Source organism: Phacochoerus africanus, chromosome X (genome assembly GCF_016906955.1).
Source record: "Phacochoerus africanus isolate WHEZ1 chromosome X, ROS_Pafr_v1, whole genome shotgun sequence".
Taxonomy (NCBI): domain Eukaryota; kingdom Metazoa; phylum Chordata; class Mammalia; order Artiodactyla; family Suidae; genus Phacochoerus; species Phacochoerus africanus.
In genome coordinates this window covers 67052377-67124465 of record NC_062560.1, presented here as the reverse complement: position 1 = coordinate 67124465, position 72089 = coordinate 67052377, and the positions used below count along the sequence as shown (strand labels likewise).

General features: G+C 35.3%; 1 protein-coding gene across 3 annotated transcripts; it reads right to left on the bottom strand.

The window, feature by feature from the left end:
* Positions 1-34796: 34796 nt before the first annotated feature.
* On the bottom strand, positions 34797-50729 carry LOC125118691 (putative P2Y purinoceptor 10). Of its 3 annotated transcripts, XM_047765449.1 has the most exons (4): positions 50642-50729; positions 50454-50507; positions 37874-38021; positions 34797-36375 (listed from the first exon to the last, which is right to left on the bottom strand). In XM_047765449.1, the coding sequence occupies exon 4, from the start codon at positions 36337-36339 to the stop codon at positions 35353-35355; it is 987 nt and encodes a 328-aa protein (XP_047621405.1). In that variant the 5' UTR covers positions 36340-36375; positions 37874-38021; positions 50454-50507; positions 50642-50729; the 3' UTR covers positions 34797-35352. The 3 variants fall into 3 exon arrangements, with proteins under 3 accessions (XP_047621405.1, XP_047621404.1, XP_047621403.1); XM_047765448.1 differs by lacking the exon at positions 37874-38021; XM_047765447.1 differs by lacking the exons at positions 37874-38021; positions 50454-50507.
* Positions 50730-72089: the final 21360 nt, after the last annotated feature.

The window sequence follows — 72089 nt, the reverse complement described above, 5'->3', positions numbered from 1 at the left end:
TAGCGCCATATATTAGATTCCCCATATAAGTGATATCATATGCTGTTTATCTTTCTCTACTTCATTTAGAATGATAATCTCTAGTTATATCCATGTTCCTGCAAATGGCTTAACTTCATTATTTTTATGTCTGAGTAGTATTCCATTATATATATTTACCACTTCTTAATCCACTTATCTGTTGATGGACATTTAGGTTGTTTCCATGTCTTGGCTATTGTGAATAGTGCCACTATGAACAAAAAGGTACATGTATATTTTTGAATTATAATTTTGCCTGGACATATACCCAGGAGTGGGACTGCTGGATCATATGGTACTTCTCTATTTAGTTTACTGAGGAAACTCCATCCTGTTTTCCATTGTGGTTTTACCAATTTACATTCCCAACAGTGTAGGAGTGTCCCCTTTTCTCCACACCATCTCTAGCATTTGATATCTGTAGACAAATGATAGCTATTGTGACCAGCGTGAGGTGGTACCTCATTGTAGTTTTGATTTGCATTTCTGTAATAATTAGCAATGTTGAGAATATTTTCATGTGACTACTGGCCATCTGCATATCTTCTTTGGAGAAATGTCTAGTTGGGTCTTCTTTCCAGTTTACAATTGTGTTGTTTCATTTTTGTTATTGTTGTTGAGTTTTATGAGTTTGCATATTTTGGAGATTAAGCTCTTGCCAGTTGCATCATTGGCAACTGTTTTTGCCCATTCCACAGATTGTCTATTCATTTTTTCAATGGTTTCCTTCCCTGAGCAAAAGCTTGTACATTTGATTAGGTCCCATTTGTTTATTTTTGTTTTTATTGCTGCTGCCTTGGGAGACTCACCTAAGAAAATATTTGTATAGTTATGTCAGAAAGTGTTTAGCCTATGTACTCTTCTAGGAGTTTTATGGTATCATGTCTTAGGTTTAAGTTTTTAAGCCATTTTGAGTTTATTTTTATGCATGGTGTGAATGTGTGTTCTAGTATTATTGATTTACATGCAACTGTCCAGTTTCCCTAGCAACACTTGCTGAAGAGACTTTTTCCCATTTTATATGCTTGCCTCCTCTGTCAAAGATTAATTTGCTGCAGGTGTATGGGTTTATTTCTGGGCTCTCTTTTCAGTTCCATTGATTCATATGCCTGTTTTTGTACCAATATCACACTGTTTTGATTACTTTATCTTTGTAATATTATCTGGAGTCTGGGAGAGTTGTGCCTCCTCCTTTGTTTTTCTTTCCTCTGGATTGCTTTAATAATTCTTGGTCTTTCATTACATATACATTTTTGGATTATTTGTTTAGTTCTGTAGAAAATGTCATAGGTAATTTGGTAGGAATTACATTAAATCTGGAGATTGCTTGGGGTAGTATGACCATTTTAATGGTATTAATTCTTTGAATCCAGAAGGATGGGATGTCTTTCCATTTCTTTGAATCCTCTTTAATATCCTTGATTAATGTTTTATAGCTCTGAGCATATAAGTCTTTCACCTCCTTGGTCAGGTGTATTCCTAGGTATTTTATGTTTGGGGGGCAATTTTAAAAGGTATTTTTATATTCGTTTTCAAATATTTCACTGTCAGGATACATAAATGCAACTGATTTCTGAATATTAATCTTGTGTCATTCTATTTGCTGAATTTTTTTATCAGATCAAGTCATTTTTGTGTGAAGTCCTCATGGTTTTCTTTATATAGTATCACATTATCTACATATAGTGACAATTTTACCTCTTCTCTTCCAAATCAGATAACTTCAATTTCTTTCTCTTACCTGATTTCTGTGGCCAGGACTTCCAATACTATGTTCAATAAAAGTAGTGAAAGTGGGCATCCTTGCTTTGTTCCATATTTTAGCAGAAAATATTTCATCTTTCCTCTGTTGAGTATTATATTGTCTATGGGTTTGTCATAAATGGCTTTTATTACGTTGAGATATGTTCCATCTATGCCCACTTTGGTAAATTTTTCTAATATGGATGGATGCTGAATTTTGTCAAATGTTTTTTCTGTATCTATTGAAGTGATCATGTGTATTTTTTTTATTTTTGTTAATGTGGCATTTTACAGAGACTGATTTCCTTCTATTGAACCATCCTTGTGAACTTGGGATGAATCACACTTGGTCATGCTGTAGGATTTTTTATGTGTTGTTTGATTCGGTTTGTTAAAATTTTGTTAAGAATTTTTGCATCTATACTCATCAAAGATATTAGCCTATAATTTTCTTTTTTGGTAGTATCTTTGTCTTTGATATTAGGGTGATTGTGGCTTCATAGAATGTCTTCAGGGGTGTTCTTTCTTCAATCTTTTGGAAGATTTTACAAAAATCAGTATAATTCATGATTTTTTCTATCTGCTGATTTTAAGTTTTGTTTATTCTTTTTTCATAATCCTTTTAGGTGGTAGATTAGTTGTTGATTTGAAATTTTTCTTGTTTTTTAAGGATGGCCTCTATCACTATGAACTTCCTATTAAAAACCGTTTTTGCAGCATCCTGTAGATTTTGTATGGTTGTTGTTTGTCTAAAGGTATTTTTAATTTCCTTTTTGATTTCCTATTGACACATTGGTATTTTAGAAGCATGTTTTCAGTCTCTATGTATCTGTGTTTTTGTTTTGTTTTTCTTTGCTTTCTCATTTTTTGTCCTGTGGTTGATTTCCAGTTTCATGCCACTGTGTTCAGAGAAGATGCTTGAAAAAATTTCTATAGTCTTAAATTTGTTGAGCTTAGTTTTGTGCCTTGATATTTGGTCAGTCCTAGAGAATGTTTTCTATGTACTTGAAAAAAAATGTACAATCATTTTTGGGTGGATATAATGTTCTGAAAATAGCAATTAAGTCTAACTATTCTATTATGTCATTTAGGGTCTCTGTTGCTTATTGATTTTCTGTCTAGGAGATCTCTCCATTGAGGTGAGTGCAGTGTTAAAGTTTACTACTATTAATGTATTCCCATCAATTTTCCCTTTATTTCTGGTAGTATTTTTTGATATATCTGGCTGGTCCTGTATTATGTGCATCTATGTTGACAAGTGCAATATCCTCTTCTATTATTATTATTAAATAATGTCCTTCTTTATCTTTCTTCATGCCCTTGGTTTTAAAGTCTACTTTGTCTGATCTGAGTATTGCAATTCCCACTTTCTAGCCATTCCAATTAGCAGGAAATATCTTTTTCCATTCCCTCACTTTCAGTCTATACATGTGGTTTGGCCTACAATGGGTCTCTTGTAGGCAGAATATTGTAGGCTCCTGTTTTTTTATCCAGTTTGCCACTTTATGTGTTTCGATTGGAGGTTTCAGTCCATTGACATTTAAGGTAATCATTGATACCAATGTATTTGTTTTGACTTTTAAAACTTTGTTTTCAGAGATGTTAGCTTTCTCCTTTTTGGCTTTCTTGTTCTTTATTTTGTTAGCTGATTTCCTTTTATTTTATGCCTATGTCCTCTTTGTTTGTTTTTGATTTGCAGTTGCCCAGTTTTTCAAGTATGTTAACCTCTTCCTATATATTCTTTTTTTCTTTTATGATTTTTATTTCTTCCATTATAGCTGATTTAGAGTGTGCTATCAAATTTCTACTGTACAGCAAGGTGACCCAGTCACACATACATATATGCATTCTTTTTTCTCAAGTAAGCATGCTCCATCATAAGTGAATAGATATAGCCCCCAGTGCTATACAGCAAGATCTCACTGCTTATCCATTCCAAAGACAAGAGTTTGCATCTATTAACCCCAAATTCCCAGTCCATCTCACTCTCTCCCTCTCCCCCTTGGCAACCACCAGTCTGTTCTCCAAGTCCATAAGTTTCTTTTGTGTGGAATGACTCATTTGTGCCATATATTATATTTCCGATATAACTGATATTATATGGTATTTTTCGTTCTCATTCTGACTTACTTTACTCAGTTTGAGAGTCTCTAGTTACATACATGTTTCTGAAAATGGTATTATTTTGTTCTTTTTTAATGGCTGAGTAGTATTCCATTGTGTACATATACCATACCTTCTTAGCCCATTCATCTTTCAATGGACATTTAGGTTGTTTCCATGTCTTGGCTATTGTGAATAGTGCTGCAATGATCATGAGGGTGTGTGTGTCTTTTTCAAGGAAAGTTTTGTCTGGATATATGCCCAAGAGTGGGATTGCTGGGTCATATGGTAGTTCTATATATAGTTTTCTAAGGTACCTCCAAACTGTTCTCCATAGTGTTTGTACCAGTTTACATTCCCACCAACAGTGCAAGAGAGTTCCCTTTTCCCCATACTCTGTCCAGTATTTGTTATTTGTGGACTTATTAATGATGACCGTTCTGACTGATGTGAAGTGGTATCTCATGGTAGTTTTGATTTGCATTTTTCTAATAATCAGGGATGTTGAGCATTTTTTCATGTGCCTGCTGGCCACCTGTATATCTTCTTTGGAGAAATGCCTATTCAGGTATTTTGCCCATTTTCAGTTGGGTCGTTGTTGTTGTTGTTGTTGTTGTAGTTGTTGTCATTTCTGTTGAGTTGTATAAGTTGTTTGTATATTTTACCGATTAAACCCTTGTCAGTTGCATCATTTAAAACTATTTTCTCCCATTCTGTAAGTAGTCTTTATTTTTTTTATTGTTTCCTCTGCTGTGCAGAAGCTTGTCAGTTTGATTTGTTACCATGGGTTTGTTTTTGCTTTTATTTCTGTTGCCTTGGGAGACTGACCTGAGAAAACATTCATAATGTCAGGATAGGGTGCACTGGGCAGTGGAACAGACCATCTGTGCAGCTCTCTCTGCTTTACCATGCTCAGACTGGCTTCTGAGATTTACTCCAAGGCTCCTCCTCTATCCTGGCTGATTGCCCTACCAGTCAGGGGGCCACTTAGTGTGAGGAGTCCTTTCCTCTTTCAGGGGGTTTAATTGAGTCCTTTGTCCATTTTTAATGAGGCTGTTTGTTTTGGGGGTATTAATATTTATAAATTTGAGACATTAACCCTGTATCAGACATATCATTTGCAAGTATCATCTCCCATTCAATGGGTTGTGTTTTTGTTTTATTAATGGTTTCCTTCACTATGAAAAAGCTTTTACATTTCATTATATCCTATTTGTTTTTTGCTTTTGTTTCACTTGCTCGAGATGACCAATCCAAAAATATTGCTAAGATTCTTGTCCAAGACTGTACTCCCTATGTTTTCTTCTAGGAGTTTTATAACTTCTAGTCTTACACATAGGTCTTTAATTCGTTTTGAATTTTTTTTTAATGTAGTGTGAGAAAATGTTCTATGGCTTCAGATTTCTACTCATTTCTTTTGGGTGATACTTTTAAAGGAAAACTATCCATTTAAATGATTTTTAGGTTGGAGCATGATAATGCAAGAAAAAAGAATGTATATATGTATGTGTAACTGGGTCACCATTCTGTACAGTAGAAAAAAATAATGTATTGGGTAAATAAAAACAAAATAAAATAAATAAAAAAAAATAAATTGAAATAAAATAAAATAAAATTGATTTGCATTAGATTTATCATAGAATCGACTTATATTGGTTATTCTGTGTACTTTTTATTTTCTACTATTGACTTCCTTGGTAATTCTAAGTATGATCATATAAGGTCACATGCATAATTACTGCTTTTTGTATCTCACATTTTCTTTAAAACCTAGTATATAAACTTTCATAAATATTGCATGGATGTTTCATAATCTTCACTCCCCTTTTATGTGATTTAGCATCTACAAACTATTATGCCTTATTTTAAAAATCCGTCTCAAAATGTTATTTTTCTGAAGCAATCATATTTTTCTTCATTTACCTTAATTGGCACTCATGTTTTATGATACTGTTTTTTTTTTTTGAGTAAAACTAATACATTTACCAAAGGAAATTCTGGAAAATTAGAAAAAAATAATATAGAAAATTGTAATTATTCATAAGAAAATCTACCAAAGATAAACAACTTTAACATTTCATTGATGTTTTTCAAGTTTTTATTTTATGCATTTGTATGCATTTATGTCTGAGGTCATCCATACTATCATGTATTTATTTACAATCATCTCCAGGGTTTTCTGCCACATAAGAGGTTGGAATAAGCATTGAGAAATAAGGGAGAGGCAAAAATGAGATTTTAAGATGTAGGAAAATGTGAACAAAGTCCAAATGCAAGTATTACAACATTCTAAGTGTATGATATATATTTTTAATAAAAGGGAAAATACCTTAAAATGCATACATTCCCATGAAATTCATTCTGCTGAAGTAAGATATAGGTTGATACTATAGTGATTAAATACATTATCTCTGGGCTTAGCCATCTGGAATTTTTAAAAATTCCAGCCCTATCGCTAATTATTAGCTGTATATATTTGAGTAAATTACATAAGATTTTTTAATATGACAAATGATAATAATTACCATAATATTATGGAGTTGTGAAAATTGTGACAAAGTCCCCCATTTACTCTCAATAGATGATCACTATCTCTAATGTTTATTTATGAATATTCAAGTGTGTGTTTGTGGAATTATCTCTATAATCCCAAAATCATAATGAATGCAAAAGCAGTGACATATACTTTTACCACCAGTCTTTTGCCTGTATTCTTATATTAAAACATTGTTCCTCAAGACCAGTTAGATATAAGGTATTATATTTTCACAATTTTTTGATCCACTTTGCTTATGCATCACCAAAAAATGCACTCAATATCCTCCTTATTATAGGCCTCCATTTTTAATTGACATAGAACTGATAAATAGCATTATTAGTTTCAGATGTACATTATAATTGAATATTAGTATATATCAAAAAATATTCACCACAATAAATCCAGTTAGCATCCATCACCATGCATAATTACAGAATTTTGTTCTTGTGATGAGAACTTTTAATGTATAATTTCTTAACAACTTTCCAATATGAAATAAAATATTACTAACTATAGTCACTACACTGTACATTATATCCCTGAGACTTACTTATTTTATAACTGGAATTTTGCACCTTTTGACTTCTTTCACACATTTCACTAATTCCTACCCTTTTCTCACACACGTCTGGCAAACACAAATTTGGTCCTCTGTACTTATAAGCTTGTTCATTTTTGTTGTTGCTCCAAATATAAGTGAGATCATAAACTATGTCTTTCTTTTTCTCACTGAGCATAGTTCCCTCATGTTTCATCCATGTTGGTGCAAATGACAACATTTCATTATTTGTATGGCAGATTTATATATATATATATATATCACATTTTATTTATTTATAAATATCTCAATGTATATTTAGATTGTTTCCATACCTTCATTACTGTAAAAAACACTACAGTGAACATGAGAGTGCATATATACTTTCCAGTTAGTGCTTTTATGTTCTTCAGATAAGAACAAAGGATTAAAATTGTAGAGTTTATGGTCATTTTTAATTTTTTGAGGATCATCCATACTGTTTTGTGTAGTAAATGAATCAATTTAAATTCCCACCAGCACTATACTATAATTCCCTTTTCTACAGTCCTTGTCAACACTTGTTATTTCTTGTCTTGTCTTTTTGATAATAATCATTGTAATAGGACTGAGATGATATTGCAGTTTTGATTTGCATTTCATTGAAGATGAATGATGTTGAGCCTCTGTTCTTGTAAATGTGTTCCTTTTGTATGTTTTCTTTGAAAGAAAATCTATACAGATCTGCTCATTTTTATAACTTATTTTATAACTGGAATTTTGCACCTTTAATTGGATTGTTCCTTTTTTTTTTGCTATTGAGTTATAGGTGTTTTAAAATATATTTTGGATATTAAGCCCTTAGCAAATACATAATTTTCAAATATTTTTCCAATTCTGTTTGCTTTCTTTTCATTTTGTTGCTGGTTTCCTTTGCTGTGCAAAAGATTTTAAGTTCTATTAGGTCTCATTAGTTTCTTTATGATTTTATTTCTTTTGCCTTGGGAGATTGATCTAAGAAAATACTGCTACAATTTATATCAAAGTGTGTTCTTCCAATGTTATCTTCCAGTGTTCTGGTGTAATGTTTTATGTTTAGGTCTTTAAGACATTCAATTTATTTTTGTATATGATGTGAATTAATGTTCTAATTTAATTGTTTTACTTGTGTCTATACAGCTTTACCAGAACTACTTGTTGAAGGATCTATGATTTCTCTATTGTATATTCTTGTTCCTTTGTGGTAGATTAATTGACCATGGGTGAATAATTATTTCTGGGCTCTCTATTCTGTTCTACTGATGTATGTGTTTATTTTTGTGCCAGTACAATTCTGTTTTGATTATTGTAGCTTTGTAGTAAACCTGAAGTCTTGAAGGGTTATACCTCCAGGTTTGTTCATTTCTCTCAGAATTGATTTGGCAAATATGGGTCTTTTGTGATACTACATTAATTTTAGGATTGTTCTGTTTCTGTGAAAAATGTTATGGGTGTTTGGTAGGGATTGCAGTAAACACATTGATTGCTTTGGGTAGCATGGTCATTTAAACAATACTAATTCTTCCAATTCAAGAAAATGGGATAGCTCCCATTTCTTTGAATCAACTTTCATTTTTTTCCCAGTATAGGTCTTTCATCTCCTTAGTTTGATGTCTGCTTATATAAATTTGCCCATTTCTTCTAAGTTGTCCAATTTGGGGCATAAAATTTTCCACAGCAATCTCTTAGGATTTTTTGTATTATTGTGGTACAAGTTATTATTTCTCTTCTTTCATTTCTTGTTCATTTTGGTTCTCCTCTTTTCTTCTTACTAAGCCTAAAGATTTGCCAAATTTGTTTATCTATTCAAAAGATCAGCACTTAGGTTTACTGATTTTTTTCCATTATGTTTATTTCTAACATTTACTTCTGCCCTGATATCTATTATTTCCATCATTCTGCTGATACTAGGCTTTGTTTTTTTCTTCTTTTCCTGATTATTTTAGGTAGTAGGTAGAATGTTTATTTGATATTTTTCTTCTTTCTTGAGGAAGGATGATAATGCTATGATAATTCCCTTTTATAAGTACTTATGTTGTATCCCACAAATTTTGTAAAGTTGTGTTTTCGTTTTCATTTGTCTTAAGGTACTTTCTTCTTTGATTTCACTATTGACATATAGGATTTGTAGTAGCATTTTGTTTAATCTCCACATCTTTGTTCTTTTCTTGTTCTTTTTTTCCTGTAGTTGATTTCTAGTTTCATACAATTGTGGTAAGAAAAGATGCTTAATATAATTACTATACTCAAATTTGTTGAGGTTTGTCTTGTGATCTAGCCATGTAATCTTAGAGAACATTTCTTGCAGAGTTGAAAAAAATTGTATTCTGCTTTTTGTTTGTTTGTTTGTTTGCCTTTTCTAGGGATGCTCCCACGGCATATGGAGGGTCCCAGGCTAGGGGTCTAATCAGAGCTGTAGCTGCCTGCCTACACCAGAGCCACAGCAATGCAGGATCTGAGCCGCATCTGCAACCTACACCACAGCTCATGGCAATACCAGATCCTTAACCCACTTAGCAAGTCCAGGGATCAAACCTGGAATGTCATGGTTCCTAGATGGATTTGTTAACCACTGACCCACAATGGGAACTCCGTATTCTGCTTTTTATGGATGTATTGTTCTATAGATATCAATTAAATCCAATTGGTCTATTGTGTTATTTAGGACCTTTGTTGCCAATTGATATTTTTTTGTATGACTTGTCTATTAATATCAGTGGAGTATTAAATTGTCCTACTATTATTTATTCCTATAAATTTCTCCCTTTATTTCTGTTAGTTTTTGCTCTCTATATTTAGGTTCTTCTATATTGGGTGTGTATATGGTAATGAGTATGGTACTATTCTCTTCTTGTATCCATGCTTTTATCATTATATAATACACTTATTTGTCTTTATTTATGGTTTTTGTTTTAAAGCCTATTTTATCTGATATGACTATTGCTACTCCCACCTACTTATTATTTCCATTTGCATGAAGTATCTTTTTCCATCCCTTCACTTTCAGTCTGTATATGTTTTTCTCCCTAAGTGAATCTTCTATAGACAATAATTATTTTCTTTTTTTAAATCCAATGCTTGGTCTTTTGATTGGCAATTTTAAGTAATTATTTAGTGGAACATACTAATTACTGTTTTAATCCTTGTTTTCCTGTTGTTTTTGTAGTTCTTTGTCCATTTATTCTTTTTTTATAGTTTGATGATTTTCTTTTGTATTATGCTTGAGTTTCTTCCTTCTTTATTTTGGTGTTTCTGGGTTTTTTGTTTGTTTTTCGATTAGTGGTTACCATGGAGTTGAAGTATGTTGAACAATAACTATATCTACTTGTTTTAACTAATAGTCATTCAAGTTCAAATACATTCTAAAAGGTCTATGTTTTATACCCCCTTCCCTACATATTACTTTCTGATGTTCTGTCTTACATCTTAATGCTTATCCTTTTTTCTGTTTATTGTGAATATAATTGCTTTTAGAAGTTTCTGATGTTTTTTAAATCTATATAATAGCTTTGTTAAGTGACCGATTCTTACTATATATTTGCTTTTCCTAATTGAGTTTTTTCCTTTCCTACAGAGTCTTTATTTTATATTTATATAAGAAATTTCCACATTTATTTTAGTGTAGGCTGAGTATTACTGAATTTTTGCTTGTCTTAGAAATTCTTTATCTCTCCTATTCAAAAAGATAATATTGCTGGGTATATTATCATAGATTGCAGGGTTTTTTTTTTTCCTTTCAACACTTTGTGTATATCATGCCATTCCCTTCTGGCCTTCAAAATTTCTTCAAAGAAATCAATTGATAACCTTATGGAGGTCCCCTTGTAACTGACTCTTACCCTAGCTGCCCTTAGGATCCTCTCTTTATTTTCAATTTTACCATTTTAATTATGATACATCTTGGTGTGGACCTGTTTGAGTTCATCTTGCTTCCTGTATCTGTATATGCATTTCCTTCTTTAGATTTGGGAAGTTTTTATCCGTATTTTATTTAAATATGTTTTTGATCCCCTTCTCTCTTTCTCTACACCTTCTGGAACACCTATTAAGTGTAGGTTAATACATTTTATATCATTCCATAAATGTCATATGTTGCTTTTAATTTCCTTTCATTTGTCTTTCTGTCTGCTGTTCCGACTGTGTGAATTTCATTATTCTAACTTCTATATCACTTATTTATTCTGCTGTGTCATTCAGCCTGCTATTCATTGCTTCTAGATTGGTTTGTATCTAGGCGATTAAATTGTCTATTTTTGATTGATTCATCTTTATATAGTTACATTTACAGAACTTTCTTAATTCAGTTAAAACTTTAATACCACCCCTTTTGAACTCAGTATCTGGTAGATGGGTTGTATGTTTCATTATTTATTCTTTCAGGATATTTTTCTTACCCTGTTAATTGGGAGTATTTCCTCTACCTTTTCATTTTACTTAAATTTCTATGCCTTCATGAATTTAGGAGAAACAGCAATTTTGGTCTTGAAGGTGTGTTTTTATGTGTAAGTTTTACCGTGTAGACTGTATGTTTCCAATATCTTACATATGAAAGCTGATTTTGATATGGATGCCAGCCACATCTTTCCTCAGGGTGTGTTAGCCACTATCATCTTGATAGGGTCTGTGGTTGGTGTAGGAATATTTAAAGCCTACACAGTCCGTAAGGCACGACTTGCCCTCTGCTCTATGGCTATTGCTGCCCTTTCAGGGGTGGGTTCTGCTACTCTTTCCTTGGAATAGAAGCCCTGAGCTTCTGGTTTGATCAAGCTTTGTTCACCTTTATTGAGTGCCCTGCCCCAAAGGAGGGGAGTTCTGAAGCAAGTGAGGCCCATGAACTCAACTTCATAGGTATTTGTGATTCTTCTCAGATACAGGCCATGGTTGTGTACCTTCTCTTATTGCGGTCATTCCAGACCTAGTGCAAGGATGTGGTGTGGAGTGGGTAAAGCTGAGGCATTTTCTAGGTGAAGGATGGGTGTTGGTGCATTGTGGCTGCAGGAATGGAAGTGACCTCATAGATCTGGGCTGCCTCTGTGGTAGTCTTCTAGAAATTGTTTGTGCCAGATCTAGTTCTAAGGTGTAGCATGGAGTGGACAAAGCCAGAATGCTTGCTCAGCTAGGAAAAAACTGCAGCCTGCTAGTTTCAGTGTCTCCCAAAGTGCCACCCAAGTAACTGCAAACAATGGCCATTGCTCCTCCACCCAGAGCACATCCAGGTCCCCCAAGGCCTTCTCTGTGTTCCTAGATTGATTAGATCTTTTCTCAAGACCTGTCTGCTTCAGATCCAGTGCCAAGAAACAACATGCAGTAGGAAAGGCCAGAATGCTAAGTTGGGAGATGGACCACAACATGCCAGTCACAATGATTCTAGAGATTCCACCAAGTAAGTACCTACCTGGACTATACTGCAGACCCCTAGGTCATCTCTGTATTGCTAGTCTTTTCCCAGGGTCCAGCTGGTCTAGATATAACACAAATTTGTGGTGTGGAAGGAGCAGGGCCAGGGTTTTACCTGCCTTGGATTGGGAGCATGGAAAATTGGCATCTGCCAATGCAGATCTCTCTCCACCTATTTTGCTGGAAAGTCAGCACCAGTACACTCTTCATGACTAAAATATAGGCTTCTTCATCCTTTATATCTGTCACAGCAGTTCTCCAAGCATCCGAGAGGATTGCCTTCTCTCTGTAGGACTTCAGAACTGAGACACCCAGTGTGTGGCTTACCTGCTCACTTCTCAGGGTGAGTGTCTCCCTGTGCAGACTTTCTCTTCCTTTCAGAGCCCTTCCAGGGGCAGAGGTACCAACTTTAGGTCTTTTTTCTTTCCTGCCTGGTTATGTGGAAATCTTTCCTGAAGCTTTTTTTCTGTAGTTTCCAGTTAGTTTTCCTTGAGAATTATCCCACATATCAATGTGTTTTTGATGCCTTTGTGAAGAGAGATGAGCTCCATGTCCTCCTACTCTGCTATCCAATTGGAATCTCATATTCAAGTCTTTTAATAATTCATTTTGAGTTAGATTTTACACATGCTGTTGTAATGTTGATAGAAATTGTACTGAATCTATATATTGCTTTGGATAGGATGGAAAAATCTTAACATTGATTATTCTAATCCATGAGCATGGAATCACTTTCCAATTATATGTATCTTCTTCAAGTTTTTTTAAATTGTTTTTTCATTAATGTATTACACTTCTTGGAATACAGTTCTTTCACCTCATTGGTTAAATTTATTACTGGAATCATATTCTTCTAGATATAATTTTAAATGTGATTTTTTTTGGCTTAAACAAAAATTTATTTTTTCACAATTCTGGCGTCTAGAAGTCCAAGATCAAAGTGTGACATGTTTCTTCTGAAGTCACTCTCATTGGCTTTCAGACGGCTGCCTTCTTCCTGTGCATTCACATGATCTTCCCTCTGTATGTGTGTCCTAGACACTTTGCTATTAATAAATTATAGTTGGTATAAAATGTTGTGCCAATTCCTGCTGTACCAAAATGTGACTGATACATATATATATATATATATACATATATATATATATACACACACATATTATATATATATGTATGTTTACATATATATGTTTATATATAGAGAGAGTTACATCCAATCGTGTGTGTGTGTGTATATATATATATATATATATATATAGTGTTACATTCAATCATATATATATACATATATAGAGAATGAGTGAGTTAGATCCCATCTCATGTGATAGACCATGATGGAAAATGGTGCTATAGAGTAGGACATTATTGTTCATAAATTCTAAATATAAGAGTTTGCATCTATAAACCTCAAACTCTCAGTACATACCTCTCCCTCCCCCTCCCCTTGGCAATCACAAGTCTGTTCTCCATGTCTATGAGTAGGTATAAGTTTTGTAGATAGGTTCATTTGTGTTATATCTTAGATTATACATGTAATTGATATCATGTGGTATTTGTACTTTTTCTGACTTGGTGTGAGAATATCTAGTTGCATTCATGTTGCTGCAAATAGCTTTATTTTGTATTTTTTATGGCTGAATAGTATTCCATTGTATATGTGTACCACATATTCTTTATCCATTTATCTGTAATGGACATTTAGGTTGTTTCCATGTCTTGGCTATTGTGAGTAGTGCTGCAATGAATATAGGGGGCATGTGTCTTTTTAAATTAGCTTTGGCTGAATATTTACCCACGAGTGGGATTGCTGGATCACATGATAGTTTTATATTTAGTTTTCTGAGGAACCTCCATGCTATTTTCCATAGTGGTTGTACTAATTTACATTCCCATCAATAGTTCAGGAGTGTTCTGTTTTCTCCACAACCTCTCTAGAATTTATTTGTAGACTTACTACTGATTACCATTCTGACCAGTGTGAGGTAGTACCTCATGGCAAATTTGATTTGCATTTCTCTAAAAATAAGTGATTTTGAACATCTTGTCATGAGCCTACTGGCTATCTATCTACATGTCTCTTTGGAGAAATGTATATTAATTGGGTTTTGTTTTTGTAGTTGTTGAGTTTTATGAATTATTTGTATACTTTGGAGTTTAAGCCCTTGTTGGTTACATTGTTTACATTTTTTCCATTATGTAGTTTGTCTATTCAGTAATTTATTTATTTTTTTTGGTACAGTTTTCTTTGCTGAGAAAAACCTTGTAAGTTTGATTAGTTCCCATTTGTTTATTTTTGTTTCTATTGCAATTACCTTGGGAGACTGAACAAAGGTAACATTTGCATGGCTAATATCAGAGAATGTTTTGCCTATGTTCTCTTTGCTTAGGAGTTTTATGGTGTTATATATTAGGTTTAATTCTCTAAGCCATTTTGAGTTTATTTTTGAGCATTCAGTGAGGGTATGTTCTAGTTTCATTGATTTACATGCAGCTACCAACCTTTCTCTGCACCATTTGCTAAAGACACATTTCACATTTTATGTTCTTGTTTGTCAAAAATTAATTGACCATAGATGTCTGGGTTTATTTCTGCGCTGTCTATTCTGTTGCATTGATCCATATGTGTATTTTTGTACAGTACCCCCTGTTTTGATTGCTGCAGCTTTGTAATATTTTCTGAAGTCTTGGAGAGTTATGCCTCCTGCTAGGTTTTACTTTCCTCAGGATTGCTAAGGAAATTCTGTTTTTTATGGTTCCATATAAATATTTAGATTATTTTTAGTTATGTGAAAAATGTCATAGGTAATTTGATAGAGATGACATTAAATCTGTAGATTGCTTTGGGTAGTATGGTCATTTTAAGAATATTAATTCTTCCAATCCAGTAGCATAGGGTATCTTGCCATTTCTTGCAGTCCTCTTTAATATCATTTATTAATGTTTTTTATCTCTCAGCATATAAGTCTTTCACCTCCTTTGTCACTTTTATTCATAGGAATTTTATTTTATTTTATTTTTGTTCAATTTTAAAACATATTTTTAATGTTCCCTTTCAATTATTTCATTGTTACTATACAAAAATGTGACCAATTTCTTAATGTTGGTTTTGTATCCTGCTACATTGCTGAATTTAACTATCAGATTGAGCAGTTTTTGTGTGTAGTCCTCATGGTTTTATGTAACAGTATCATATTCTCTATACATAATTTCAATTTTACTTCTCTTACAAATTGGATACCTTTAATTTATTTCTCTTGTCTGATTTCTGTGACCAGGAATTCCATTACTATGTTGAATAAAACTGGTGTGAATTGTGATCCTTGTCTTGCTTCAAATTTCAACAGGAAAATTTTCAGTTCATCTTCACTGAGTATTATATTGGCTGTGGGTTTGTCACAAGTGGCTTTTATTATGTTGAGATATATCCCCTCTATCACCACTTTAGTAGGTGTTTTTAGCATGAATGAATTTCGAATTTTGGCAATTGCTTTTCTGCAGCTATTTAGATGATCATGTAGTTTTTTTACTTTTCTTTTGTTAATGTGGTGTGTTAAATTGACTGATTTGCATTGGTTGAAACATCCATGGGAAATTAGGATGAATCCCACCTCATCATGGTATATGATATTTTTATGTGTTGTTGGATTTGGTTGCTAAAATTTTGTTGAGAATTTTTGCATCAATATTAATAAAATATATTAGCATATAATTTTATTTTTTGGTAGTATCTTTGTCTTGTTTTGGTATTAGGGTGATGGTGGCTTCATAGGAGATCCCTGAGAGTGTTCCTTATTTAATATTTTGAAAGAGTTCAAGAGGGCTTGGAAAAAGATTTTCTGTGTTTTGTTGGTAGAATTCACATGTAAAACAATGTGGTCCTGGACTTTTGTATGTAGGGAGTATTTTTAATATTATTTTTATATCATATTCAATTTCTCCTCTACTGATCAGTCTGTTTAAATTATATATTTCTTGATTCAGTTTTATCAGTTTTATGTTTCTAAAAATTGCCCATTTCTTCTAGGTTGTTAAATGTGTTGGTATATATAATAGTTCATAATATTCCCTTATGTTTTTGAGTGTGTGTTTTGATTTTTATTCTATTTTTAGGTTAGTTTTGTTTTTATTAATTCCATTCAATTGTTTATTTTTTATTTTTTTGTTAATGATTTATATTTCTCCATTATAATTGGTTTACAGTGCTCTGTCAATTTCTACTGTACAGAAAAGTGACCTAGTCACACATACATATTTTTCTTATGTTATCTGGATCATGCTCCATCACAAATGACTAGATATAATTCCCAGTGCTATACAGCAGGATCTCATTGCTTATGCTCTCCAAAGGCAATAGTTTACATCTGTTAAAACCAGAATTCCAGGAGTTCCCGTCGTGGCGCAATGGTTAACGAATCCGACTAGGAACCATGAGGTTGCGGGTTCGGTCCCTGCCCTTGCTCAGTGGGTTAAGGATCCGGCGTTGCCATGAGCTGTGGTGTAGGTTGCAGACACGGCTCGGATCCAGGGTTGCTGTGGCTCTGGCATAGGCCGGTGGCTGCAGCTCCGATTCAACTCCTAGCCTGGGAACCTCCATATGCCGCAGGAGCGGCCCAAGAAATAGCAAAAAAAAAAAAAACAGAATTCCAGGCCATTCAACTTGCTCCCTCTTCCCTTTGGCAACAATGAATCTCTTCTCCAAGTCCATGAGTTTCTTTTCTGTGGAAAGGTTCTTTTGTGACATATATTAGACTCCAGCTATAAGCGATATCATATAGTATTTGTCTTTCTCTTTCTGACTTACTTCACTCAGTATGAGAGTCTCTAGTTCTATCCATGTTGCTGCAAATGCCATTATTTTGTTGTTTTTTATGGCTGAGTAGTATCCCATTGTGTATATATACCACGTATTCTTAATCCATTCATCTATCAGTGGACCTTTAGGTCGTTTCCATGTCTTGGCTATTGTGAATAGTGCTGCAATAAACATACAGGTGCATGTAACTTTTTCAAGGAATGTTTTGTCCAAATATATGCCCAAGAGTGGGATTGCTGGATAATATGATAGTTCTATATTTAGTTTTCTGAGGTACCTCCATACTATTTTCCATAATGGTTTTTACCAATTTACAGTTCGAAAAACGGTGTAGGAGGGTCCTCTTTTCTCGACACCCTCTCCAGCATTTGTTAATTGTGGACTTATTAATGATGGCCATTCTGACTGGTGTGAGGTGGTATCTCATGGTAGTTTTGATTTAATAATCAATGATGTTGAGCATTTTTTCATGTTCTTCTTGACCAGCTATTTATCTGCTTTGGAGAAATGCCTATTCAGGTCTTTTGCCCATTTTTCAATTGGGTGGTTTTTTTTTGAGTTGTTTGTATATTTTAGAGATTAAGCCCTTGTCAATTGCATCATTTGAGACTATTTTCACTCATTCCGTAGGCTGTCTTTTTTTTACGGTTTTGCTGTGCAAATGCTTGTCAGTTTGATTAGGTCCCATTGGGTTATTTTTGCTTTTATTTCTGTCACCTTGAGATACTGACCTAAAAACATTTGTATGGTTGATGTCAGAGAATATTTTGTCTATGTTCTCTTCTAGGAGTTTGATGGTGTCTTGTCTTACATTTAAGCCTTTAAGTCATTTTGAGTTTATTTTTTTTTGCATGGCATGAGGGGGTGTTCTAGTTTCATTGATTTACATGCAGCTGTCCAGTTTTCCCAGCACATCTTGCTGAAAAGACTCTCTTTTTCCATTTTATGTTCTTGCCTCCTTTGTTGAAGTCTAATTGACTGTAGATTTCTGGTTTAATTTCTGGGTTTTCTTTCTTTCTTTCTTTCTTTCTTTTTTTTGCCTTCTCTAGGGCTTCTCCCACAGCATGTGGAAATTCCCAGGTTAGGGGTATAATCAGAGCTGTATCCACTGGCCTACACCAGAGCCACAGCAACGAGGGATCTGAGCTGTGTCTGCGACCTACACCACAGCTCATGACAATGCTGGATCCTTAACCCACTGAGCAAGGCCAAGGATTGAACCCGAAACCTCATGGTTTCTAGTTCAATTCGTTAACCACTGTGCCACGAGGGGAACTCCAGTTTATGGGTTTTCTATTTTGTTTCATTGGTCTGTATGTCTGTTTCGGTACCAACACCACACTGTCCTGATCATCGTGGCTTTGTAATATAGCCTGAAACACAGGCAAGTTGTGTCTCCTGCTTGGATTTTGTTTGTCAGGATTGCTTTAGTAATTCTGGGTCTACTATGGTTCCATGTAAATTTTTGGATTGTTTGTTCTAGTACTGTGAAAAGTGTCATAGGCAATGTGATAGGGATTGCAGGGAATCTGTAGATTGCTTTGGGTAGTATGGCTATTTTAACAATATTAATTCTTCCAACTCAGGAGCATGGAATACCTTTTCATTTCTATGAATCATTTTTAATTTCCTTGAATAATGTTTTATATTTCTCAGCATATAAGTGTTTCACCTCCTTGGTCAGTTTATTCTTACGTATTTAATTTTGAGGGGTGGTATTTTGAAAGGTAAAATGTTTTGTATTCCTTTTCTAATATTTCATTTTTAGTATGCAGAAATGCAACCAATTTCTGAATGTTAAATTTGTATCCTGCTACTTTGCTGAATTCAGTGATCCATTCTAGTAGTTTTTGTGTGGAGTCCTTAGATTTTTCTACATATAGTATAATGTCATCTGCATACAGTGAAAATTTACCTATTCTGTTACAATTTGGATATAATTTATTTATTTTCTTTGTCTAATCGCTGTGGCTAGGACTACCAATACTAAGTTGAATAAAAAAGTGGTGAGAGTGTGTACCCTTGCTTCTTCCAGATTTTAATGGGAAGGCTTTCAGCTTTTCTCCATTGAGTATTATATTAGCTATGGGTTTGTCATAAATAGCTTTTATTATGTTAGATTATGCTCTATCTATACCCATTTTCCTAAGAGTTTTTATGATGAATGGATGTTGGACTTTGTCAAATGCTTTTTCTGCATCTATTGAGATGATCACGTGGTTTTTGAATTTTCTTTTGTTAATATGGTGTATGATCTTGATTGATTTGCATATGATGAACCCGTGAACTGTGAATGAGTCCCATTTGGTCATGGAGTATTAACTTTTTTATATGTTGTTGGATTCTGTTGGCAAAAATTTTGTTGAGAATTTTTGTGTCTCCAATTATCAAAATTATTGTCCTGCAATTTTCTATTTTGGTAGTATCTTTGGTTTTGATGTTAGCATGATGATGGCTTCATAGAATGTCTTTGGGAGTGTTCTTTTTCAACATTTTGGAAAATTTTAAGAAGGTTGGGTATAATTTCTTATTTGAATATTTGGTAGAATTTGCCTGTGAAGCCATCTGGTTCTGGACTTTTGCGGTAGGATATGCTTTTATTATATATTCAATTTCATTTCCAATGATTGACCTGTTCCGTTGATCTATTTCTTCTTGATTCTGTTTGGCAGACTGTAAGTCTCTAGAAAGTTGTCCATTTCTTATAGGTTGTAAAAAATTTTGGTAGAAAATTGTTAATAATATTCTCTTATGGTTTTTTATAGTGATTTTTATTTATTATCCAATATATCTGCTTTACAGTGTTCTATCAATTTTCTACTGTACAGCATGGTAACCCAGTTACACATACATGTATACATTTTTTCTCATATTATCATGCTATATCATAAGTGACTAGACAGAGTTCCCAGGGCTACACAGAGGATCTCATTGCCAATCCATTCCAAAGGCATTAGTTTGCATCTATTAACCTCAGGCTCCCAATCGATACCACATTTTTGCTGTTCAGTTGTATAAGTTGCTTGTATATTTTAGAGACTATGCCCTTGTCAGTTTCATCATTTGAAATGATTTTCTCCCATTCTGTAAGTTGTCTTTTTGGTTTCTTTTTGGTTTCCTTTGCTGTGCAAAAGCTTGTCAGTTTGATTAGGTCCCATTGGGTTATTTTTGCTTTTATTTCTATTGCTTTGGAAGACTGACCTGAGAAAACATTTGTCAGGTTGATGTCAGAGAATGTTTTGCCTATGTTCTATTCTAGGAGTTTGATAGTGTCTTGTCTTATGTTTAAGTCTTTAAGTAATTTTGAGTTTATTTTTGTACATGGTGTGAGGGTGTGTTCTAGATTCACTGATTTACATGCAGCTGTCCAAGTTTCCAGGCATCACTTGCTGAAAAGACTGTCATTTCCCCATTTTATGTTCTTGCCTCCTTGGTCAAAGATTAATTGACCATAGGGTTTGTTTCTGGGTTCTCTATTCTGTTTCATTGTTCTGTATGTCTGTTTTGGTACCAGCATCACACTGTCTTGATGAGGTGGCTTTGTAATATTGCCTGAAGTCTGGGAGAGTTATGCCTCCTGCTTAGTTTTTGTTCATCAGGATTTCTTTGGCAATTCTGGGTCTTTTGTTGTTCCATATAAATGTTTGGATTGTTTGTTCTAGTTCTGTGAAAAATGTCATGGGTAATTTGATAGGGATTGCATTGGAACTGTAGATTGCTTTGGGGAGTATGGCCATTTTTACAATATTACTTTTTCCAACCCAGGAGCATGGAATATCTTTCCATTTCTTTACATCTTCTTTAATTTCCTTGATTAATGTTTTATGGTTGTCAGCATGTAAGTCGTTTACCTTCTTGGTTAGGTGTATTCCCAGGTGTTTCATTTTTGGGGATGAAATTTTAAAAGGTCTTGTATTTTAAGCTTTTTGTATTTTGAAAAATCCAGTGAGATTTCTCATTTTTGATTTCTTATTTTGTTTTTTTGGGTTTTTTCCTCTCCTTTTCCTTGTGTGTCTGGCCATAAATTTTTTATTTTTTATTTTTTTGATAATTTTTTTTTATTTTCCCACTGTACAGCAAGGGGGTCAGGTTATCCTTACATGTATACATTACAATTACATTTTTTCCCCCACCCTTTCTTCTGTTGCAACATGAGTATCTAGACAAAGGTCTCAATGCTACTCAGCAGGATCTCCTTGTAAATCTATTCTAAGTTGTTTCTGATAAGCCCAAGCTCCCGATCCCTCCCACTCTCTCCCTCTCCCATCAGGCAGCCAGAAGTCTTTTCTCCAAGTCCATGATTTTGTTTTCTGAGGAGATGTTCATTTGTGCTGGATATTAGATTCCAGTTATAAGTGATATCATAGGGTATTTGTCTTTGTCTTTCTGGCTCATTTCACTCAGTATGAGATTCTCTAGCTCCATCCATGTTGCTGCAAATGGCATTATGTCATTCTTCTTTATGGCTGAGTAGTATTCCATTGTGTATATATACCACCTCTTCCTAATCCAAGCATCTGTTGATGGACATTTGGGTTGTTTCCATGTCCTGGCTATTGTGAATAGGGCTGCAATGAACATGCGGGTGCACGTGTCTCTTTTAAGGAGAGTTTTGTCCGGATAGATGCCCAAGAGTGGGATTGCAGGGTCATATGGAAGTTCTATGGATAGATTTCTAAGGTATCTCCAAACTGTTCTCCATAGTGGCTGTACCAGCTTACATTCCCACCAACAGTGCAGGAGGGTTGCCTTTTCTCCACAGCCCCTCCAGCACTTGTTATTTGTGGATTTATTAATGACGGCCATTCTGACTGGTGTGAGGTGATATCTCATGGTAGTTTTGATTTGCATTTCTCTAATCATCAGGGATGTTGAGCATTTTTTCATGTGTTTGCTGGCCATCTGTATATCTTCCTTGGAGAAATGTCTATTCAGGTCTTTTGCCCATTTTTCCATTGATTGATTGGCTTTTTTGCTGTTGGGTTGTATAAGTTGCTTATATAGTCTAGAGATTAAGCCCTTGTCGGTTGCATCATTTGAAACTGTTTTCTCCCATTCTGTAAGTTGTCTTTTTGTTTTCTTTTGGGTTTCCTTGGCTGTGCAAAAGCTTTTCAGTTTGATGAGGTCCCATGGGTTTATTTTTGCTCTAATTTCTATTGCTTTGGGAGACTGACCTGAGAAAATATTCATGATGTTGATGTCACAGAGTGTTTTTTTTTGACATTTTTCACAGAACTAGAACAAACAATCCAAACATTTATATGGAACAACAAAAGACCCAGAATCACCAAAGAAATCCTGAGAAACAAAAACCAAGCAGGAGGCATCACTCTCCCAGACTTCAAGAAATACTACAAAGCCACAGTCATCAAAACAGTGTGGCACTGGTATCAAAACAGACAGACAGACCAATGGAACACAATAGAGAACCCGGAAATAAACCCTGACACCTAGGGTCCACTAATCTTTGACAAGGGAGGCAAGAACATCAAATGGGAAAAAGAAGGTCTATTCAGCAAGCACTGCTGAGAAACCTGGACAGCTGCATGCAAAGCAATGAAACTAGAACACACCCTCACACCATGCACAAAAATAAACTCCAAATGGCTGAAAGACTTACATATACGACAGGACACCATCAAACTCCTAGAAGAGAACATTGGCCATAAGTTTTTTAATTTTATTCACCTTTTCAAAGAACCAGCTCTTGGTTTTATTATTTTTTCTCTATTGTTTTATGAATCTATATCTTATTGATTTCCTCTCTGATCTTTATGATATCCATCTTTCTGCTGACTTTCAGTTTTGTTTGTTCGTTTTCTAATTCAATTAGTGGGTGAGTTAAGTTGGTGATTTGAGATTTTACTTCTTTTTTAAGGAAGGCATGTATCACTATCAATTTCCCTCTAACACTGCTTTTGCTGCATCCCAGAGATTTTGAATGGTAGTGCCTTTTTTTTTATCTTTTTACCATTACTTGGGCCACTCTCATGGCATATAGAGGTTCCCAGGCTAGGGGTCAAATCAGAGCTGTAGCCGCCAGCCTATGCCAGAGCCACAGCAACACAAGATCCAAGCTGCATCTGCGACCTACATCACAGCTCACAGCAACGCCGGATACTTAACCCACTGTCCAAGGCCAGGGATCAAACCTGCAACCTTATGGTTCTTAGTTGGATTGGCTAACCACTGAGCCATGACAGGAACTCCAGGTTGTGTCTTTATTATCATTCGTCTCAAGATATTTTAAAAATTTTCTTCTTGATTTCCTCATTGACTCTTTTTTTAACAGCATGTTTTTTTAGTCTCCCTGTAGTCAGTTTGTTTTTTTCTCTTGTTTCTTTTCCTGTGGTTGATTTCTAGTTTCATGCCATTCTGATACTTGAAATAACTTCTATATTCTTAAATCTCTTGAGGTTAATTTTTGCCCCAGTATGTGGTCAATCATTGAAAATATTTCCACCTGAAAATAATGTATATTCTGATTTTTTTGGTATATGAAATATCAATTGTCTAACTTTTCTACTTTGTCATTTAGGATCTCTGTTGCCTTATTGATTTTCTGTCTAGAGGATCTGTCCATTAATGTGGGTGGGTGTAAAAGTCTCCTACTATTTTTGTAATCTCATCAGTTTCTCCTTTTACGTCTGCTAGTATTAGTTGGATGTATGTGGGTGTTCCTATATTAGGGGCATATATATTGATGATTGTAATATCCTCTTCTTGAATGGATCCTTTTATCATTAAATATTGTTCTTCTTTGCATTTCTTTATGGTCATTATTTTAAAGACAATATTGTCTGATATGAGTACTGCAACTCCTGCTTTCCCATCTTTTCAATTGGCATGAAATATCTTTTCCCATACCCTCACTTTCGATCTATACGTGTCTTTGCTCTAAGGTGAGTCTCTTATAGACAGCATAGTGCAGGTTCTTGTTTTTTTATAAAATCTGCCACTTTGTATCTTTATTGGAGCATTCAGTCCATTGACATTTTAGGCAATTATTGATAAATATTGCCATTTTAAATATTGTTTTACAGTTGATTCTATGTTTCCCCTTTGTTCCTTTCTTTTTTGGGTTGAATGATTTCCACTTATTGTATGCTCATGTACTTTTCTTTTTACTTTTTGTGAATGTAATATTTTGTTTTGATTTGTGCTTGACCTTTTTTTAAGTATGGTAACACTTTCCTATATCTGGTTGCTTTAGCCTGATAACCATATAGGTTCAAACACATTATTTAAAAAGAAGAGTATATGTTTGCTTAATTTCCTTCCCCACTTTCCATGACTTTGAAATTCTTTTTAAACATCTTCTTAGTCCTTTTGCCAATCCTTCTGTTTATCGTCACTTTTACTGTAGGTTTTTTTTTCCCTTTAAGTCTGTATATTTGCTTATTTAAGTAATTGCTTTCTTGTGTTTTTCTCCATCCAATTTCTTAATTATTTTTTTAATTTAGGTATGACCTTTCACTATTTCTTTTAGAATGGGTTTAGTATTGCTCTACTCTTTTAGCTTTGGTTTGTTGGAGAAATTCTTTATTACTCCTTCTACTTTAAATGATATTCTTTCTGGGTAGAGTATTATAGGCTGCAAAGTTTTCACTTTTAGAACTTGGAATATATCTTGTCATTCTCTTCTGGCTGGTAGTGTTTCTGTAGAGAATTCAGCTGATAACCTTATGAGGGTTCCTTATTATTAATGCTTTGTGTTTCTCTTGCTGTCTTTAGAATCCTCTCTTTATCTTTAACTTTTGCCATTTTTATTATATGTCTTGGTGTGGTCCTGTTTGGGATCAACTTGTTTGGAGCCCTCTGTGTTTCCTGTATCTTGATATGTTTACTTTTGGAAAGTTTTCAGCCATAATTTCTACAAATATATTTTCAATCTCATTTTCTTTTCCTTCTCCTTCTGGAATTCTTACTATGCATAATTTGGCCTACTATATATTATGCCATAGATCTCTTATATTGCTTTTATGTGTTTTTCATTTGGTTTTATGTCTGTTGTCCAGATTGGGTGATTTCTTTATTCTATTATACAAGTCACTAATTCATTCCTCTGCATTTTTCATTCTGCTCTCTAGTGCCTTTAGCTCAGATGCATGTCTGAAAATGAATTTTCTAATTTTTCTTTGTTCTTCCTTATATTTTCTAGTTTCTTTGTAAAGTAATCTGCATTACTCTTTATATCTGCTCTTAATTCCTTCATATTCACCCTTTATTCTTGCAGTATTTTTACTATCTCCCTTTTGAACTCAGTGTCTATCAGACTGCAGAGGTCTGTTTCATTGTTTGCTGCTTCAGGTTAATTCTCCTGTTCTTTAAAGGGGATGGTTCCTGAGCTTCTTCATTTCACTAATATTTTTCTTTTTCTGTGTTTAGGAAAACCAAACTGTAGTCTTGGAGGGCTATTTCTCTGAAAGAGTGCAATTTTTTATTTTGTGGGGACTTCCTCTTTATTTTTGGTGTGGGAGTTTGGATATTTGCTGTCTTTTTCTTTGGTGTGAGCAGGCTGTTATCCCCAGTGTGCTGTGTTTCCAGGGAGAAGGAGGCAATCGTTAGGGCTAGTAGTAGGTGCCTGGTTGCTGGGCTCTTGACAGTAAAAAGGACCTGCAGGAGGTGACACAGGCTACTCCTAGTTGCAGGGCCCTGGGAAGTGGTAATGAGCCTCAGGCAGATTTAAGTGGTTCCCAGATCATTTGGCAGTGGCAGCAGCATGGAGTTCCCATGAGAGTGAGAGCAACAACATATGGTGTTTCATTGCATTGACCTCTTCTGTGGTGCCCTCTGAAGTGATTGGGGCCATAAATAATGCCTGTTCACATACCCGTAGAGGCGACAAGCCACATCCACCTCTGGAGTCAGAGATAACTATGTTGGTTTGCCCCCACCACCTGTAGACCATGCAAGAACCATCCCATCCCACTTAGCCCATGCAGAAGGTGCTGCACAGGCTGTTTCTGGTTGCAGGGTCTAGAGATGTGACACTGATCAAGCATGTGTGGGCACTTCCCAGAGTGTTTGTCAATGGCAGCAGCAGAGCAGGTCTGTTTCCAGGGCAATGAGAGCAATAACAGGTGGTGCTTTGTTGCAGTACCCTCTTTTTTGTTGACATCTGAGGTGAATGGGCCTGCAGGTGGGGTGGAGTCTGCTAACAGATCCCTAGTTGTGGCAAGCCATACATTTCTCTGGTTTCTGAGATAACTGCTATGGTCTGTCCCTGCTGCTTGCAGATCACACAAGAGGCACTTTGTTACACTTAGCCCCCCACTGCCCTTAGGCCACAAAAGAGGTGCCTGGACACCCATAGCCTGCACAAGAAGCACCTCTTCTACTCTAGCCTGAGCAAGTGGCCTCCTACCACCTGTAGCCTGTGCCAGAGACGTCCCAAACTCTGAGGGCACGTGAGTGTGCAGGGAGATTCTTATGGCAGTCCACCCCTCCTCCTCTTGCCCTCCTGAGAATGGCACATTACTTCTCCCGTGGGCCCAGATCTCCTCCCAGGTTCAGCTGTGGCATTTTCTCCCCAAACTGTGGCACACCACTCCATACCCCTCAGGCTGTCTTCACACATCCAATCCTAGTTATTTCCCTGGGAATGACCTTTAGAGCCTAAGTCTCAGTGCCTAACCCTTGCCCAAGTGTCTCCAGTTGTGCTGTCTGGGGCAGTGGTGCAGCCCTCCTCAGTCCAGCTACTGTACCCTCCTCAGTCTAGCTGCTGTGCTTTTCTCAGCAACTTTGAGGTTCCTCTCTCTTAGCTGATCTCCCAGTAAGGTAGGTGGCTTCCCAGAGTGTATGTTCATTTTCTCTTTCATGGCTCCCTCTCAGGAATGGTAGTTCCATTCTGATTCATTTTCTCTCTCTCTCTATCTTTTTGGTTCTACCCAGTTATGTGAAGGGTTTCTTGCTCTTTATAGAGGTTTAAATTCTCCTGCCATCATTCAGTAGATATTCAGTGTGAATCATTCTATATGTAGATGTGTTTGTGGGAAAAAGTGAGCACAATGTCTTAGTCCTCTGCCATCTTGATCCTTCCCCCTGTGTGTGTGTTTCTGTTGAGATTTCTTTTTTCCTTATTTTGTTTATTTGGGTTCTCTCTCTTTTCTTCTTGGTGAGTCTGACCAGAGGTTTGTCAATTTTGTTTACTTTTTCAAAGAACTAGCTCTTGGTTTTATTTTTTCTATTATTTTTTAATCTCTATTTTATTGATTTCTCCTCTGATCTTTATGATTTCCTTCCTTCTGCTGATTTAAGTTTTGTTTGTTGTTCTTCTGATTCTTTTAGGTGGTAGTTTAGGTTGTTTATTTGAGATTTTTCTCTCTTTTTTTTTCTTTTTGAGGAAGGCCTGTATCACTATGAACTTCCCTCTAATAACTGCTTTTGTGGTATCCCATAGATTTTGTATGATTGTGTTTTCATTGTTATTTGTCTCAAGGCATTTTTAAATTTCCCTTGGGATTTCCTTGTTGACCCCTTGGTTTTTATTAGCATGTTGTTTGGTCTTGATGTAGTTGATTTTTTCTCATTTCTTATCCTGTGGTTGCTTCCTAGTTTAGGAATTCCTAGTTTAGGTTATCTAATTGCCTTATTGATTTTCTGTCTAGTGTATCTGTCCATTGAAGTAATTTGGGTCTTAAAGTCTCCTACTATTATTGTTTTGTTTTCTATTTCTCTCTTTAATTCTCTTACTACAATCATTTTTAATGTACATCTTTATCTGAAATAAATAGAACTACCTCAGCTTTCTTTTGTTTCTGTTTACATGGAATATTTTCCCATTCCTTCACTTCAGTCTGTGTGTGTTCTAATATCTGAAGTGAGTCTCTTACAGATTTTTTATATTATTCAATTATCCATGTACTTTGCTTAACTTAGTTTATTTACATTAAAAGTAATTATTGATAGATATGTACTTTTTGCTATCTTGGTAATGGTTTTCTGACTGTTTTGTTGTTTCTCTTTTTTAATTTCTTTTTTCTTCCCTTACTCTCTTCCTTTGTAGTTTACTTTCTTTAGTGATACAATTAGATTTCTTTCTCATTATGTTTTGTGTATCTACTATAAGATTTTAATTGGTGGTGAGGCTTACATACTACAACTTATATGTATAATAGTCTATTTTAAGTTGATAACAAGTTAAGTTTGAATGCATTCCAAAATTTTATACTTTACTCTCATCCATATGTTTTGTTTTACATCTTTTTATTTTGTATATCCTTTAAATAATGATTTGAATTCCAGACTTTTTTACTAATTTTCTCTTTTAACTTTTTACTAGAATTAATATACAATGTGTGTATCTTTTACAATGAGATTTATATTTTCATGTTTTGTTACTAATTATTGCCTTTTCATTTCAGCTTAAAGAAATTTCTTTAACATATCTTCTAAGGCTGGTTTAAATGTAATGAACTCTCTTAACTGGGATATTGTCCTTTGATTCTGAATACTATCCATGTTTTTCTTTGTTGGATTTTTTTTCATTTAAATGCTTTGAATATATGTCATGCCACATCCTCTGGTTAGCAAAATTTCTTCTGTAAATCTGATGTTAGTCCTACAAAGATTCCCTTCTATGTAACTAGTTCTTCTCTTGCTACACTTAAGATTTTCTCCTTGTTTTTACCTCTTAACACTCAATTTTAATGTATCTTGTTGTGGTTTCCTTTGGGGTTTTCTTATTTGGAACACTCTAGGAATCTTAGATCTGTACATATTTTACCTTCCTCTAGTTAGGGAAGTTTTTAGCTATTCTTTTTTCAAAAAATTGTTCTGCCCCTTTTTCCCTCTCTTTTCCTTCTGGTACTCTTATAATGCAGATGTTATTCTACTTTATGTTGTATCGTAAGTCCCTTAACTACCTTCGTGTTTTGAATTGTTTTTTTGTTTGTTTATTTTGTTTTGTTTTGTTTTGCTTTGCTCAATGGGTGAGTTCTTATGCCTTGTATTTGGGTTCATTGATCTTTCCTTCTTCTTTGTCTAGTCTTCTGTTGAATCCTAGTATATTTTTTTCAGTTACAGTATTGCATTTCTGAGCTTTCTGACTTTTGTTTGGTACTTTCTCATATTTTCTCTCTGTTTAAGGACTGTATTCTTCCATTTTATCCTGATTTTGGTAAACATTTTCATGATCATTGTTTTTTACTCGAACATGTAAATTATTTATTTCTATTTCATTAATTTCCCCCTGATTTATTTTTTCCTTCATTTGAAACATATTCCTTTGTTTCTACATTTTGCTTGATTTTCTGTTTTGGTTTCTATGCATTAGTTCAAAGAGGCACCTCTTCAAGTCTTTAAGGATTGGAATTGCGTAGGATATAAAACTTATCATTCAAACCTACCCTGCTTGTTTGTTGGCTCCCAAGCCAATGTGATTTTTCAATCAGACTATTTCGTTTTTAATATCTCCCAATAGCTTAAGTTTTGTCTGGTCCTTTGAGATAGTAAGTGCCCCTAAGTGGAGGATCTCAGTCAGTACTAGAATTACACTGTTTGGAAGCTGGACCCTCACGCAGCAGCTTTTTAAGTATTCAAATATATACAGCCCCATGGAAATGCAACCATAAACCCCATTGGTCACCAGAGCCAGGGGATCTGGAGGTGTCACAAGAATTGAGGTTCCAAATGAGTGTGTAAGCTCCTTTCTAGGAGATGCCTGTGTATTGTAGTGAGATAGTGGGAGGGTACAAAGATGGCCCCTGGCCTACATTACCTGAGAGCAACTCAGAAATGCCTAGATGTGTACCAAACCTTAATTCTGCCCTTAAGACAATCTCTAAGACAAGCAAGTAGGCCTCTTTCATAGAAAGACTGAGGGTGATTTCAGTTTGCTATCTGCGTGGTGCCCTGGTTATAGTAGTCAGTCAAAACAGTTTTTCTGATTGTTACAGTCATATGGGCCACAGGAGCACAAGATTCTCCCCCAAACACCAGAGCTTGGCACTCATATGGGTATTCCCTTGGTAGCAGCTGCAAAAACAAGGGGCCGGTCATAAAATCTGGGGTACAAAACACATATAAGTGTTCTTCTCTGAGAAACGCTAATACTCTGGGGCATAGCATGTGGATAGCACAAACACAGTGCCAACCATCTTAGGTCCTAGGAGAGGCTTATAGTCAGCCTTTAGATGTGAGTTTAATTAAAATGCTACCACTCAGGCTGAACCTATGATGATAAGCTAATCAGGTTACTTTCACAGAAAGATTGATCTTTTTGGTCTGTGGCCTTTTGTTGTGCCCTGGGGAGTGGTAGCTATTTTAAAAATCTTTCTTCATTGGTTACAGTCCTTTTGGACCTATGAGTATAATTCCCGCTGGCCACCAGAGCCAGCCAAAATAGAGGTGTCTTTTGGCAGCAGCTGTAAAAACCAGGGCAATAGAGACTATATAATCAGTTTTGTGGAAGATAAGCTGGAATGAGGCTGTGGGAAAATGTTAATATTGCATCCACTAAGCTCTATTCCCTGAGGGAACCTCCATGAGCACCTAAGTATGTGCCAAACCAGAAGCCAACCACTCAGAGCAAAACTCTTAGAAGAACAAATTGGCTTCTTCTTTCTCAGAAAAACTGGGTGTTTGCAATTCATGCAGTGCCCTGGGAGTTGTAGTCTACCAAATCTTTCTTCAATTGGCAGAGGGTGACTAAAAAATAGCACTCACCTGCAGCACAAAGGCAGGGGGAATGCAAAGATGGTGCCTGTGAAAAACAACAAAAAAAGCAAAAAAGGAAAAAGAAGAATATAAAATGAAAGAAAAAAATACATTAAAAGGTCAAATTAAAAAAAGAGAGAGAAAAAAAAGAATAAAAGGAAGGCAATAAAGAAAAGGGAAAAAAATCACATGGTGCCTACTCACTTTAGCAAGACAGAAGAACACAGAAGATACATACCAACCTCCATCCCAGAGAGTATCCCACTAGGCCCCTCAGACTAATGCTTTTAAATTAGCAAATGATGTTCTTTCCCATAAAATCTAGGCACTTTTCAAAGGGATGTTTCTGTGCTGGACCCTAGAGTTTGTGAGGTCCATGTGAGCCTTTTAAGGGGCATTTTTTATTTACACATATCCCCACAGATATTTTCGGCTTGAGGCCTGTTTTTCTTTAAAGCCTAATGTTTGTGTTAGGAAGACTCATCTCTCAGGTATTGATATTAAAAATTTTGGTGCCCAATGTCAAGTACAAATGCTTTGCTCTTAAGGTTGAAGCTCTAGGTTCTGAGTTCCCTCCTGATAGTGGGTCACTATGGTAGGCATGGAGTTATGACGAGATTGTGCCTTAGCCTTTTCTGTCTTCTTCAATGTTGTTTCTTTCACAATTTTCCATGTTAAGGGTTTCCTCCACCAGTTTCTAGGTTGTTTTCAAGCAAATTGTTCAATATATATAATCTGTATATTTGGTGTGTCCATGGGATAAGGTGAATTCTGAGTCTTAAACGAGAATCAGGCCTCTACACCTTATTGCCTCATTCCTTATTTCTTCCTTGTATATTCCAGTTAAACTATAGTATGTAGTATTAGTCACCTTCCAGCTTTTTTTCTCTTTCCATCCTTGGCTCAGGAGGATTTTCAATAAGAATGCTTACACTTTCTTTATAATTAGCAAAAAAAAGAAAGAAAGAAAGAAAACTAATTCATGTAAGACTTAGCTCAAATGCAATTTCTCAGGCCATGGAAATCTGCCCACCTCAACTCCAGAAGATCAGGAAATCTGGTAGTCTATGCTAACAACTCCTGAAGTTTTGCTACTTTCCTTCTTTCTCCTTTGTAACCAGTTTGACATTCAGCTTCTATAAACAATTGTTCCCTCTCTATTAATTCTGTACATATAATTATACTGTACATGTAATTTACAAAGAAATACCTATATAAAAAATGGAAACCAATTTTCTGTTCCATAAACAAAATTGTGGTTAATTATTAAAACATCAGGAAGCAAAAGGCAAAAATACCTTAATTATTCATTGGTGCTAAATCTGGAACTTTGAGATGTTAGTTAACTCGTTGTGTCTTAGAAGATAATAGCATATTTTTAGTTGTAATTATATATTGCGTTTATAGTGTACTTAAAGGCACAGTTTTTTTTAAGGGCTGCCTCTATGGCATGTGGAAGTTCCTGGATGAGGGTCAAATCAGAGCAGCAGCTTCTAGCTTATACCACAGCCACAGCAACATCAGGTCAGAGCTGCTTCTGTGACTACACCACAGCTTTTGGCAATGCTGGATCCTTTAACCAACTGAGTGAGTTCAGGGACTGAACCTGCCTCCTCATGGATACTACTGAGGTTCTTAACCCTCTGAACCACAAAAGGAACTCCCTTAAAGGCACAGTATTGTTTCTAAAATGTTAATATACCACCCAAACTACTTACTTCTTTAAAGAGGAGTGTGGTTTAAAATTTCTATTATAAGCAGTAACCTTACATTTATGGTGAGTTATATAATTGGAAAATATGCAAAAGGAATGTGAAAATATACTGATTTTCTTTTAGAAGAAATTTTATTATAGTGAGATCAATTTTCAAATAAGAGCATGATGCTTAATATTTTCATAAAAATGACCATATACTCTATAAAGATCATTTATATCTATATATATATTCTGTGCTAGTATTTAAAGCTTTCTAAAGGTAAACAGCATAACCATCATGCATACACTGCACTTAAGATCATATAGATTATTGTACAAGTTTATTATATTCTTCAAAACTCCTTCTTTTTTACCAAAAGTATTAGAAAATTAAAGCATGCTTCATCAGGGTTATGAGGCTCTGAATGGTTATAAGTGGATTTTGATAGATGTGGCAATTTGGATGCAACACAGAGTTTTCTTGGTAACTTTGAAAAGCTGATTCAAGGATATATATTCTGCTGTCCTCTTTGTCTCACAGCATGCCCTTGTGATAAATATAGGAATAACTGTTCAAATTGGTCATTGTGATACCTTAAAGTATTCTCACTTATTTTTTGATCCGTTATCTCAAAGATTGAGCGTTGTTACATTTCCCCCTAGCATTATATTGGGCATTAGAGCCTTTAAGATTCAAGAACCAGTCATTGCTTGTTTGTAAATTATCTTTTCTCTCTCACTAAAATAAAGATTCACATGTAAGAAAAGAGCCAAATAGCTGTGGCTCTGGCGTAGGCCTTTGGCTATGGCTCTTAGACCCCTAGCCTGGGAACTCCATATGCCATGGGAGCAGCCCTAGAAAAGGCAAAAAGACAAAAAGAAAAAGAAAAGAAAGAAAAGAAAAGAAAAGAAAAGAAAAGAGCCAAATATTCCACTTCAGTGGTGGACAGATGAAGGCAAATAATTTAATTTGTCTGCTCACCCATAAATCTAGTAATTGAAGCACAACCTCTTGTTAACAACTTGAAATGAAGGAACATGAAGTATGACTATTTATAACTGAGTTTCCTTTCCTTCACAGATATGAGGATGTGTATTTCCAAGTGGGTTTCTTTTAAAATCATCTCCTTAGAGTGGGACTGTCTATACAATCATTCTGATAATGGTACCATTAACCCCCACTATTTAGGCAGTGCTTTTAAATGCTGGTTAAAAAAACACAAGAAAATGAGTTACATTATAATTATAGAACTCTCTTCTTCCCTAGAAACTTTATGCTTTTTAAAAAATTCTTCCTTTTTCAGCTATTCCTGCTTCTTCTTTCATAGACTGTATATTCAAATGGATATTCTGAAAACTAGAACTTTCCTTTTCCTCACTGCACAATAAGTGTCTATGCTATTTAATCTGCAGGCATAAAAGATGAGTGGTTGAGTTTAATAAATGCCAACCTGAGAAACTGAAACTATTTGTATTTAAATCCTCCATAATGACTCTGAAACAATATCCATAATCTCTAGAAAAATTAAGACAATAAGATTGCTAGAAGGAGGACATCCACTTTTCTAAAATTCATTCATGATGTGATAATGTTTTACATTTCTGATGCAATTCTGTGAACTCTGCTCACAGTGAAGTTTCTTAATAAACACAGGTTTGTTCAGAGCAATGTATAGTACTGTTTAAGAAGGGTTAGGCAAACTAAAAAAAATAATTTTACAATCTAAAATCTACTAATTTCCCAGTTTTACAGCTTGCTTTCTTTCATCAATTTATGGTGTTTGTATTACTTACATTAAGCCTTAAAATATTATTTGAAGCTCCTATATCCTTGACCATCAGGACTCTGTAGATTAGGACAGTACTAGAAAAATCTATTTATTATTTGATATCTTGTAGCCTGAAGCCCAATATTACATCCCCACAACTCACAGGCTTTTGAAATAACCTTGGGCAAATTATGTAGAAATAGTCTTGGTCTAGTGCATCTTAGCTCCAGTCTGTGTTTTCATCATTCAAATCAAGTTTAACATTTAATTGGTAAACAACAACACAAATAGAAGCAAAAACTTAAGCATATGTGGTGTATTCAGGACAAATTTTGGCTTTGCACTGTTTTTCCCCAAGCATGTTGCTTCATCTCTCTGAGGTTCCATTTATTCCTTTGTTTTGGAAACTTCCACAAATTTATTAGAATGGCCAGAAGAAATGATATATGTGAAACTACCCAAGAATATGGCAACCCAGAATACAATAGACTTCCAAAATATTTTCAGTGAAGGGACAAATTCTCATTCCTTTATTCAGTAAGAGGTTTGTCTCATACAATTTATGTACACATTACTTCAATAGTCCGTCCTCCTTGCTTGTGCATTTATCTCTTGGGAAAACTGGAGATTTTTCTTCTCATTCACGAGTAATTGTCTTCATATCAAAGAGCTTTGCTTTTGCATTCTGGAAAATATTCATGTATTTATTGTATCATCATCAATACTGCATTTACTAAAGACATGTTTATGATAAAATATTCATTTTCCATTTGTTTAAAAACATCTGTTAAATATAGGTCCAAGTGTCTTAGGTTAAAAAAAAGCCTTGAATTTCAAAGAGGAAACAGATAAATCCCATTTTCCATTCCTCTCCCACATTTTTCACACTCTGCTTCCACCATCACACACCTGTAACCACAGCTAGCACATAAAAAGACATTTATTTCTGTTGTTACCAGAGTTCAATTAAAGAAATTGTCTGGCTGGTCATTTTGGCCTTCGGAGAAAGCCAGAGACATAGTTCAACAAAGCCATAATTGAGGAGATATTTTATTCTTAACCAATCATTGATGAACCACTCTCCCTACTCATGAGGCGGGAACGAGTCACAGAGCTGCCATGGCGGGACAGTTGATCACGAAACTCTGAGGCCATGAAGTAATAGAGGATTGGATCCAAGAGACAGCAGAGACTTGCAAGGCATAGACAAAAGGGGTGGAAATACAGTGTGCTTTGGACAATGGGACAACTGCTAATGATGGTTTCCTTCACCATGGTATAAAAAATAAAGTTAATATGATAGGGAGTGAAGCAGATGAAGAAGACTGCAGCACACATGAAAACCATCCGCAGTGCTTTCTGCCTTTCACTGATTCTTTGGAAAGCCACTGGTGGCTGTCTCAAGGATGTAGTAGTTTTCCAGGTACACCATGCGATGATGACTACTGGGATCACAAATCCTGCCAGCTCAGCAGCTGTAATCATCCCAACCAAAGCCACTGCATTCATTTTCCTGTAACCAAGATCAGCAAAACAGGACTCAGTTTTGTTGGCTAAGTCTGTACTTCTCAGGATGGGAAATGGCAAACAGGCAGTCCCCACAATGACCCAGATGGCAGCACTGATGCACACGTCGTACCTACGTTTCCAGTCTCTGGCCCTGAAGGGCTTGAGGAGAAAGAAACACCTTTGAAGGCTGATGCATGTCAGGAAACAAATGCTGGCATACATGTTGAGATACTTCAGGTAGAAGCACAGCAGGCAAAGAGCCCTCTGAAAAGGCCAGTGTTGGCTGATGTAATAGTAAATCCGGAGGGGTAAGGAGAGCACGTGAGCAAGGTCAGCCACAGAGAGGTTGATCATGAAAATGATGGCTTTATTTTTCCTGCTGATGAAACGGCACAAAACCCACAAGGCTGCACTGTTGGCCAATAGACCAGGGATGAATATGAGGATGTAGGTGGTTGCATAGAGGGGGTAATGAAATGTCAAATTATTAACATTGCAGTGAGTCTCAGCATTGCTGGTACTGTTGCTATCCATCTTGAATATTTCAGTATATTCATCAAGGTATGATACCTGCCCAGAAAAAAACAAGAAAAGCATTATAATGGTTATCCAGGTCTCTAGCTGACACTCAGACTTGTATTTTTTTTTAATTGAAGTATAGTTGAATTATCTTTCAGGTATTCAGTAAAGTGATTAAGTTGTGTATATGTAATAATATATAGTTGTCATATATAATAATAATAGTTGTGTGTATATAATATAGATTTTTTCTTTTTCTGATTCTTTTCCATTATAGATTATTATAAGGTATTGAATAGAGTTCCCTGTGCTGTACAGTAGATCCTTGTTTTCTTAATCTATTTTGAGTATAATCCCACATTTATTTATTTCTTGTTTTAAAGTTTGAAGTGTAGTTGATGCACAATGTTGTAATAACTTCTGTTGTACAACAAAGTGATTCAGTTATACATATACAAACATCTATCTTATTTTTCCATATAGATTATCACAGAATATTGGGTAGAATTCCCTGTGCTATACAGCAGGTTCCTTTTGGCAAGTCATTCCATATCCCACAGTGTGCATATGACAATCCCATACCCCCAATTATTCCCTCCCTCTCACCTGTCCCCTTTGGTAACCATAAATTTGTTTTCAAAAGTCTGTGAGTCTATTTCTGTTCTACACATAAGTTCATTTGTATCTATTTTTTAGATTCCACATATAAGTGCTATCATTTGATGTTTGTCTTATACTGTCTAACTTCACTTAGTATAATAATCTCTAGGTACATCCATGTTACTGCAAATGCCATTATTTCATTTTTTTATGGCTGAATAATATTCCAATGTGCTGCATATCTTTATCCATTCCTCTGTTGGTGGACATTTAGTTTGCTTCCATGTCTTAGCTATTGTAAGTGTGCTGCAATGAACATTAGGGTGCATGTATCTTTGCAAATTATGGTTTTCTCCAGATAGATGCCCAAGAGCATGGCTACCAGATCATATTGTAGTTCTATATTTAGTCTTTTGAGGAACCTACATACTGTTCTAGTGTGTATCTGTTAATCCCAAATTCCTTATTTATCCTTTCATAACTGGTAACTGTATGTTTGCTTTCCATCTGTTTTATAAATAAGTTCATGTGTATCATTACTTTAGATTACATGCATAAGCAATATCATATTTTATGTCTTTATCTGACTTACTTCACTATAATAATCTCTAGGTCCATTCGATTTGCTGGAAATGGTATTATTTCATTCTTTTTATGGCAGAGTAATATTCATATATATATATATATATATATATATATATATATATGCACCACATCTTATTTTCTGTTCCATTATAAATATACACTACATTTCTTTTACTTGTTCATTCATCTATGAACATTTAGGTTGTTTCCATGCCTTGGCTATTGTAAATAGTGCTGCTATGGACATTTAGGTGCATGTGTTTTTTTGAATTATGGTTTTCATCTTTTATGGCTATATGCCCAGGAGTGAGATTGCTAGATCATATGATAATTTTATTTTCAGTTTTTTAAGGAAACTCTATACCTCTTGTCATAGTGGGTACACCAATTTACATTTCCATCAACTGTGTAGGCATATTCATTTTTCTCCACACCCTCTCCAGCATGTATTATTTGTAGACTTTTTGATGATAGCCATTCTGATCTGTGTGAGATGTTACATCATGGAACACCTCAAATAGCCAAAAAATTCTTGAGAAGGAAGAATGGAGCTAGAGGAATCAAACTTCAAACTATGCTTCAAAGCCACAGTAATCAAAACAGCAATGCACTGGCACAAAATCAGACATATAGATGAGTGGAATAGCAGAGAAACCTCAGAAATAAACACACACACTTATTTTAAATTAATCTATGACAAAGGAGGCAAGGATATGCAACGGCAAAAAGACAGTCTCTTCAGTAATTGGTGCTGGAAAAACTGGATAACTGCACATAAAAAAATAAAGGTAGAACACTCTCTACAACACATATGTAAATAATCTCAAAATGGATTAAAAACCTAAATGTAAGAATGGATACTATGAAACTCCTAGAAGAAAACATAGAACACTCTGACATAAATTGTAGCAATATTTTTGGAGCCATCTCCTAGAGTTATTGAAACAAAAGTAAACTTTTAAAAATGGGAGATAATTAAGCTTAAAAGCTTTTGCCCAGCAAAGGAAACCATAAACAAAATGAAAAGATAATACACAGAATGGGAGAAAATATTTACAAATGATTTGACCAAAAATGGCTTAATTTCCAAAATATACAAACAACTCATACACTCAATAAAAAAAAAAATCAAAAACTGGGCAGAAGACCTAAGTAAACATTTGTCTAAAGAAGACATACAGATGGCCAACAGGCATACAAAAATATGCTAAACATTGCTAATTATTAGAGAAATGCAAATCAAAAATATAATGAGATATCACTAGATTAGTTTTTATATCTTCAGAATAGTTCTCCTCAAATCTCTTGCATCTGCCATCTTGCCTATTGGATCCTGACTTCCTACCTTGGCACTACAGCGCTTGGAGAATAGCCCTACTTCATTTAGCCTGCATTACCAGTATCTTAGATAATTTTTAGGGGTTGGTAATATCACCTTCTTATTATTGTATCATGATAGCTGATGATTTTCATGAATTTTATCTCTATCTTGTCTTAGGTTTCATTCCACATTTACATGAAAATTTGCAGTAATATATGAATTTAGGAGTCTAACCAAGATGTTTCCCCTTATGTGACTTGAAAGGGACAAGACCAATTCTCTATCTAAGGAGAATGTTGCACTGGTGTGATATCATGGCATGAAAAATTATCTAATGATCACAATGAACATTTATTAAGGTACCAGAAAAATAGGCCACCAAAATAATTTTTTGGAAATAATTTAATATTTAATTTTTTCATTAAAGTTGTCATTATAATGTGAAAAGTATTTTAGACTTTCTTAATCTTATTTTATGTTTTAGTGTACTTTTGATTGTATATTATATGTAAGACATGGGGAATATATGATGATCTTTAGGGGAGCTCTAGGTCTGACCATGGATTTATGTAGATTGTCTGCAAATAAGTATAGCAGGAGTTGGAGTTTCTTGTGGCTTGGCATTTAAGGACATGGTGTTGTCACTGTTATTGCTTGAATCACTGCTGTGGTAGGGGTTCGATTCCTGGCCTGGGAAATTTCGTATGCCATGGTGCAGCCAAAAAGAAAGAATGGTAGGAGAGCAATAACTTCAATATTTCATTTTAACACTCTTATAGAATTTTAGATTGGAGAAGAGCTTTAAAAATCATTTAATTCAGCCACCACATGATACAAGTAGAAGAAGCAAGGCTCAGAAAGGAGTTTATCAAGGTCAAAAATCTACTAAATGAAAGATCTGGAATTTCAAATAGAAGGACAATGTGGCTGATTTTTATACACACCCTTCTGTCCACCATTTGTTTTCCTATGAAGGACAAATTTCACAAACATAGCTTCTGTCTATACTTCATGAATATTTATTGCCTTTAGAGCTAGAATTGGAAAAAACAAAGTAGTGAAGGTGTTCCTCAGGTGGAATTTTGTTGTTGGTATTGTTTTTATTTTGTTTTGTTTTATTTTAAGTTTACAAAAACAAAAGTGTAGCCTTCTTTTAGTTTCTCCTCATAAGTAGCAGAAGGATTACCTATACCATTCTAAGTCCTATTCTAGGAAATAGAAATGTGATAAAATAATGGGACCCCAAGGGGTTTATTCACAGAAAAAAAAAGAGAATCAACTTTATACGCTACCATTACTCTGAAGAGTGCTTTCACTTTCCCTCCTCTTATACTCTCTATTTGGCCTATCTATGATATATCCTAAAGAGTTATGCAGTAGTCATCTTGTTTATGTATATATGACTAAGAACAGAGGGCAGAGGGGTACTCATAGATGAAAAGAAAGGAAATAATTAACATGGTCTTATTATCAATGATGTACTCTAGTAGAATTAGCAATGGATTTTTTCACATGCATTACATAATTTGTCACAACCATCCTAAGGGTAGGTACTAATTATTACTCTTATAATGCAGATGAAGAAACTGAAATTCAGAGATTAAGTAATTGTCTTAGGTAACAAAGTGAGAAAATGGTAAAAATAGGATTTACTATCATTTCCGACTTTCTCCAAAGTCTGTGCTATTTCCTTTATATGACTTATCTCTTCCATTCAGGAGGAACTTCTTAATAGAATGTGGATCATCATTATATCTAGAGGGCACATTATGGAAGAACATTCCTAATTCCAAAGCAGGACCTTATGATCTTGTAACACTGGGATTACTCTAATTATGACATCAGATATAACAAAACACTTGTCCCTACCCATGTCACCCACCTCTCCTTACCAGCCACCTTGACTTCAATATTGATCTTGTTTCTACTATTATTTATTATCTATGCATAGGCTGTGAGAGAGAGCAAGGGAAACTGCATCAAGCGCATTACTGTTCTAAGAACTAAAAGAAACTCAAACCCACCCAATTCACACTTCCACTTCTGCACTTTACAGACATGGGTATTTGTTTCTGCTTCATTGGTATAGAAATTTTTACTTACTGAAGGGGCAGGTTCTTTTCATACCTCTTTGCTAAATAACAGAGCCCTATTACACCAGAACAACAAACTAGAATTTGTGTACACAACTTATTTTGTTTCTGTGGTTGCTTATGCCTTTGCAATTCAGTTTATTTCAGGCATAGATATTTGCATGGCCTGCTTTCAAAAACCTTTTTTATTCTCCAGACTGAAGGGGAGGTATGAAGGGTTTTTCCCCAAATATGTTTGGTGACAATTAAATGTAAAATCCCCATGGTAAGGGAAGGCTAGGGGAATTTGTCTTGGGTAGGGTAAAAATATAAACTCTCTCAGAGAAGGAACATACAGATTCCTGTTAATATGTGACTCTTCTGAAATTTTAAAAAGAACAACCTGAAGAGCCACTAAGAGGAAAATGCTGAATGGAGGGGCAAAAGTCATAATATGTTTCTTCTCTCAGTCTCTGCTTCTGCTTCTGTCTCTTTGCCTCTCTCTTTCAGCTCTGGCTCTATTGTTGGCTATTTCTCAGTGGTTTGTGCCTCATGGTTATCAATCTCTCTCCTCTTTAATCTAGGCATATCTTTTGTTCCTATCTCAGAAAGGGTGTGAGACCTGTGATTCCTCTTGAGTTTAAGCTCCCCTTCTCGGTCTGTGCCATGACTCTGCTCCTAGATATTAATGATGAAAACTGGGAATTAATCCAAACCCTGCCACTAAATTTCACCTATATAAAATCAGAAACCTGGTGATTCTTCCTTCTTAAAAGCTCTCAAATCTCTCTCCAATCCATTTCCACTTCAACTGTTGGCATTCTAATCCAAGCCACTGTCATCATTTCTATTGATTATTGTAAAATATGTCTTACTGGACTCTATGCACCTTAGTTTTGTCTCCTACAGTTTGTTTTCCATGCTGTGTTTAATATTAACATTAATTATGGCTACTGTTTATTGAGAGTGCCCATACTAATAAGCTAAGCACTCTTCACATATTATCTCATTAACAGCCCAGTGATAACTTCTGTGTTACGAGGAAACTGAGACCAAGAGAGGTTAAATAAATTGTGCTGCAGTCATAAAACTTTCATAGTATAGAGATAATATATTAGAATTGACACCCATGCTTGTCTCCATTCTCCCCTACCTCTGTCATGACACCACACACATGCATTGAATTTCTGTTAACATAGCTTTCTCTTTAATTAGATTTTACTCTCCTTGATGGCAGGGACTGTCATCTCTTTATCCTTTATAACCCCATCCACACTGTGGCCAAAATGACCTTTATTTGAAATATCATATCATTATCCTACCTAAAATCCTTTGCTGGTCCTCTGATGTATTAAGGCCAAACTTCTCATGTGGCCTAAAGGTCATTCCCGTATCATTTAACATCACCTCATGCCATTCTCTTCCTTGTTCACTATTGTTTCAACTATAGTAGGTAATCCTACACAGCATTACATACTCTCATACTCTGTGAAATTACCTTGTAGTATCAATATTTGTAATGTTGATGTTTATTAACTTGTTTATTGACTATGTCATCCACTGTTCTCTTAGATCTATTAATACTATAACAAGATTTATTTTGTTCATGACCGTATACCCAACACTTAGCCCGTGACTTAGTAAGCACTTGAAGAAGTTATATAATCAGACTGAATTGGTTACATAATAGTTTAAAGTCCTTATTAGGAAGTACTAAGCAAAAATGAAAACCCTGATACATCAACTAATATATTTCTGCTGTCTGCTATTTCCCTAAAATGTTATCATATTATCTTCTGATTTGGGCTATTATCATCAATATTCCCTGTACTTGCCCTTTTATTTTGTTTTTAATTTTATTGATGAACAGTTGATTTACAATTTGGTATTAGTTTCAGGTGCACCACAAAGTTAATTAGGTATGTATATGCAATATCTATCTATCTATCTATATATGTATATGTATATACATATATATATATAACCATTCTTTTTCCCATATAGGATTTTACAGAACATTGAGTAGACCTCTCTGTGCCATAGAGTAGTTTTCTATTTTATATAGGGTAGTATGTATGTTAATTTCATCCTCTTAATTTATCCATTCCCCCCACCCCAATTTCCCCTTTGGTAACAATAAGTTTAATTTTGAAATTTTTGACTTTTTTTCTTTTCAACTAAGAAAAGTCAGGCCTTTAGAAGTCTTAAAAAAGAGTAAAATATTCAATTTAGAATCAGAGGAGATCAGACATATCCTGTGAGTAGAAATCAGCACAGCCCAAGGTCTCAGAATACCATTAACACTATTATCTATACCTCAGGGAGAGGATAGTCCTTGTAATCTGCTTCCAAATGCATCTCAACCCTTTATTGTTGTTGACTGGCATTCTGCAAATGAAAGGTATAACTGCCTTATCAGCAAATGGCTTCTGTCTAACTATACATTGGACTTGGAATAAGAGTAAGGAGGTTGCATCTGTAGTCCCCAAACTTCTCCAAACATGGAAGTTAAGGATAAAAAGAAAATAACTTGTCTACTTTTTCCTTGGCTTTTTGAGGACTCTGTCTGCCTTGGAGGCCAATGTTCAATCAATACTTATTTAATAAGCACCATATTATAACTTCTGTGCCAGGGTCTATGGAGAATGTTGAATCATCTGCTATAATCTCTGTCCCTGAGAAGCTTCTGTCTGATAGGGAAAATATTTTTTTTTGTCTTTTTGCTATTTCTTTGGGCCGCTCCCACAGCATATGGAGGTTCCCAGGCTAGGGGTCGAATCGGAGCTGTAGCCACCGGCCTACACCAGAGCCACAGCAACGCGGGATCCGAGCTGTGTCTGCAACCTACACCACAGCTCACGGCAACGCCGGATCCCTAACCCACTGAGCAAGGGCAGGGACCGAACCCGCAACCTCATGGTTCCTAGTCGGATTTGTTAACCACTGTGCCACGACGGGAACTCTGGAAAATATTTTTTAAGTCTTTAGTATCACAATCAGTATATGATAAGAACTGAGGTAATGGTGTAGGTGATAAGAAATCCTCATGTTAGCACATGAGGTATGTGGGACAGATACCAGTGATACCCATACCATGCTATTTAGCTGGAAATGGCATGTATTCAAGAACAACTCAGTATCCTGTTCAATGTCATAGGGTTACATTAGTGCTGTGCATTTTGGTGGTACTAGGACCAGAAGTGAGGTTTGTATGCCTCTTACTCAATTTTTTTTTTTTACCATGGCAGTTTGCTTCTATCAAATTATAAGAGATAGAGCATCTCAAGCCAGAGAAGACAGTACTTGTTTCAAGTTACCTGCATTCTTTTATTGTTCCCTATAGGGACAAAGTTAGAGAGAAAAATACAGATGGTGGTTGGGGTGGGGAGAAGATAAAGTTAACCTTACATTAAAATTATACACTATTGTATTTAAATATAAGTACCTCTTAAATGCTGTGGTCAAGTCCCATCTCTTCAAGAAAGTCTGCACTAGGTATTATTAATACCTTTCATCTGGGATTTAGCAATTCATAATTTCATCAAGCAAAAGGACATTTTGTTAAGTGTGTATTCAATATGCTAATTGCTGAACACAGTGGAGTGGGGTGGGAAATTTCACTGAAGAATAATATATGATTTTTTTTCCTTCAATATGCTTATAGTCATTTAGGAGAAATAGACATAATAATAACTAACCATAATAGATTTTTTAATGTGCCATGAAAGATATAAAAATGAAGTTTCTGTGAATGTAGAAATGAATCCTGCACAAAAGAGGAGGATTGGAGGCTCTTCCTAGGGGTTAAGTCCATTTTTAAAAAGCAGTTGGAGTGGGAAGGGTATAGGAAAAGAAAGGATAAAAAAAGTTCCAGAGGTGAATGAATATCATTCAAAGTTCCCAGAATAGAAAAATGAATGATCCATATAAAGGAATAATAGATGTTCTATACCAGATGGAGGACAGTGTGAAATGGTGAGGAAGGTGAGATGGGAGGTGAGAGTGGGAGAAGACAGTGTAAGGGAAAAGCAGCTAAAAAGGTAGATGCAACCATATCATGGAGGGTTTTATGGAGAATCATTTAAAGATTCTAGGAAGAGATGTGATAATACCATACTTGGTCTTAGAAAGATCATTCTGAGAACAGAGACAGGAAGTCTAAATCAGATTTGAGTTTGTAGGGTAAACAATCACCCAGACTTTCCTAGCTGAGCAGGTAAGATTTTCAGTGATCCTTGACAGTCCAAGACAAACAAGATAGGTGATGATCCTATTATTGCACAGTCAAGGAAGTAAAAAATAAGCTCGGATTTGGGATCATGAGAATGTTAAAATTTCAAGTAAAAGATATGAAATTAACCAGTTTAGAAGACTGTTTGAGGAGTCAAAGATAACTTCATTTACAAAACACATGAAATGTTATACATGTATATCACAGTTTTGTACTTTTCCAAAACCCTTTCAGGTTCTCCTGATAACTCTGAAGCTATCCAGAACTTTTCAAATTTGTACCCTCTGCCAAGCTTCATAAATTCCTGACTCTTCAAATTGTTTGTTTTTTAACATTACAATCACAGAACTCCACACTCCCAGAGACCTTAAATTTCTAAATCTCTCCAATCCTCCTCTCCCAACCTGACACCCCCCCATCCTACTTCCTCCTCTCTGCAGATTAGATTAAATTGTCAAATTTACTATTCTCACACGCAAGAATCCTCAACTTCCTTGTTCAGCATTCTGCTGTAGCAGTTTGGCAAGGTCTTAATTCCAGAACAAGTCCATAATCCCCCCACTATTTTTTACTATCCAAACTTGTTAATGATCCTATTAAAAACAGCAGTATCTATTTGGAATGCCAAAACTAGGAATTTATGAAATCCAGCCTAAGATTTTTTTGTTCCAGCCTCTTTTTGCACAGCCATGATTATTTTTTTCTCCTATTCTCATGGTGGTCTTGTCACTAACAAAATGTTATTAATATATTACCTTTGATCTCTGAGAGAGCTCTGAGTTAATTATTATTATACCCCTTTAAAGATCAGAAAATGAAAGCTCAGCAGGACTGGGTTTTTTTCTCATAAGTCACATCTATTATGATTCTAGTCATAATGAGCATCTTCATGAGAAGAGAAAGCCAAGATTCATCTTCAGTGCATATGACTATTCTTCAAAGATGAAGCTAACAATTTTGGTTCCACTTGTAGTATTTTTACCCCTATACATATATGGAAAAAGGCTGACCACCAGGTGTCAGAATAGAGGTTTCACTGTAGGGTTTTAAAAAAACCGGGGATCTTTTACTAGTTTTGCCTGTAAATCCAAACTATAATAGATCAATGGATAGCTTATGGAACAATATATTTATAATAGTAGTGGTGAGATGAATGTACAAAACTTGTAGGATGAGGAAGACTCAAAAGCAGTAGAATACATTAAAAAGAACACTGGATTTGGAGTTAAATCCTTTGCATTCTAGGATCTATTCAAATACTATATCTCTTTGTGTAGTCCTGACAAGCCCCTTTCCTTAGGTGGATTTCATTTCCCTCATTAGTAAAATAAGACAATATGAACTGGATTATTTTAATTACCTCCCAGCTTTAATATGCCATGACCATATGGGCGTGGCCTCTCTAAACCCTTGCACCTAACCAATACCGTTGGCACTGCTACTGCCATTATTAATGCAGCTGACACTATCTCAATCTACCTGCTGATTTATACTTTACAAGGCACTGTTACATCTATAATTTCTGTTAATCCTTATTAAATGTATATATATTTAATATACATATATTAATATATACATATATATGTATTATATATACATATAAAACAAATTGTCAGAGGATATTATCCCCATTTTACAAATCATGAAACTGAGACTCAAATAAGTAACCCATTTACCTAAATGTTATGCAAGTGGCATTGTGGAGAGTGTGTAGTCTAAGCTTCTGGCATCAAAGTAACTGCTTATTTCCTAGTACAGTTCTACAAAGCTTTACCATTTCATTCCTCCACATAATTTCATACCTCATCATTAAGTCACTTACACTGCTAAGTGAACATGTTTATCGAATTTATGTCTCCTATTTTCTTCCATAATAAGGCTGATATGTGGGCTTGTCATCTTGGGAGGAGAAGAGAAAATCAAATAGGGAAATGTTGCTGATGGAGGCCACTCCATTCTCTAGAGGGAAAGATTTACAGCCCATTTGGGAATATAACTTGCTTTTTTATTACCTTTTTCTTCTTATTTAAAGCAAAATGTCTCACATGAATTACCCAAGGTAATCTATTCCCCATGACTGTCATAGCCTTCATTCGGTCACTCCATAACCACAGTCAAAGAAGAGCAACTGGAATTTGGAACACTGCCATTACCTGAATTAATTCAAATTAATTGTAAATAACATGGTTTGATATCAGAACCACAATACATGGCAAGTCTACATGTTTTCCACATACGTTAGAGGGAGTGAAAATTATTTTTATCCTTAAAATGAATTAAAGCAATTAGACTATTCACAAACTAAAATCTTAAAGTTTGAATTGAAATTCCATGAAGACATCTTCATTGGATTTTTAAGCAGGTAGAAAGGAGACCTAGTTTTTCATCATATTTGCTGTTGGGATAGCATTTTGGAGATGGAAAAAATCATATTCTTTGGGTAGACCTGGAGTCATATCTTGACTCACTTATCAAGATCAAACAACTCACTTCATATCTCTTGGCTTTGGTTTCCTCATATTTAAAATTAGCATCATAATTACTCAACATATAGCGTTATGAAGATTAAATTTAAAATGTACATAATTAAGTAGAAAATGTATTTTAATATCTGGTACACAGTATACATTAAATAAGTGTTAGTTCATTTCCAATTTACTTGCACAGAGAGTAACCTCCATGGGTTTTTGGTTGTACCCTGTATTTTTCTGGGTTTGGAAATTATCTCCAAAAGTATATGTGTGAAAGATATTTAGTAGAACTGGTGCAATTCTTAAAGTGGAAGAGGAGAAAATGTGTTACTTTAAAAAAAATTCCTTATTATAGTAAATAAATTTGGAAATAAAAATTAGTGTATATATAATACAAACTGCTGAAAGTACAAACCTACAAAAATCCTCTTGGCTATTGGGCCCATAGCATTTGGAAAAAGTCACTGTGATGGGATACACTTTTCTAGGAGTCGGGGATCTGGGTACCAGGGAGGCAAGTGCACTTTGTAGTGAGATTTTTATGTTTCTAAAATGGAACTTTGGGTTTAAAAATTGAGAAATATTGATATAGTAACTCTGTCATTGTGGAAATCAGATTTCAGAACTCTCTCCTTTGTATTTTTGTGTTTTATCATTTGAGAGAAAAAGAAATTATTTACAGAACACTTGCCTGTGGTCTAAAAGTTGAAGTTCTCAGGATGACATTATTTTGACAGAAATATAATGGCCCTTAGCAAAGATTACTGAGTTCCCTTTGAGATATAGACTATATTTTCAGAAGTTTACCTGCAGTTAGATTTCCCTATTATGACCCTAGTATTTGCCACTTTACAGTAAACAACTCTTATCGGGTACCAGGAGACTAGACTCAAACCATTGTATTACTAGGAAGGAAATAAAATACTATTTCAAGCTCTCCCTCTTTATTATTGGTGAGACTATTGATACCCAGGGAAATAAAGCAATTTGCCCAAGTGCAAAAATGAATAATTGTGTGAACTTGAGCTAGAACCAAGAATTTTTGTCTTTCTGAGTATTGATCTATTTATTTCATCACTCTGCCTGTGGTGCACATGTTAATTTATTATATGAAAACTTAAATACAAAATATCCTAACCTGGAAAATAAGTAGACTTTTTGAGCAACAGTTTTTAGGTAAAGCCTAGACTTACTATCAATCATTACCCTTGTTTTTGGAATGCTTAGAAAAGGTGGTTTCACAAAGAAAGGTCTGTCCTCTTTTTTAGAACTATAGACTATCCTGCCTCTTAGGACATGGATTAACTTGTCTCAAACACAAATAGCCACGAAAAACCACCCCAAACCATTCAAAAGTTTGGTCATTCATTTGAAATATTTTGATCCACCACTGCCAGGGTTTGTGCAGTCTGTATAACTTTCCCAGTTGTGTCAAAGAAGGAACTGCTTTTGACCACAAAAGAACCTATATACAACAGGAACCACTGCAAAAATACCCAGAATGAATGACCTAATTCTCAGGCCATTTTCCACCTCACTGTAACAGCATGTCACCTATTTTCAACAATGAATACTTTTACTGTGTCATAATTGTTAAGGGATATACTCCTCAGTTAATAGAAATTGCAGTGACTCCCACATCCATTTAAAAAAACAAAATAGGAGTTCCCATTGTGGCTCAGTGGTTAAAAAAATGAACCCAACTAGTATCCATGAGGACACAGGTTTCATCCCTGGCCTTGCTCAGTGGGTTAAGGATCAGGCATTGCAGTGAGCTGTGGTATAGGTCACAGATGTGGCTCTGATCTGGCATTGCTGTGGCTCTAGCGTAGGCCAGAAGCTATAGTTCCAATTAGACCCTTAGCTTGGGAACCTCCACATGCTGTGGGTGCAGCCCTAAAGTGACAAAGAGACAAAAAATAAATAAAAATAAAAATGTTCCCACTTGCAGGATCCTTGAGACTGAGACTACTCCACCCAAAAAGCCTAACAAAGCTTGTTTTCATTCTATCCCAAATGACCCTGAGTACCAATGGCACAGTGCACCTTGAAGGGCTCCTCAACTGGAAGTCTCCTTTTGACTCAATCTTCTTGGCTCAGAACCAGAGAGGTTACTAGCACTGAGAGTAAAAAGAACGCCAATTACTGAAAATATAGGTGCCTCTTGTTTGGCTCTCCTATCTGGTAGGCCTGTACTTGTGTCAAAAACATCTTTCAAAGGATCAAGAAAGGCCTCTGAAAAGACTGAAATCACTTCAACAAGCTTGTCATCTGGGATATTCTCTCCTTTCCTAACATAAACTTCAGCACAGTTATAAATACATTTACGGTATTCTCTGGGAGATACAGGCTTCTGTAGTTGAAAGGGGGCAATGATTTAGAAGATACATATTCTGGTTTCAGTTCTGCTACTAACTAGCTGGGTGACATTTAATGTCTTCCCTTCACTGCCTCTCAGATTTCCCATCTGTATTGTGAGGAATTTGGATCTCTAAGAGATCCTTCAGCTTCAAAATCTATGATCTGACTTTCTTTCTCTCCTAAAAGGACTTACTCTCTGTTGCTGTATCTGTGAAAGTTAAACTTACCAAGGCAAAGAGCTTATACATAAAAATGTTCTTTCATTATGCAACTAGATAAATTATGCAGAGCAGAAATCCAAATCCTCTTTTTCTGGAAGAATATGTCAAATTGTCCCAATGAATCTCACTGACCACACTCTTTTCTAACCAGTTTATGCTATTTTCCCTAGTTAATGAAGAAACAAAGAGCTCTCAGCAAAAAGCTAGCTGTATCACAGACTCCATGCTCTTGGAATAATGATGGGGACTGATGGCATTAATCCTTACTTTGTACTTTAGTCAGACTCAAGGGAAATCTCCATTGCTCCTGCTGTAATAAGTCTGAAATAAAAAACCAGGGATCATTGTCAATTTGAACACAGGTCTTACATCTCCCCCGGTCTTGGATCTTCATGCCCCCACCAATCTTCCCACATGGAATTATACCAGTTCCTAAATATTAGGCTATAACTTACCCTGAAGCCTTGCTGGGATTAGCACTCTTGTTCCTTTGCAGTGAGCTGGAGGTGAAAAAGACTAACTCTGGGTGGCACGGAACCTGCTGATAACTGACAAATTTGTTGTTGAAAGAGGAAGTTGAGTGTACTTGGTGTCTCACCACAGAAACCTTATTTGTACAGACCGAAGGTAAGTCCCTTGAGCAGAAGGCATTACTCAAGTTTTATTTAATTTTTATTTCACTGGTGCAAAGAAATTCAAAAAGCAGAGACAAAGGGTATGCAGAATCAAATAATGACAGCATATCAGCCTTCTTTGCTGTTTCACTGCTTTTCACCCTATCTCCTTCCCTACAAGCCATGCAGATATTTATCTCACTAGATTCCAGTAAGCTCCATGATAAGTGGTATTTTGAGGCAAAATATGAAGAGAATTTACCTAAGAGCAATCATGATAGGAAGAATTGGACAGCCTCAAGAATGCAAGTCAAAACTAACAAAAGTAGGACTACCTTTGCTTAAGCTCTTCCCTCCATTTGAAGTACCATTCCCTTAACCTCTCATCTTAAGGCTTATAATTTAACATGTAGTTTTGTTATTTTTGCACATTTCTTATCCTCTTAGTGTATTTCAAACTGTTTCAGAGTGAATATTGTGTCCAACTCATCCCTGTATTTCCAACTAGTCTAGTACAAGGCACTTTCATGAATGCTTGTTGAATGAATAAGTGAAAGGATAAATAAAAAATAAATATTCAAATAATGAATGAATAAATAAAAGAACTTATATATTGCAGTCTCCCTCCAGTAGACTAAAGTTTTGGTCTTTGTAGTGTCTATGGGAACTTTATAAGTATACAAGTCAAGAAAGATCATATAGTTGGGTACTATAGTATCAGCCAAGTCTGAAAGTGGTCCTGAGAAACAAGGCTTACAAAGCAGCACAAACCTCTATGGGCATGTGAGGAAACTACATTCAGAACCTAGGGCCTGGGGCTGAAAGTAACCCTCTGGGTAATAACCATAACAAAGGAAAAAATAAAGTACTGTGGGTTAGGCCAAACTAGCATTTGGATTTCTGGATAAGACTGACTAAAGAAGAAAGTGGATGACAACATTTTTGTAGGAGAACAACCTGGATCTGCAAGAAACTCTGCTTATAAAACTAAAATCATTTCAAAACTAGATGGACAATGCCCTTCACTGAGATCTCTAGTATACATTTCAAGGGCATCAAGAAATGGAAAAGAGACACTTTCAGCAACAGATACAAAGAGCTAAACTGATTGATGAAAAGGCCATAACTTGTGAGAAGTGGTAAAGGAAGATTGTCCCTATCTTTACTGAGGTATATCAAATGAAATGTACTTAACCTTGCAATCCCCTTCTTACTTCTGATTTTATATATTAATCCAGCTCCAATCTGTTGTTAATTCAGTTTTCTAATTCAGCATCCTTACCGAAAGGAGAATACACTGACAGGCTAGAACACATTTCAGTCCATTTGGCAGTTCTGGTCTTCAACGTAAATTATTAAATTGGCTTTCAGGTACAAATCCATCTCTTGTGAGTTTGGACAGTGTAAGCCAGTTTTCCTAGGTTGTGATCCTTCACCACCCAAATAAAGTTCAAGATCCATTGATCTTTAAAGCCAAAGGAACTCTTTCCTAACATTATCTGTCATCACAACTTCCCACCTTCATTTCCCAGACAACATCTTAACACTGCTAAGAAAAAAAAGCCTGTCAGCTTACTTCATTGCTCTATTGCATGCAAGAATCTTCTCCTTTCATTGGCTCTAAAAAGGGAAGCAAAAGTAGCTCAGAAGTCAGTGACCCAGTTTAGGCAAATAATACTTCAACACGGGTAGTCTTAATTAAAAGGAGCAAAGCTGCAGACAAAACGAAAAAAGCTGATAATTTAAAAATGATCTCCAATTAACTTTTAGAAGAGAGTCTTCTAGTTATTCAGTATGAATGATGTTCTAGGAATCATTATCACCTCAAATCAAGTAATAAATATCAAGTAATAAGAGTTTAAAAAATAGTGCAGCTGTCTTACTTTGTCAATAGTTCTAGTCTTCCCTTCTCTTTTATAAATACCTTAAATGTATAACTGGTGCATCATATCTTACCTAGAATGGAGAAAATTTATGTGTTGGTTCTTCAAAGGTTTTCAGGTCTTCTCTGCTAATAATAGTAGATTAGGTGTGATAGCTATTGTTGAGGACACCATTCATTAAAATATACTGTGTTTTCTAGGAGGACCCAAGAATACTACCTGAACTTAGTAATAGGAAGAACTAGATTTTCCCTAAGCAGTTGATTTTACACAATTCTTAAAAGATAGTGATAATTGTGTCATGTGAGTTTTTTAATATAGTCTGCTAAAAACCTGGAACAAACTTATAGTCTGTTGGTTGCAAGTTTGGAGATATTTTTATGATATGCTTTTCTTTCATGATTCTATGTTTATGTGCTTGTCCATTTTTAAAAGGATTTTTCATCTGCTGTTTATTTATATTACCTAGCTATAGTATATGTCCTTTAAATTACCTTCAATTCTTTCTGGAAAAATAGAAAACAAAAAGTGGAGAAAAAGAGAAAAGTGAACTGTTACCTTAATTCCTTTTGTGATTCAATTGATGAATATTAATTGCTTTAGATAAACTGTCTTCAAGCATTTCCCATATCTGATTATATATCCACAGGGTATTCCTGCACTTTCCAAAATTAACCATCCAATAAGTATTTAAGGAGGTATAACAATGAGTACTTTTTAAATTCAGAGTGGGATTCAGAAGCATAAAATATGTCCTCTATCTTCTGGGAGTACAGTTTAAGTGACAAGTTAATTACTCATAAAATAATTAGAAAACTTAACACAGAAAACATAAATAGTATGATTTACTATTAAATTATGTAGAAGTTAAGATGAGCTCAATATGAGCTAAACCTTTTCAGGAAGGTTGTCTAGCCCTTGATCAATAGACAAATTTTGTTTCAGCAGTGTTAGCAATGGGTAGTACATGTCCCACTGGAGGCATTCAGGGTTGTTTTTGGTGGTACGAGGAATAATCTTTTAAACATTTTCAAGTTATACATAGTTGTGCATTTATTTTTAAAGAATAAAATTAGCACTTTACATCTATGATTTCATGCATAATATTACTTAGGATGAGGCTAAAATAGGTAGCTAAGTTTTTAAAAATGTGATTAAACAAACATACATAGAGAGAGAGGATTAAGATAGCAGAGTAGAAGGACTGGAGCTCACCTTCTCTTATGAAAACAACACAAATCACAACCAACTGTTGAACAACTATCAACAAAATAGACTGGAAACTACCAAAAAAGATATCCTACACCAAAGGACAAAGAAGAAGCTACATCAAGATGGTAGGAGGGGTGCCTACACAATATAAGAAATCTCATACCCACTGGGTGGGCAACCAATAGGCTGGAAAGGCTCACCCAAAGGAGTCAGAGTTCTGAGCCCCACATCAGATTCCCACACCAGAAATCTGGCATTGGGAGGAGCCCCCAGAGCATTTGGTGTTGAAGGCCAACAGGACTTGTGTGCAAGAGCTCCACAGGACTTGGGGAAACAATGAATCCACTCTTGAAGGGCTGACACAAGTTTTGTTGGACAGGGAAAAACAGAGACTCCATCTAGATCAGACCAACCTGCAGAATGGAGGATCTCCTGGGGACACAGGGGACAACACTTACTCATTGTGAGACAAGAAAATTGAAGGCAAAGATCTTGGGAATAATCATCAGTGTGAACACCCCTGGAGATGGCCACTTTGGAAAAATCTGATCCTACCCATCAGGGCTGAGAAGCCCCAGGAAAAACAACAAACCAGGTGGGAACTCAGTCCCACCCATCAGCAAATAGGCTGCCTAAAGTTATCCTAGGCACTCAGCTGCCTCTAATCACATGCAGAGACAAAGCCCCACCCACCAGAGGGACAAGAATCAGCTCCACCTACCAGTGGGCAAGGTGCCAGCTCCTCTCATCAGAAGCTTGTAGCAAGCCCTTGTACCAACCTCACCCACAAGGAGGGAGACACTAGAAGCAAGAGAAGCTACAACCTTATTGCCTGCAATAAGGAGATCACACAAAAAATCTATAAAAAAATAAAAAGGCAGAGAATTATAACCCAGATAAAGGAACTTGAAAAAAAAAAAAAAACAGAAAAAAGCTAAGTGATCTGGAGATTAGCAACTTCCATGAAAAAGACTTTATACTAATGATAATAAAAATGATTCAAGAGCTTGGAGATAAACTGGAGGCAATGATTGATAAATTATGAGAAACATTGAAAAAATAAATAGATATAAAGATTAAGCAAGCAGAGATGCAAAATACAATAGCTGAAATAAAAAATTCACTAGAAGGAACCACTGGCAGAATACAGGATGCAGAAGAATGAATAAGTGAGCTCTGGAAGACAGACTGGTGGAAATCACTGACATGAAACAAAAAAAGAGAAAAATGATTGAAAAGAAATGAAAACAGTATAAGAGAATTCTGGGAAAACCTTAGATTCACCCGCATCTGCATTGTAGGGGCACCAGAAACATAAAAGAGAGAAAAAGGTCCAGAGAAAATATGTGAAGCAATAACAGCTGAAGACTTCACTAACATGGGAAAAGAATCACTCATCAAATCCAGGAAGCACAATGAATAACCAAAGGAGGAACACTCCAAGACACATATTAATCAAACTGCTCAAAATTGAAGACAAAGAGAAAATATCAAAGGCAGCTAGGGAAAAGGAACAAATAACATAAAAGGGGACCCCAACAAGGCTATGAGCTGATTTTTTAGCAGGAACTCTATAGGCCAGAAGAGAGTGACATGATATATTTAAAGTGATGAAAGGAAAAAAATAAAACTTCCAACCAAGATTACTCTACACAGCAAGACTCTCATTCAGATTTGAAGAAGAAATTGAAAGCTTTACAGATAATCAAAATCTAAGAGAATTCAGTACCACTAAACCAGCTTTACAACAAATACTAAAGGAACTTCTCTAGGTGGAAAAGAAAGGGACACAACTAGAAACAAACAAACAAAAATTTACTATTTTCAAGGCTCACTGGCAAAGGCATACATAGAATAAAGATAGGAAATCATTCACACACAAATATGCTTAAAAAAACAGAAATTATGAGAAGAGGAAGGTCCAAATACAGAATATGAAGATGCATTTGCAATGATAATATGACCAACTTAGAACAATCTTGTATATATATAAACTCCTATATCAAGACTTCATGGTAACTTCAAACCAAAAATCTACATTAGATAAACATGCAAAAAGAAAAAGCAATCCAAACACAACATTAAATATAGCTATCAAAACACAAGAGAAGAGAACACGAAAAAAGACCAACAAAAACAAATCCAAAACAATTCACATAATGGCAATAAAAGCATACATATCAATATTTGCTTTAAATGCAAATGGATTCCATGCCCCAGTGAAAACACCTAGACTGGATAAATAGATTAAAAAAAGGCAAGACTCATATATATGCTGCTTTCAAGAGACCCATTTCAGTTCTAGGGACACATACAAACTGACTGTGAGAGGATGGAAGAAAATACTCCATTCAAACGAAAATCAAAAGAAAGCAGGAGTAGCAATATTCAGACAAAATAGACCTTAAAATAAACAGTTATTAGAGAAAAATAAAGATATTATGTAATAATCAAAGGGTCAAAGAAGACATAATAATTGTAAATGTTTATGAACCCAACATAGAATTATCTTTATTTTATTATTTTTTTTGTCTTTTGTATTTTTAGGGCTGTACCTGCAGCATATGGAGGTTCCCAGGCCAGGGGTCTAATTGGAGCTGTTGCTGCTGGCCTATGCTAGAGCCACAGCAACACCAGATCTGAGTTGTGTCTGCAAACTACACCACAGCTCACAGCAACACTGGATCTTTAACCGACTGTGCAAACCCACAATCTCATGATTCCTAGCCAGATTCGTTTCTGCTGTGCCACGATGGGAACTCCTTTTGTTGTTGTTGTTGTGGAGAATAATATTGATATATAAGGCAACTGCTAACAACCTTAAAAGGAGATATTGACAATAACACAATAATAGCAGGGGACTTTAACACCCCACTTAGATCAATGGACAGATCGTCCAGATATAAACACAATAAGGAGGTACAGTCCTTAAATGATCCCATTAGACCACATGGACATAAGAAATATCGATAGAATATTCCATCCAAAGGCAGCAGAATACGCATTCTTCTAAAGCACACAGGAATATTTTCTAGGATAGATCACATTCCAGGCCACAAATCAAGCTTTTGTAAATTTAAGAAAATTGAAATCATATCAAGCATCTTTTCTCACCACAATATAATAAGACTAGAAATTAACAAGAAAAAAACCTGCAAAAAACACAAATAGTAGAGACTGAACATATTCCTAAAGAACCAGTGGATTACTCAAGAAATCAAAGGAAATTTAAAAATATCTAGAATCAAATGACAACAAACACACAACAATCCAAAAACATACAGGATGCAGGAAGAGCAGTACTAGGAGAAAAGTTTATAGAAATACAAGCTTATCTCAGGAAACATGAAAGTCTCAAATAAACAACCTAACTTTACACCTAAAGCAACTAGAGAAAGAAAAACAGAAATAACCCAATGTTAGTAGAAGGAAAGAAATCATAAAGTTTGACCAGAAATAAATGAAATAGAAATGAAGAAAACCATAGAAAATATAAATGAATCTAAAAGCTGGTTCATTGAAAAGATCAACAGGACTAATAAACCTGTATCCAGACTCATCAAGGAAAAAAAGAGTGAGGATATAAATCAATAAAATTAGAAATGAAAAAGAAGAAATTACAACAGACATCACAGAAATACAAAGGATCATATAATATGACTATAAGCAACTGCATGACAATAAAATGGACAGCCTAGAAGAAATGGACAAATTCTTAGAAAAATACAATCTTCCAAGGCTAAACCAAGAGGAAATAGAAAAGATGAACAGGCCAATTACAAGTACTAAAATTGAAACTGTGATTTTAAAACTTCCAAAAAACAAAAGTCCAAGACCAGATGGCTTCACAGGCAAATTCTGTCAAATATTTAGAGAAGAGCTAACACCTATGCTTCTGAAACTATTCCAAAAAATTTTAGAGGAAGGAACACTCCCAAGCCCATTCTATGAGGCTACCATCACCCTGATACCAAAACCAGACAAGAATACCACAAAAAAATTACAGTCCAATATCACTAATGAACATAGATACAAAAATCCTTCAACAAAATACTAGCAAACCCAATATGACAATACATTAAAAGGAAAGTACACCATGATGGAGAGAGGTTTTTCTCAGGGATGCAAGGCTTTTCAGTATCTACAGATCAATCAGTTTGATACACAACATTAACAAACTGAAGAGTAAATACCACGTGATCCTCTCAATAGATGCATCAAAAGCTTTTGACAAAACCAACACACATTTCTTATAAAATCCCCCTGGAAAGTGGGCATGGTGGGAACATACCTCAGCATAATAAAGGCCGTATATGACAAACCCACAGCTAACATCATTATCAATGGTGAAAAGTTGAAAGAATTTCTGCTAAGATCAGGAACAAGAATAGGATGTCCACTCTCACTACATTTATTCAATAGAGTTTTGGAAACTCTAGCCACAGCAATCAGAGAAGAAAAATAAATAAATGGAATCCAAATTGGAAAGGAAGAAGTAAAATTATCACTGTTTGCAGATGATATGGTACTATACATAGAAAATCCTAAAGGTGCAACCAGAAAACTGTTATAGCTCATCCATGAATTTGGTAAAGTTGAAGAGTACAAAACTAATACAGAAATCAACTGCATTTCTATATATTAACAATGAAAGATCAGAAAGAGAAATTAAGGAAACAATCCCACTTACCATCACATCAAAAAATAAAAATAAAAATAAAATACCTAGGAATAAAACTACCAGAAGGGACCAAAAAACCCTGAACTTGAAACCTATAAGACACTGACAAAACAAATCAAAGATGACACAAACAGATTGAAAGATATACCATGAACTTGGATTGGAAGAATCAGTATTTCCAAAATGACTCTACTCTCCAAGCAATCTGCAGAGTCAATGCAATCTCTATCAAATTCACAATGGCATTTTTTCACAGAAATAAAATAAAATATATTTTAAAATTTGTTCGGAAACACAAAAGACACAGGATAGCCAAAGCCATCCTGAGAAAGAAAAATGGAGCTGGAGGAATCAAGCTCCTGACTTCGCACTACATTACAAAGCTGCAGTCATTAAAAGAGTAGGGCACTGGCAAAAAATAAAACAAAACAAAACAAAAAAACAGAAAAATATATCAGTGGAATAGGATAGAAAGCCAAGAATTAAACCCATGCACCTATGATCAACTAATCTATGAAAAAGAAGACAATAATATACAATGGATAAAAGATAGTCCCTTCAATCAGTGGTGCTGAGGAATCTGGACAGCTACAAGTAAATGAATGAAATTAGAACACTCTCTAATCTCATACACAAAAATAAACTCAAAATGGATTAAGTACCTAAATATAAGACCATACACTATAAAACTCATAAAGAAAAACAGGCCTAACACTCTCTGACATAAACCACAGCAATATATGCTCAGATCTACCTCCTGGGGTAATGACAGTAAAAACAAAAATAAATGAATAGGACCTAATTAAACTTAAAAGATTTTTCACTGCAAAGGAAACCCTAAACAAAATGAAAAGACAACCACAGAATGGGAGAAAATATTTACAAATGTAGCTACTGATAAGGAATTAATCTCCAAAATGCATAAACACCACCTGCCGCTCAATATCATGAAAACAAAAAACTCCATCAAAAAATAAGCAGAAGATCTAAACATACAATTCTCCAAAGAAGATGTACAGATGGCAAAAAAACATGAAAAGATGTTCAACATCACCAGTTATTAGAGAAATGCAAATCAAAACTGCTAGGAGGTACCACCTTACACCAGCCAAAATGGCCATCATCAAAATGTCTGCAAACAATAAATGCTGGAGAGGGTGTGGAGAAAAGGGAACCCTCTTACGCTGTTGTTGAGAATGTAAATTGGTGCAACCACTATGGAAAACAGTATGGAGATTCCTCAAAAAACTAAAAATAGAATTATCATATGATCCAGGAATCCCACTCCTAAGCATCTATCCAAAGAAAACCATGACTCAAAAAGATACATGTACCCCAATATCCACTGCAGCAGCATATACAATAGCCAAGACTTGGAAGAAACCTAAATGCACATCAACAGAGGAGTGGATAAAAGAAAATATGATACATATATACTTTGGAATATTACTCAGCCATAGAAAAGAACAAAATAACAGCATTTGCAGCAACATGGATGAACCTACAAATTATCATGCTAATGAAGTTAGTCAGACAGTGATACACAAATATCATATGCTATCACTTATATGTAAAAGTGACAGTAAAAACAAGAAAGATACAATAAACTTATTTGCAGAACAGAAAGAGACTCACAGACAAAACTTATGGTTACCGAAGGAGACAGGCTGTGCGGGGAGGGATGTACTAGGGGTTTGGGATGGAAATGTCTAATTAGGTTGTGATAATGGTTGTGCAACTGTAAATATAATAAAATTAAAACATAAAGGGTTATAAAATTAGCACTTCATATCTATGATTTCATGCATAATACTACTTAGGATGAGGCTAATTTCTACAAAGTATGATTAAACAAACACATACAAATAAAAGAACATAGGGTAAACAGCTATAGCAAAAACAATGGAGGGACATTTGAATATCTAAAATTTGGCAAATACTATCCTAAAGAGAGGGAAGTCAAGAGACTCCAGGAAAAAGGAATATTGCCAAGGATGTAAATGAAGAGTGAACATATAATTTGTGAGGTAGCGTGGACAATTTTTTTCTGCCTATTAGGACTGCACCAAAGACATATGAAAGTTCCCAGGCTAGGGGACTAATCAGAGCTGCAGCTGTCTGACTATGCCACAGCCATAACAGTGTAGGATATAAGCCACATCTGTAACCTACACCACAGCTCTTCATGACGTTGGATCTTTAACCCACTGAGCAAGGCCAGGAATCTAACCCAAATCCTCATGGATACTAGTTGGATTCATTGCCACTGACCCATTGTGGGAACTCCAGTGTGGATAAAATTTTGACTAAAGCATAGGGCATGCTAGGGAACAATAGGAAGAAAGCTGGGAGGGTGAAACCATATAAAAAAGAACTTAAGAGCACACAAGTCATAGGATATAGGAAGCCATTGAAGGGTTTTAAACAGAGCTGAGTGAGGGGATTTTAAAATCTCTTAACTATTGTGTACTGTCTATGTAATTGTCACCATTCAAGGCAATTTACCACACCATCTCACTTAATCCTCAGAACAATCCTATGGAGTTTGGATTAATACAATCTCTTACCCTATTCATAATTAAATTGAAACACAAAGAGGTTAATCAATTTCCCAAATATCATACAACAAAAAAGTGAGAGAAGCAAAATTCAGTCTCAAGAATGTCTGACTCCAGAGCCCAACCTCTTTTCTACCACTCCCTGTAAGACTGCTGAGACAAAATTACACAGAATGGATTGGAAAAGAGACAAAACAGGAGGTTGCAAGCCCTGTTGGAGGAAATGCCAATAATTTAAATTTAAGATAATAACAGTAATAGTAAGAATGAAAAAACAGAGCAATTTCAAAAGAATTAGTTTTCTCAAAAGTGTACTTAGAACTGTAATCAGTAAAACAAAAGAGGAAATTAATCTTCACAAGCAGGAATAAATCAGTCTTTGAAGGAGTATAATTTTTGCATATTTGTCACTAAAACTTTGAGTCACACAACAAATATCTTTCTTCAGTGAGAAAAATGTACATTGTACCTGGAAATGGAGTTAATTTCCCTCAACCCAAGAGGCTTGTTTTGGTGACAAATATTAGCACAGGGCAGGTTTTTGAGACCCCCTGTAAGAAATCTACAGTCCTGATGAGGGAAATGGTTGGTCTCCTAGGATGTGAATTTCCAAGAAAAATGCATTTCATAAAATTTCCGTAAGAGGTTTCCTTCAGCTAAATAACTACATGGTTGGATATACTTTTTGTGAATTAACATTAATGATAAGCTTTTCTCAAAGTTCCTGGTCATCTATTCGGTTTCTATATAGTAAAAGCCATGAAAAATGGACAATAGTACAAGAGATGAGGCAAAGATATTTCTTTTCTAAATTTCTTATTTTGGGCTCCTCACTATGGTGCTTGCTAACTTTACAAATGTCACTAAGACTAACCATTGGGAAAATGGTAAAATATGTGAAGGCTATATTTGTGCCCCACCTACTTTTTTTTGACTTTTAACTCAATTTTTTCTTCATGGATATGTTGCATTTCCAGACCCTCTGAGTTCCTATTATCACAGAAGAATTTGATGTGATTATATCTTTAATACTAAAACAGGAAGGATTTTTAGGATGCGGACACTGTAAACACATGAGAATGAATACCAAGTGTCTGGAATTTCAGGCATTGACAACAGCAAATTTGCCACAAATCAACAATTAAATCAAATTAAATAAGCAATTCTCAAACTCTTTGTCTCAGACTATTTTTACTTTTACACACTTAAAAATTATTTAGGATTTCCAAAAGCTTTTGCTTCTATAGGTTATATAAATATTGTAAATAATTAATAAACAAAAACCTCAGTTAAATAAAGTTGGATGTTTGGAAGTTAGACTCAGCCAATTAATTATCATGGTTTGTTTATTATCATTTTCCAAAGTTCCTTCTCTTCTCAGCATTCTCATTCCCTTGCCCTTGGCTCATCCTGGTTACGGATCCCAAATTGCACCTCTCTATTGATCCTGATAAACTGATCTTTTTTAGAGTCAATTTTTTTCAAGTCAATACTATCAATATTTACTATATTAGACATTAAAAGTTGATAGCATAGAAAACTTATGGTTACCAAATTAGGGTTATAGAATTAATAGATTCAAACTCATATACATAAAATAGACAAGCAACAAAAATATACTGCATAGCACAGGGAACTATATTCAATATCATATAATAACCTATAATGAAATATAACCTCAAAAAAATAACTGAATCACTGTGGTACACCTGAAATTAACACAATATTGTAAACAAACTCTATGTCAATAAAATGTTTAATTCATTAATTCACTTAAAATAATAATAGATACACTATTGCTAACATAAATACCATATATTTTGTGAGATATAATTAATGTTCCAAAAATAGTGAGATGGGTGACATTGTATTTTATTTATCAAATTTCTTTAAGAGAAGGTAGCTGGATTCTCATATTTTTATTCTTTCACTCAATCTGTTTTGATATGTTGTTTTAGTTGTAATTTAGGATAAAAAATAGTCTTATATAAGTGTACATATTCTTCTTTGTTACAACACCAAAAATAAACTAGCAGTAGCTTTTTAGAGGATAATTACAACGTGGATTCTGAAAGCATACCAAGGAACTTTTCCTAGTCTATTTCATTAAAATTCCTTGAGCTATCTTGTATTTCGAATGTATCTTTTAGCCATGCATTATTTCGAACAACTTGCATTGGTCTCTTGGAACATACTGTTTCACTGAGTTACACTACTGTTGATAAAATTCACTAAACAAAATTAAAAAAGCATCATATTTGTTACTATCACCACTGGTTTCATCAGAAAGTCTGTAAGTAATAGGAAATTGTCAAGCACAAGCATAATGATGACAGCAAAGTCTTAATTTTTGTCCAAAGTCTTAATTTTTAACATTGGCAACAATACTTGTCAGTTGTTTTTCCTTGAAGAAATAGGTGTACTTTGATTTCAGAAATGTCTGCCAAATATTCAAACATGAATAACCATAATTTTCTTTCAGTCCTTCTTTCAAGTAAGAATAATGCTCCATGAAAAAGGGTCCAGTTCAGTACAAACCTTAAATAGTTTACTAGTGCTTCCCTTTGAGACAACTATTATGCTTTGATTATAGCAAAAGTACATTATATACACTTCCTAGTTCTTACACAGAACATTAAAAAAAACTGCACTCTCCTGTGGTGGCTCAGTGGTTAACGAATCCAACTAGGAACCATGAGGTTGCGGGTTCCATCCCTGCCCTTGCTCAGTGGGTTATGGATCCAGCGTTGCCGCAAGCTGTGGTGTAGGTTGCTGACACGGCTCGGATCCCGAGTTGCTATGGCTCTGGCGTAGGCCAGTGGCCGCAGCTCCAATTAGACCCCTAGCCTGGGAACCTCCATATGCTGCAGGAGCGGCCCTTGAAAAGACAAAACAAACAAACAAACAAAAAAAGCGGTACTCATGTTGTCAATACTTAATAAAATGAATAATTGTTACTGCCCCACAAAGGATATTCTTAAATGAAACTTGTTTTCCACCCATAAATATATGGTAGTGAAAAATACTAGTGTAGCTTGATACAGCTGCCTTGATTTACATCAAGGCATTAGAAACTTACTCTCCATGGCTTTTGTACCATCAGTGCAAATGTCAATACAGTGAAAAAGGCAAAAATGTCTATCATTATAAAAGCAATTTCGAGATTGATGGCCCACTAAAAGAGTATCAGAACCGCCAGGGATTACACATTAAGAATCCTTGTCTCAAACCATGTTTCACAGGTAACCATATAAGGGATTGTTTAAAAATTCAATTATAATGTCATGACTATATAGACACAGTTAAACAATATTTCATTTTGGGAATATATTTATAACATCATTATCATATTATTGTAACATTAACATGAAAGTGATATTTTCTCTGTAGATCCCTTTCTGGCTCTCTTCAGTGTACATTTAGTATTCTCTTTGCTTTCTCTCTATTAATTTCCTTTATTCATTTGAATTCAGAGAAGCTATATTAATTGAGAATTTACTAATTGCAAGGCCCTTTGCTATGGCAGGTTGAGTGGATCCAGTGATAAAAAAATAAGTTTTTGCTCTTAAGAAATTTAAAATCTAGGAGTTCCCATTGTGGCATAGTGGAAATGAATCTGATTGGGAACCATGATGTTGTGGGTTTGATCCCTGGCCTCACTCAGTGGGTTAAGGATCTGGCCTTGCCGTGAACTGTGGTGTAGGTTACAGACGCAGCTCAGATTTGGCATTGCTATGGCTGTGGCATAGGCTGGCAGCTGTAGCTCTGATTAGACCTCCTAGCCTGGGAACCTCCATATGCTGCGGGTGCAGCCCTAAAAAGACAAAAGACAAAAAAAGAAGAAAGAAATTTAAAATCTAATTTAGAATGTTGCAGATGTATAGACTTAGAATACAATGCAGGTAGAGATCAGATTTACTAAGCTTCCCTCCTTCAGAAGAAACCACCATATTTAGGTTCTCATCTATACATTCACAGATACTCTATGCTCACACAAACACATACATATATAGCCTTTCTGTCTTATTTTTAACACAAGAAAATAGTAAACTATATACATTCATCTGCACCTCCAATTAGTAAATTATCTTATACATAATCACATATTTGTAAAAAATAAGGAGGTATCACTAACCTCTGAAAATTTGACTGTCTAATAATTAATTTAACTTTTCTCTACTGATGATTTAGGTGGTTTATAATTTTATTTTTGGTATTAAAATTGTTCTTCAAATAATATTTTACAAATGACATTTTCAACATATGAATTTATAATGCAACATAGTAGGGTAGTCTGGGTTTGAATCCTAGTCCTCCTACTTACTAGTTATGTGAATTTAGGTGATTTCTAACCTCTTTGAGCCTAATTCTTCATCTTAAAATGAGCACATTAATGTATATGAAGAAATTATAGTAGTATCTGGCTTTTAGCAAGCAGTTAATACATGTAAATTTTTATCATTAACCTTCATGGAATCAGAAGAGCAACTGACATTACCTTTAAAAGTTTATGTGTATATCAAAATTTCCTACAAGAGGATTCAAAGCTTTCATGAGATTCTGAAAGAAGTTTGGGATCCCTCCCCAAAAAATGTAAGTACCACTATTGGGAAAAAAATATTAAATTCATTTTAGATTATCCCCTCTTATAACACCAGCCCCTTTTATATCTTAACTTCTATCAATTCCTTTCATGAATAAATGCCTAGTACATAAAGTGTTTTACTTTCATTATCTGTAATCCTCACAACAATATACAATATAGGAATTTGACTCATGAGGAAACTAACATTCAAAATGTCAGTTAATGAGCCTAAAATTAAATGACTGGCAAAGCCAGTATTTGAACTCAGTATAGACTGGTTCTAAAGTAACTTCAATTACATACCGCTAAGCTTTTCTCTTTCTTGGTAATATAATTCCAATTTCCTCATGGCAATAGCTTTCTCTATGCTCAGTCTACAGATCAAATCCCTGGAATTTCGCTTCTACTCTCACTCTGGACTATACACCACTTCAACATTGGCCAATCATTCCATATACAACAATGTACATATGACAATCACCAACTCTTCCCCCCCCCCACCGTCAGTAGATTTGTAGAGTAGTCTGAAGTCAGGAAACCTGATTCCTCCAGCTGTTTTTCTTTTTCAAAATTGCTTTGGCTATTCAGGTTCCTTTGTTTTTCCATACACATTTAAAAATTTTTGTTCTAATTCTTTGGAAAATTCCATTGGTAATTTGATTTGGATTGCATTGAATCTGTAGACTGCCTTGGGTAGTATAGTCATTTTGACAATATTGATTCTTCCAATCCAAGAACATGGTATATCTTTCATCTGTTTGTACCATCTTTGATTTCTTTCAACAGTGTCTTATAGTTTTGGGGGTACAGGTCTATCATGATACATGTTTCTACAATATTTTCTTAGCCTCTTTGCTGAAAATTCCATCTTGTCCTGCTTTACCACATCTTCCTGCTTGAAAAATAGTCACAGTGATGGTAAATGACTTAAGTTTAAGAACAAAGACCTAAAGGCATAAGTTATTCATAGGGTCAGCTGAATGAGGACATTATGAGTTGGTCTATGTACACTGGACTTGTGCAGATTGGCACGCTGTTTGCATGAGCATGATATGTCCTCTAAAGAATAAGAGAAAGAGGAACCTAATGGCCAAGTGTTTTATGAGCAGTCGTTAGCAGAATATGCCTTAGCAGAGAACCAAGTTGCAAACCTAGGCACTCAGGGTGCAGCAAATAGGCATGCCACTTGCGGAAGCACAGTGAGGATTCTCTAAAATGTTATGCATAGATACCTAACTCAAATGCTAATGATTGCTAAATGCCTAAAGGTCAGAGTAAAAGCTTAACCATCTACCAGCTAAGTGACTTTTAAAATAATTAAAGAACTTATAAAATAATAAAAAGAAAACCTATGTCCTGCACCTACAACTCCCTCCTCACTTGACATAATCCTAGAGAGCACAATAAAAGCAGTGTGGTTTCTTGAGGCATTTCTCTTGGTCCCTGAGACCTTGAGTCTCCCGGTTCCCATCGTGGGGCAGTGGTTAACGAATCCGACTAGGAACCATGAGGTTGCAGGTTCGGTCCCTGCCCTTGCTCAGTGGGTTAAGGATCTGGCATTGCCGTGAGCTGTGGTGTAGGTTGCAGACCCGGCTTGGATCCCCCGTTGCTGTGGCTCTGGCGTAGGCTGGCAGCTACAGTTCCGATTAGACCCCTAGCCTGGGAACCTCCATATGCCGTGGGAGCGGCCCAAGAAATGGCAAAAAGACAAAAAAAAAAAAAAAAGATAAATGTCTCTGTGTTTTGTTTTATGTTAACTTTTTTCCTTAAGTTTCACAGCACCCATTCTTCAGCCCCATCCTGCTGAGCTAGTCTCAGCACAGGCCTTTTCTCTTCTTAAGTAGGTTTGTTCCTGGGTATTTTATTTTTTTTGATGTGATGGTAAACTGGATCATTCCCTTCCTATCTCCTTCTGATCTTTCATTGTTAGTGTACAGAAATGTGAGAAATTCCTGTGTGTTAATTTTGTATACTGAAATATAACCAAATTAATTGATGGGCTCTAGTAATTTTCTGGAGGCATCTTTAAAATTTTCTATGTATAGTATCATGCCATCTGCAAAGAGTGACTATTTTACTTCTTTTCTAATTTGGATTCTTTTATTTCTTTTTTTCTCTGACTTTAGTGTCTAGAACTTCCAAAACTATGTTGAATAAAAGTGGAGAGAGTGGACATCATTCTTTTTTTCCTTATCTTAAAGGAAATGCTTTAATCTTTTGACTGTTGATTATGAAGTTCACTGTGGTTTTGCCATATATGGCCTTTATTATTTTGAGGTGGGTGCCCTCTATTTCCACTTTCTGGAAGGTTTTTATCATAAATGGGTGTTGGATTTTGTCAAAAGTTTTTTTTCTGCCTCAGCAAAGATGATCATATGGTTTTATTCTTCAATTTGTTAATGTGCTGTATCACACTGATTGATTTGTGGATATTTAAGAATCTTTGTATCCCTGGGATAAATCCCACTTGATTGTGGTGTATGAGCTTTTTAATATGTCATTGGATTCAGTTTGTTAGCATTTTGTTGAGGATTTTTGCATCTATGTTCATCAGTGATATTGGTCTATAATTTTTTTGTTTGTTTATTTTTTTGAGGGCTGCACCTGTGGCATATGGAAATTGTTAGGCTAGGGGTTGAATCAGAGCTACAGCTGCCAGCCTATGCCACAGCCACAGCATCACCAGATCTGAACCATATCTGTGTCCTACACCAGATCTCAGAGCAATGCTGGATCCTTAACCCACTGAGTAAGGACAGGGATTGAACCCACATCCTCACAGATACTAGTTGGGTTTGTAACCTGCTAAGCCACAAAGGGAACTCCCTAATTATATTTTGATATCCTTCTCTGGTTATCAGGGTCATGGTGCCTCATAGAATGAATTTGGGACTGTCCCTTCCTCTGCAATTTTTGGAAGAGATTTAGATGAATAGATATTCATTCTTCACTAAAAGTTTGATAGGATTCACCTGTGAAGGCATCTGGTCCTGGAATTTTCGTTTGAAGTTTTAAAATCACAAATTCATTTAAGTACTTGTGAATGATCTATTTATATTTTCTATTTCTTTCTGGTTCAATCTTGGAAGGTTGTACCTTCCTAAGAATTGGTCCATTTGTTGGCATAAGGTTATTTTTAGTAATCTGTTAGGATCCTTTGTATTTATGTGGTGTCAGTTGTAAATTTTTTCATTCTAAATTATATCGATTTGAGCCCTCTATTTTTTTCCTGATGAGTCTGTCTCAAGTTTTATTAATTTTGTTTATGTTTGCAATAACCAGCTTTTAGTTTCATTGATCTTTTCTATTGTTTTTCTCTGTTTCATTTATTTTTGTGCTCATTTTTATGGATTTATTTCCTTCTATTAACTTTAGGTTTTGTCTTTCTCTCTCTAGTTGCTTTCAGTGTAAGGTTATGCTTTTTATATGAAATTTCTTGTTACCTGTGGTAACATTGTATTTCTACAGACTTCTCTCTTAGAGCTGTCTTTCCTATATCCAATGGGTTTTAGATCACAGTGTTTTCACTTTCAATTATCTCTAGGTTTTTTTTATATATCTTTTTGCCATTTCCTGGGCCACTCCCGTGGCACATGGAGGTTCCCAGGCTAGGGGTCAAATTGGAGCTGTAGCCACCGGCCCACACCAATGCCACAGCAACACGGGATCCCTAACCCACTGAGAAAGGCCAGGGATCGAACCTGCAACCTAATTGTTCCTAGTTGGATTCATTAACCACTGCACCACAATGGGAACTCCTCTCTAGGTATTTTTGAAATTTCTTTTTATTTTCTGCAATGATCCATTGTTTATTTAATTAACATATTGTTCAGCCTCAATATATTTGTTTTTCATATCTCTTTTCTTGTAACTGTATCTAATCTCATAGAGTTATGGTCAGAAAAGAGACAATATGGTTTCAATTTTCTTACATTTCTGATGCTTTTGGATACAATGTTCTATTATCAATTAGGTCCATCTTACATAATGTATCCTTTAAGGCCTGTGTTTTCTTATTGATGTTTTGTCTTGATCATCTGTGCCTTGATTTAATTGGGGTGTTAAAATCCTCCATTCTTATTGTGTTACTGTCAATGTCTCCTTTTATTGCTTTCGGTATTTGCCTTATATATTGAGATGCTCCTATGTTGAGCACATATATATATATTTACAATTGTTATATCATCTTCTTGATTTGATCCTTTAATCATTATGTAGTGTCCTTCTTTGTCTCTTGTATAAGTATTTATTTTAAATACTATTTGTCTGATATGAGTATTGCCGCTCCAGTGTTCTATTGATTTCCATGTGCATAGAATATTCTTCCCTCTTCTCACTTTCAGACTCTATGCATCCCTATATCTGAGGTGGGTCTCATGTAGACGGTATATGTATGGGTCTTATTTTTGTATTCTTTCAGCCAGTCTGTGTCTTTTGGTTGGATAATTTATCTTATTTATGTTTAAGGTAATTATTGATATGTATGTTCTTATTGTCTTCTTTTTTTAGAGATTTTCACATTTTAATGTACAGACAAATCATTGTTTTTGATTTATGTTTGTAGGTCCCTTTTTCCATCTTCTTCTTCTTTTGTCCTCTACTCTGTGATTTGATAAATGAGTTTTACATCTTCTTTTGTCCTCTACTCTGTGATTTGATAAATGAGTTTTACATCTTCTTTTGTCCTCTACTCTGTGATTTGATAAATGAGTTTAATATTTTTTTAATTGTTCTACTTCTTTTGTGTATATCTACTGTAGTTTTTATTATTATTAGTTCTTCCCGTTAATTTTTTTTAATGGCTGCATGTCTGGCATATGTAATTCCTGAGCTAGGAGTAAAATTGGAGCTGCCTATGCCACAGGCACAGCAACACCAGACCTGAGTCATGTCTGCAACCTATGTTGCAATTTGCAGCAATGCTGGATATTTAACCCACTGAGCAAGGCCAGGGATTGAACCCACATCTGTGCAGAGAGAATGTCAGGTCCTTATCCAGCTGAACCACAAGGGGAACTCCCTCATGCAGTTTTGATATAGTAGTATATATATATATATATATATATATATATATATATATATACACACACTCACACAAGACTTTTTAAATTGCTAGTCTCTTAATTTAAAATGCGTTTTCAATATCCTGCATTTGTACACTTGTCTTCTCATGATTACTGGTATCAATATTAAATTTGTATGTAGGTGATTTTGTTACTTTAATATATGTTTGCCTTTACCAGTGAGCCTTCTTTATTGCAATTCTCTTGTTTCTAGTTTTGGTCTTTTCTTTTCTGCTTAGAGAAAATTCCTCTAGCATTTTTTGTAAAGCTGGTTTGTGGTGCTGAACTCTCTCATCTTTTACTTGTCTGTAAAGCTTTTGATTTCTCCATCAAATATGAATGAGATCCTTGCTATATAGAATATTCTTAGTTATAGACTTTCCCTTTCATCACTTTAAACATATCATGCAGGGGAAGTATCAAGATGGTGGAGGAGTAAAATGTGCTCACCTCCCACAAACACATCAAAAAAACATGTCTACATGTAGAATGATTCACACAGAACAACTAATGAATCCTGGCAGAACTTAAACATCCAAAAATGGCAAGAAACCATCCACATAACTGGGTAGAACAAAAGAAAAAAGGGACCCACACCCTCAGAAACCACCTAACAAACAGGGAGATCAGCCAAAATGGAGGGACCTCAAAGTTGCTGAGAAAATCATAACAGCTGGACTGAGGAGGGCAAAGAAGAGTGAGAGCCACACAGATCATCTGCACCACTACACTGGACCACTGCCATCTGCACCACAGCCCTGGACACCACAGCCTGAGACACTTGGGCAGGAGCTGGGTGCTGAGAGAGGCTCTGGAGGTCATTTCCAGGGAGAGGACTAGGGTTGGCTGTGTGAAAACAGACTGAGGGGCTATGGAATAGTGGGCCACTGGCTGGGGAGAAGAACACCACACTTGAGAGAACCTGGGAGGATGTCTGGGCCCACAAGAGAAGAAAGGCACCATTGTTGGGGAGGGCAAGAGGATGAGGAGGGGAATTCCATAGGAATCTTTCCCTGTGGATGTGTGGTCTCCTAGAGGATGTGGCACTTCTGATGCAGGCTACAGGTGGTGAGTGGTCATTTAATCCAGCTACAGGATACCACATGCCTTTTTGTGCAGGCTACTGGAACTGGGAAACTCTTGAGTGGGGTAAAGGCAGTGAGGGGGCTAACTGAGATATGGCACCTCTTTTGTGATCTACAGGCTCTGGGGACAAACCACAGCAGTCATTTCAGAAACCAGAGGGAAGCATGAATTTCCACAACTAGGTGTCTGTTAATAGGCTCTACCTGCAGCCCAAGTGACCT

Bases quoted from the DNA above. Each gene is read 5' to 3' on its own strand.
- LOC125118691 (XM_047765449.1), bottom strand. From the start codon at position 36,339: ATGGATAGCAACAGTACCAGCAATGCTGAGACTCACTGCAATGTTAAT.